The 60948-nt window shown below is 53.5% G+C and overlaps 3 protein-coding genes across 5 annotated transcripts; 1 reads left to right on the top strand and 2 right to left on the bottom strand.

The window, feature by feature from the left end:
• Positions 1-228: 228 nt before the first annotated feature.
• On the bottom strand, positions 229-3327 carry NOB1 (NIN1 (RPN12) binding protein 1 homolog). Of its 2 annotated transcripts, XM_057399895.1 has the most exons (9): positions 3265-3327; positions 3055-3187; positions 2686-2819; positions 2543-2614; positions 2298-2435; positions 1968-2183; positions 1557-1654; positions 1018-1162; positions 232-774 (listed from the first exon to the last, which is right to left on the bottom strand). In XM_057399895.1, the coding sequence occupies exons 1-9, from the start codon at positions 3325-3327 to the stop codon at positions 505-507; spliced, it is 1269 nt and encodes a 422-aa protein (XP_057255878.1). In that variant the 3' UTR covers positions 232-504. The 2 variants fall into 2 exon arrangements, with proteins under 2 accessions (XP_057255879.1, XP_057255878.1); XM_057399896.1 differs by lacking the exon at positions 2298-2435 and having other exon boundaries at positions 229-774.
• Positions 3328-3473: 146 nt separating this feature from the next.
• On the top strand, positions 3474-44411 carry WWP2 (WW domain containing E3 ubiquitin protein ligase 2). 2 transcript variants are annotated; one of them, XM_057399912.1, is made up of 24 exons: positions 3474-3492; positions 6406-6489; positions 7154-7301; positions 7631-7749; positions 14151-14417; positions 15208-15304; positions 20335-20486; positions 23254-23461; positions 29666-29755; positions 31588-31762; positions 34868-34922; positions 36600-36681; positions 37293-37421; positions 37718-37796; positions 37931-38002; positions 38097-38185; positions 39303-39462; positions 40460-40593; positions 40709-40849; positions 41419-41539; positions 41871-41975; positions 42552-42648; positions 43492-43564; positions 43791-44411. In XM_057399912.1, exons 2-24 carry the CDS (start codon positions 6420-6422, stop codon positions 43888-43890), a joined length of 2763 nt encoding a protein of 920 aa, XP_057255895.1. In that variant the 5' UTR covers positions 3474-3492; positions 6406-6419; the 3' UTR covers positions 43891-44411. The 2 variants fall into 2 exon arrangements, with proteins under 2 accessions (XP_057255895.1, XP_057255896.1); XM_057399913.1 differs by lacking the exons at positions 3474-3492; positions 6406-6489; positions 7154-7301; ... (2 more) ...; positions 15208-15304; positions 20335-20486 and adding an exon at positions 20752-20868.
• A 1739-nt stretch (positions 44412-46150) lies between these two features.
• Positions 46151-51841, bottom strand: PSMD7 (proteasome 26S subunit, non-ATPase 7). Its single transcript, XM_057399911.1, has 7 exons — positions 51653-51841; positions 50683-50774; positions 49894-49986; positions 49022-49119; positions 48638-48718; positions 47220-47311; positions 46151-46635 (listed from the first exon to the last, which is right to left on the bottom strand). Exons 1-7 carry the CDS (start codon positions 51724-51726, stop codon positions 46197-46199), a joined length of 969 nt encoding a protein of 322 aa, XP_057255894.1. The 5' UTR covers positions 51727-51841; the 3' UTR covers positions 46151-46196.
• Between the last annotated feature and the right edge of the window lie 9107 nt (positions 51842-60948).

Here is a 60948-nt window from a genome sequence, read left to right as displayed (position 1 = left end):
CTGTGCCGCAGTGGGGCAAATGTAACCCACTGACATCTACCCTTCTGGAGCTGCTGACCCTGCTGCAGGCACTTGCTACCCACTGGCCTTGTTAGTGCCAGGGGACAAAAGAAAACGCCCCAAGAAACCCTCCCAGCCTCCTCTGTCTCTCGAGGCTCACAGAAAGGCACATGCCAGCCTCTAAGCCCAGCCCAGGCAGACGCAGACACAAAACTGAACCACGGTGCTGTGGGATTTGGTGTTTATTAGCAACACAGCCATGGCTTGCGGGGTCCAGGGAATCGAGCAAGGAAGCCAGTACCTTCCTGCCAGGCTATCCAGGCTGGAGCTTCCCCAGCAACTGTCATCCCCCGGTCACGGCTGCTCTTTGCGCATCAGAGAAGCGTGGAAGTAAAGGCCCAGCCCCTCCGCAGGGCAGCTGCCTCTTCCTAAAGCCATCAGCAGCAACACGCAGGGGGCTCATCCTTCCCTCGCAGCAGCGGCTGCAGGGACCCCTCCGAACACTCACCGCCTCTTCACAAACTTCTTGGTGACGGCGTTGGGGTTGAGGCGCCGCCTGCCCGCGCCCAGCGCCGCGTCCCGGATCTGCAGGTTGGCCGCGCGGCTGTAGACGTCATTCTCGGCAAAGGGCGAGGCCCCGGCGATGTAGTCGGGGTCGAAGACATTGGTTTTCTGCCTGGCCTTGCGGGACAGGCGCTGCTGCGGGAAGGGCTGGTCAGCCACCAGGTGAGGGTTGTTGGCGTGCTTCCCCCCGCGTGGCGCTGGCAGCGGGTACTGCAAGGGAGAAGCAGTTTTAAGCATGCTTTAGGGGCGGCTTGTCACCTTCAGGGACTCAAAGGTGGCCACAGGGGATGAGCTGAACAAATTAAGCTCAAAAGCCACGGGGTTGAGTCTGACATCTGGAGGACAATCACAGCTTCACTTCGATAGCCATGAGCTGATGGTTCCCTCCAAACCCCCCCAGCCACAGGCCAGGCTCTTGTCCCAGGACCCAGCATGTGAGGTACAGGCACTCACCCTGAGCCCTCGGGGGTTCAGCACCTTGGGGTTGCGGGAGAAGTGCATGTGGAGGCTTCCATCATCACTGACACTCACTGCGACCTTCTTCAGGGTCTTGTTACCACAGTGGGGACAGAAAACCTTAGTCATGTCCGAAGTGGTCCTGCAAGACAGGGGCACAGGGGTTTAGTACTCCCCGGGCCATAGAATATGGGATCATCCAAGTAACCTGTAGTGATAGGACAAGGGGTGATGGGTTTAAGCTTAAACAGTAGAAGTTCAGGTTAGATCTAAGGCAGAAGCTCCTCCCTGTGAGGGTGCTGAGGCGCTGGTGCAGGGTGCCCAGAGAAGCTGTGGCTGCCCCATCCCTGGCAGTGTTCAAGGCCAGGTTGGACACAGGGGCTTGGAGCAAGCTGCTCCAGTGGAAGGGGTCCCTGCCCGTGGCAGGGGTTGGAGCTGGGTGAGCTTTAAGGTCCTTTCAAACATACACCATTAGATCAGTCTATAATTCTAAGCACTATGCCAAGGGCAGAGCAGCTCTGCACAACCACACTCACCTGAAGCAGCCGTGGCAGCGCAGGATGTAGCTCCTGGCCTGGCGGATCAGCATGCCATTCACTGCCAGCACGTGGAGGCCCATCTGCAGCAGCACGTTCTGCAATAAGGAGGGAGAGACCAGGATGCTCTGAGCTGGGTCTGCTGGGAGCCTTCACTGGGATCTACTAGCCCAAGGAAGACAGAGGACAATGGGAGCAACACCAATGGGCTTTGTAATGAGGCCTCTGCCACAGAGAGAAGGGCATGGTTTTAAGGTAAAAGAGGCTGTCAGTGCTCAGCCTGTCCAGGTGCTCCTCTGTCTGCTCGCACTGGTTTAACCACCCCAGAGGTTTGAGTAGTTTTGAGAATCCACCAGCCCCACACATGCCTGAGGCTCAAGCTGTCCCATGGAAGACAGGACTGGCACCCACCTGCATGGCGAAGTCCGTGGTGACGCAACCGACCTGGATGCCATTAGGAGCAGTATCACAGTGCCCCGTGTCCTGCTGGACCTGCTTGAGGTTGCTGGGTGTTATCCAGCCCTCATCGTCGCTCTCCTCATCTTCCTCTTCATCAGCACTGGCCTCATGCTCAGACCTCCGGTGCTCCTCAGTGGTCTCTGGGCTAACAGAGATGGCTTGAGCGCTCTGCAGTGGAAGATGACGGCAGTCAGTGATGGCACACGCAGTGGAGGAGGTGGGAAAGGCCAGCTAGACACTAGGGTGGCATGGACAGCAAGGAGAGGAGGCCCTGGGTCTCACCAGCAGCTCCTGCAGCTCCTCCTCGATGCTGGGCAGGGGCACTCGCCAGTACAGGAAGGAGCTGAACTCGTAATTCTCGGATGGGGCTGTGCTGCCCTCAGGGCTTGGCTGGTGCTGCCCCTTCCCAGGGTGCTTGTGCTGTGGAGGACACATGACAAGGGGATCACTTGCCCGCTGCTGCCGGGGGGGGTCTGCAGGACTGCACCCCATCCCCTTCCTTGGAGCACTGCAGCCCCGTCCCTTACCTTGGAGGGCAGGTGGAAGCCAGCGAGGTGTATGGGGGCCTCGGGGTGCCGCGGGGTGGAGCTGAGCTGCACCTGGGGAGGGAGCAGGGGGTTGGGGGAGTGCTCCAGGGTCACATCCCTGGGGACGGGGGACACGGACCCACCTTGTCCTGGGGCTCCCAGCGGAGGCAGCCGGGGCCCTCGGTCTCAGCCTGCAGCTGGCAGGTGAGGGCGAGAACCTGCAGGTCAGCGGCCGAGAGGCTGGGGTAGTCCCCGGTCTTCTTGGAGAATTCGGTCACTGCAGGAGGGAAGAAGGGGAAGGGAAGAAAAAGGAGAAAGGAAACAAAAGGGAAGGAAAAGAGAAGGTAAGGGAAGGAGAAAAAGAGAAGGGAGGGGAAAGGGAAAGAAAGTGGAAAAGGGAAGGGGGAAAAGGAAGGGAAATGGGAAAAGGAAGGAGCGGAGCGGCCGGGCCGGGCCGCAGGCAGCGGGGGCGCCCCGAGGTGCAGAGAGGTCCGGTCCGGTCCGGGACTCACCGAGGCGCAGGAGGTCGGGCCGCGGGCGGCGCAGGTGCAGCTCGCAGGGCAGCGCGGCCAGGCGGCGGCGCGTGGGCCGGTCCCGGATCTCGGCCAGCACCTCGGGCACCGTGTACAGGCTCTGCGCCAGGTCCTGCGGGCAGCGCCGTCAGCGCGGGGCCGGCACCGGCACCCCCCGGCCCCGGGCACCCCCCGGCCCCCTCCCGGTACCTGCAGCGGGGCCGCGCTCAGGAACGCGCCGGTGTCGGCCACGACGTGCGCCACGCGCGCCATGCCCAAGAGCCGCCGCGCTGCACGCCGGGAGATGTAGTCCTGCGCTGAGCACGCCGGAAACGGCGCCCTCCGCCGGCCGCGTGACCGCTTCCGGGCCGTGCGGTCACGTGACCGGTTGGTGTCATATGACGGTGGACGGTGGAGACGGAAGCGGAGCTGTCGCTGGTAACTCGGGGGACGGGACGGGACGGGACGGGACGGGACGGGGCGGGACGGGGCGGGACGGGGCGGGGTGGGGCTGGGCTGGGATTCGCTTCCCTTCCTGTATGGCTCGGTCCCGCTCCGGCGCTCCCGCCCCGTGGCCAGGGCCCGATGGGGCGCTCCTGGAGCCGCTCCGCTGCGGGCTGTGCTCCGGTACCGACTTGGCGAGGTGAGGCCCTGCCCGGGGCGGCACGGCCCGTGGGAAGGGATTCCCCGGCCGCCGCCTGCCCCTCGCAGCGTCCGCGGGCGAGGACAGCGGAGTTTGGCTTTGGCCGGTGCGCTCTGCCTCTTGCCGCCTTCTCCCGCGGCCGTCGCTGCCCCTCCCAGCTGCGTGTGGGGCGAACCTGCCCCGAGGCAGAGCCCGGCGGGGTCCCGCGGTTGCTGCCGTCGCTCTGTGCCCTCGCGTTCGCGCGGAGGCGCAGGGCTGCCCCCTGCCCCGGGAGGCGAGGCCGGGCACCGGCGCGGGAAGCCAGGCAGGGGAAGCTGGGGAGGGGCGCCCCTGGTCTTTGCAAGAGGGAAACCTGCAGGCGTGGGGGCACAGGGCGGCTCGGAGCAGGGAGCAGTGTGGGTGGGAGGGGGGAAGGTTGGTCAGAGTGGAAAGCTGTGCTTGGGGATCGGCCCTGGGCACAGAGGGGTCCTCTGGAGGTTGAGAGGTATTTAACGTGACTCAGGACATCAAAGCAAGCAACAGAGAAAGGGTACAGGGTCAGGAAAAGAAAAATTAGGAAGAGCCAAAATCAAGAGGAAAAAAAAGATAGACCCAGCCCGAATGGGACAGGTCTCCGATGGCATCTTTTGTGGGAGGATGCAGTGAGGAAACCGGTGGCTGGGTCCTGAGGTCTCACATATCGTGGGATGATCAGGCTGGTTTGTAGGGCTGTCACAGTGGTCCCTGCTGTGGGGCCTTGGCCCTTACAACAATACCTGAGGTACAGGTCACTAATGGTGGTGTGAGAAAGGCCCCAAAGGACAAGTTTGCTGTTGGTCAGCCCCGGGGCCTGGTCAGAGCCTGGTGCAGGAGGGGCACCTGTGCCTGGCTGTGTTCTGTGGGTCTTCTTAATGGTGTTAATGAAGTAAGTGGTGATGTGAAGCTGGGGAATAAAAACAAACTCAGGAATAACAATAACCTAGGGGAAGGTTGGGGTGATCTGCGGGCTGGGATAATTGGAGTAGAAGTAACCATAGTAAGAGCAAGTGCAATTAGTCTTGTGTCAGCTCTCCCCACTGGGGAGCAGGTGGGATCAGCATGTGCTAGTGAGCGTTCTGCTACCTCCTGCTCTGAGACAGGGGCCATTGTGGCACCAGGTGAGGTTTTCCAGGCAGAGGCAGGGATTGTTCCAGGCACTGGCTGGCTCTGGGCTGAACATGGGGTGCTGTGCAGGTTTGCTGTGCTGAGGGGGTGAGGGGCTGTCATGGTGAGGGGCTGGAGAGTGGAGACCCTGGTTTGTGAGAGGGATATATAAGGATCCTGGCTTTGGGATGAAGCTTGATTAAGTCTAATGATGTGGGGAGAGAGCAGGAATGAGAGTGAGACTCCTCTGCAAGGAGGGAGCTGGTAGAGGCTGGAATGTTGGAGATGCTCTTGTCTCCTTTCTGTGCTTTTATCCCAGTCAGGTTGGCCGGTGCTCCTGCTGAGGCTGGGTAGGAGTGTTGACCTTGGCTTTGGTGGCCGTGGGGGAGGCTCAGATTTGGCCTTGTCACTGCCCCTGACAACACGATTGAGGATCCTCTTTGCTTCTGCCCAGGGGTGGACAGCGAATGCCCCCATCTGCCCCACTGTGTCGGTGGCTTGTGCAGACAGGGACCCTCTGCTCTATGACCCTGATACCCACCACAGCCACATCCTCTCTAGCTCCTCAGCCTGGGGAGTGCAGAGAGGAGGGGTGCTGCCCGCAGGCTCAGGAGGACGGGGCGAGTCAATAGCTGCTCCTGTGGTCCCAGACCGAGCACCTCGTGCTTCTGCATGATACGTGACCTCATCCTCCTGCTCCCTGCTCGGTTCTTTCGGCCGAGCCCCGTGACCTGCCGGGTGCTGCAGCCTGCCTCCTTCCTGCCTGCTGCCTGTCCTGGTGACTGACTCCAGGGGGGAGCTGCAGCCGGAGGGGCAGGGGGAAGCGCTGTGCCTGTGGTGAGTGTGGCGTGGCGCCGGAGAGCAAGGAAGTGGTGAGTGCTTGAGGAAGTGGAGGTCTGGGCTTGCAGGCGGCTCTGCAGTGTGATCCTTCCCTGTGTTCAGAGCAGCCGCCGTCCCCGTCCCGTCCACGCTGTGTTAGAGTAGATGGGACTGATCTTCCCGTGGGACTTTGCTGCCAGTGAGAGGCCCTTGCTGTCCGTGAGGATGTGGCTGCTTCCCCATGCTGTGACTGTGCCTTCCTCTATTCTGCTGGTGTCACTGCACTGTCCTTGCGGAGAGATCCCCTGCGTGGTGGCCATGCAGGCTGCTGGGGAGCCGATGTCGCTGCTCCGGAGCACAGAGCAGGGTGTCAGACAGTGTTTTGGGAGCTCCTCATGCTGGCTGTGATCAGCAGCGACCTTTGGGTCGGGGTGAGCTGCAGCCACCAAAATGAGGTGTCCAAAGGGCTGGCACTGCCCAGCCTGGCTCGGGTCTCCTCAGGCCACGGCAGTGTGGTTGAGGAGGGGTTTGTCTCCCTGAGGCCACAGTATTGCCATTGCCTCTGGTGAAGGGCTGATTTACCAGCAGCGAGAGGGAACCTGTGTTCACCGGGCATGTGCCTGTCCATTGCCAAGTCTCCCCACCAAGTGGGTCACTTGCAATGGTATCGTGGCTACATTTGGGCTCAGAGGGGACCTCAGCGAAGCTCTGGCTTCCTGCACGCAGTGGGACTGGTGCTGAGGGCTCTCTTCTCTCTCTGCTTCCAGACAGGGGTGATGCCATGGCCGCTGCAAGCTCCAGCAGGGCCAGGGCTGGGCCACCCTGTGAGAGGTACCAGCTCGCTGTGAAAGGTAGGTCCTGCTGCCCCAGCGAGGTGGGGCCGAGCCCCGTGCTGGGGAACCTGGATTTGGGTGCTTCTGGTCTGGGTGTGTGGGGAGACCTTCGGGGGGAGCCGGGGATGGGGATGGCGGCGCTGCCTTGTGCCCCATGGACGGCCGGGTGAGCGGGGCGGCCATCGGCTGCGCTGTGCTGCTTCCGACCCCCGCGTCTGCCGCGGGGACCTGGGTCCGTGGCCCTGCCAGGGCTGCAGTGGCCGCGAGGTGGCTCCCGACTCCTGGCGCTGCGGCCCCAGCTCAGCCCCACAGCGGGCACCGCTGGGCTGGGGGGCAGCTGAACCGCACCCGCTGGGTGCCTCAACCCAGCGGCTCCGCAGAGTCCCCTTGTCCCCCAGCCTTGCTCCCAAGCGCTGGGGTAGGGCAGTGTCTGTGGGGACTGTGATACTCCTGCGGCCTTCGCGTGTGGGGCTGAGCTCTGTGTGTAGCTGGGGACAGGCAGTTATCAGGGGCTGGTGATGGGAGCACCCAGATCAGACCGTTGCTGCCATGAGGTTGCTGCCATTGCTTCCCCTTCTTCCAAAAGCACCCTGAGCTGGCAGAGCTCCCCAGAGGGAGGGATGTGGGGCAGCGGACAGGGTCTCCCATATGGCTTCCTGACTCCGTCTACCCTCCTACCCAGTGGTGTCCCTGAGGCCCAAGGTGAACAGCCGCCCGTCGCGGATGACCTGCTATGTGGAGGTGACGGGCGACGGGCTGCCCAGTGAGACCAAGAAGACTGGGAAGCAGATTGGGAGCTCTGAGGTGCTGTGGAACGAGATCCTCATCCTGTAAGTCCTCATCCTGTGAGCCCCTGGCATGGGGCTGGTGCTAGGACTGGCCCTGTGTTCCCTGTAACCCTCTGTGTATCCTCGGTGCTGTCTGGTGTAACCCTCTGCGCTATCGGCTGGGGCCACTCGGGTGTCAGAGATCATTGCCCCTAGATAAGGATGCTGCAAAGGGCAGCCAGGCTGGGAGGGCCACTGTGAGGGATGTTTCCCATTGCCCTGTGCCCTTGCCTGCCTCCCTCTGCTCCCTGGATTTGGCCTGGCACTACCCCCTCCCTGAGCATGGAATGGGTTGAGACCACAGCGGTGACCCCGTTCTTTGGTCTCTGCAGGAACGTCACGGCTCAGAGCCACTTGGACCTGAAGGTGTGGAGCTGCCATACCCTGAGGAATGAGCTCCTGGGCATGGCCTCCGTCAGCCTCAGCAACCTGCTGAAGAACGGTGGGAAACGTACGTACGAGCCGGACACCGTGGGGGCCCAGGCCTCTGCCCTGCCTGGGGTCCTGCCCCTCTCCTGCCCACAGGTGTGTGTGGAGGAAAGGTGGTGGCTGCAGTGGCTCCCGTGCAGCCCCTGCCCCGGGTGGGAACAAGGCACCAGTGTGTGCCCCGTCAGGGCCGGGGTGTGACAGAAGCCGTGCCTCCTCCCTTAGCCAGGGTGCTGCATCCTCCACGGAAACACAAACCCTGCAGCTATTTGCTGCCATTTGTGGTCTCCAGCGTGTGGCTCGTGACAGCAGCTACAGCATAAAGGCGGCCATTCAGGGCTTGGGCTGGAAAAGGCTCACTCTGTCTTTTCCAAGCACAGCTCTGCTGCTTGTGAGACACAGACCTGGTATTGAGTGGGGAGAGGGGCCTCCTGTGCCCTGGGGGGGATTTGGGGCTGGTTCAGACTGTCCCCAGTGCCAGGGGCTGGGATGAGCTGCTTCCCCTGGCACTATGGAACTGTGAGGTTGTCCCCTGTGTGGACAGGCTGCTGTGCCCCTGGGTGGCACCTTGTCTTGCTGGGGCAGTGAGGGCTCCATGGGGAGCTGTGCTGCTGCTGCCACTGCCTTCAACTCACAAAGCCAGTGATGTCCTAAATGTCCCCCCCAGGTAGCTGCAGGGCTGGGCTACCTGTTGCTTGGGCTGCTGCTGTCAGGTGGTCTGCAGTGCGGGTCTCTGCCCCAGGGCACCCTTCCCTGCAGGGTTTTCTTCCTGAGCCATGCAAATGCCATGCGGGGCTCCAAGGGCTGCTGCTGCTCCCGCTACCTGCCTGCTCCTCTGCAGGGGCACAATCGGCTCTTTCATTAGCAGGCCTCCCAGGGGGGCATGTGGAAAATGAATGGAAAAGGCAACTGGCTGTTGCAGCTTGTCTGTTAACATCCACCAGAAAAAACGTGTCAGATTTTTCCTTGACACCGAGAGCTGGGAGGGAGGATTCTTAAAGCTGCAGAGCCTGCCCTTCCGGGAAGGTGCTGCTGTGGGCTGGGAGCAACCTGGCACTGCTGTGGTCAGCCATGTGCTGTTGTCTGCCCGTCTGATCTAGCCTGGAGCCTGCTCCCTCCTCTCCTCTGCAGACTTGCTGCATGGCCTTTGCTGCACCTCTCCGTGGGCCAAAGACTGCTGCTGGTCCCCCAGAGGTCCCATGTGAGCCTGCATCCTTTGGAGACCCCTTCCTTGGGAGGGTTTCTCACCTGCCAGCCTAGGGAAGTGGCCAGGTCACACAAGGGTGTGCAAAGGGCATCTGGGAATTCAAGCCCTCCCAAGTTGGATATGTAGTGTTCTTATGCAGCCCACAACCCTCTGCCTGGACAAGGCAGTGAAATGCATGAGGATGCTGCTGCTGCTGGTGGGGGCCTGGCCATTCTTTCAGCAGTTCTTTCCCCTCCTGCATGCTCAGCAGGAGTGTGCAGTCCCCAGGGCTTCTGCAGGGCAGCAGACATGCTTTCTGGTTCAAATGAGTTTGTAATGGCATTAGGGAGGTTTTCTGTAAGTTACTGTTAATCGAGTTTAGCTGTGGCCTTTGGTTTGTGTCCCTGTAGTTGTTCTACTTGGTCCAGAAGAATTGTTCTGGTTGCTCTGCCTTTAGGTAGGGGTGGTGTTCTCACTGCTGGTGACGTCCGTGCAGTGCATGCAGGGCTCCTGCCTGCCAGGAAGACTCTAGAGCTCCCTCTGTTCTTTCCTTCTGTTGGCCCTCTTGCCAAGCACGCCTCACTTCAGGTGGAAGAGTCTCAGCTCTGAGGCTTGGAGCCTGGAAAAAGAGCTCAGTGACGAGCCTGGTCAGGGCTGAGCTCCCAGGCAGACTGGGAGAGCTGCTGGAGGTAGCAGCCCGAGCTGTTGAACAGGAGCTCCTGCCCCTGGAGGGTCCAGCCTTTGGACTTGCAGTGCTTCCCAGGGCCTTGGCAGTGCCTCCAGGGCCTCTCCTCTGGCAGGCAGCACCCTCCTGCTTTCAGAGGGGATTGCTGGGGAGAGATGGCCGAGAATGGGCTCAATCACGGGAATCGAGCTGGAGCCTTCCGTGGAGCTGAGCTGCTCCCAGGCTCCGGTGAAACAGCCAGTTTCACAACAACCAGAGCCCTCTGCCCTGGTCCCTGAGCCCTCCCTGCTGCAGAGGAACCTCTTTGTTCCCAGGTTCCAGGAGCTCCTCGCCTGCCCCTCCCGTGGGGCTGGCCTCGTACCACAGTCTGCGTGGAGGCTGGTGCTGGGTCTTGCTGGTTTCTGCTGGTCCTGCCATGTGCCTAGCAGTGCGTGGCTGAGCCAGGCTGCATCTCCCAAATGAAGGCGCTCGCTTCTATTGCTTGCTGCTCAGGTTGTGAGTTCCACCAAGAGGCTCCTGTTCCTGGAGTGGCACCATGTGCCAGGGCTTTACAGACCCTGCACAGCCTTTGCCTTGCCTCCTGCTGTGCCCCAGGCAGAGCTGCTGGAGCTGGGCCCTGTGGGACCCTCCAGGAAGCCAACAGTGACCCCCAAACCTCTGGAAAGCTGCAGCTTTTCCCCTGTCATGGATGCAGTGTCAAAGGAGCTCTGCTGTGTGCCCCAGCAGCAAACACTGTTAGCAAGGAGTCATGAAGCAGAGGCTCAGACCTGCTGGTGTGGCTGGGCCATGGTCTCACGGAACTAGTCATCCAAGCCAGGAAGTCACAGTGAGGCTTGGACTGTGCCTACCCTGCATCACCTTTTGGGTGTCATGTCCTGAATGTCCTGCATAGCTGATGGGACCACGGCCACCAGCACTGTCCCCGTGCCCTAGCCATCCCTTTGGATGGGAGGATGCTGTCTGTGCCTGAGCCAGCGTGTTAGCAGGGTCCACTGGCTCTGGTCCTGTAACCTCCCAGGACTGTTTTTGTAGACAAAAACAGAGCCAGTGGGCCTCTGACCAGGCCTTCTCCTCCCATCCTGTCTTCTCTCCCAGGCCTGTGATGGTTCAGAGAAACGAAGCAGAAATCTGAGGTTCTCCAGGTTATACCTGGCAGATGCATGGAGTGGGACACAGTTGTATCTAAGCTGTTTGTGGCCAAGACTGGACCAGCAGCATGAGCAAAGCTTCCCACTGCCTGGGGAGACTTAAATTTTACCCAGGACAGTAAACATTATCCCTTCCCCTACACTCTGGGCTCCTTCTTGCTTTAGGGATGGCTGTGGAAGTCCAGCTTTCCCCCTGCTTCTTCCTGGGGGAGCCTGTAGCCACAGCATGGAGTCATTGCTTTGGCTGCAGGTATGCACAATGGTTAAGGAAGGAGCACCAGGGAGAGGGGTGCTTTCCACCCCCCAGCCCTGAGCTGTGGTTAGCATGGGGGACCCTGAGACTCCAGGCAAGCTGGCTTGGTTCGGTGCTCCCACTGATGTATTTGTTGCCTTGCCTTTTCTGCCTGGTGCCAGGGTGATTTCAGGGCATGGTTCTGGCTCTTGGATGTGATTCTTCTGTGGATTGATGAGGGGAAAAGGAGGTTGGTGCTTTTTGGGTAGCCCAGAGGATCTGCTTATCTTCTGTCTGCATAAGCAGCAGTCCCAGCTGCTCTGGAGGGGTGATGATGGGTACAGATTTGATTGCATGGAACCGCTTGAGTGGAAACTGGCCTTAGCAAACAGTGGAGCTGTGCAGCGAGGGTTTGGGAGCAGAGAGGGTGGGAAGCGCTGTCTGTCTGTCAGCCTGGAAATCTTCCTGGCTGCGTGTGCGGAGATGGAGCCACCTCACCCAGGGAAGAGGCAGCGGGGCGCTGCCTCCTGTGAGACAGCTCCCTGGCGTTTGTGTCCACGGATGTCAGACGTGTGTGGTTGCAGGCGCAGCTCGGGGCCGTTATCGCGCTGGCTGCTACCAACTTCGTTTCGTGGAACTGTAAATCCGCTTAATGGGCTGGGTGGGAATTGCAGCTCACCTCTGCTAAATGGGAGCTCTGATGCTGCGTGCGGGGCGCTGGAAGTAGCTGAACTGAGACCTTATTGAGGCCCAAATCACCCCCAGACCCCCTCCCAAAATAATAATAATAATCCTTCTGACATTCTGGCTGCTGGCAGGACACAGGCAGCCTTTGTGCTCAGCCGCTCAGGGGACCCTCTGTTGGTGCAACAGCAATGTCCCTTTGTGCGTCCCGTGTGCTGGATGGGGACAGTGAATGGAAGGTTCTGCTCGTGTTTATTTTCTTTAAAGAAGCTGAAGGGGGTGGAGGGGGAGAAGGAAGCTGGCTGGGAGGTTCATGTTCACATCCTCCACTTGGAGACACCTTGTCTTAGCTCCAACGCTGCCGCCCCTCGGCCGGGCGCCGGCACAATGAGGGCTTGTGCAGCTCCAGGGGGAAGAGCCGCTCACACAGGGGGATGGAGGAGACCCCCGGAGCGTGCGGGCGCAGCTTCTGCGTGGCTCTGAGAAAGTGCAAATTCCGATGGCTTGGAGCAGCCAGGGAGAAACAGGGTCTGGATTTGTTCGGGGTTTTGGCTGTGCTCTGTAGCATCTTCTATCTCAGGCTCTTAAATCTGAGATCAGTTCCCTTTGGAAGCAAACTGAGAGTAACTCCTTTAGGCAGATGGGTAAGACCAGGCTTCCTTGGTGGGTGATCGGTGGGTAATGAGCAACCCCAGAGCTGGGCTCCAATCTCCACGCTGTGTCCCTGTGACCGTGGGCTCCTGCTGCGCCTGGGCACCGGGGGCACCTGCCTCCTTCGCACTAAACCTGAAAAAACCCTGTCACAAGATCCATGTGTCCTGCAGCCCTGTTGTCACTACAGACTCCTGCAGCCCTGCCAGTATATCTCACCTCAGAGCTTGAGATGAGATGAGGGGTCCATGGGGAGCGGACCATCCTCCTCCTGCTCCCACTGGCAGATACCGCACCCTGTCCCTGCAGGAGACTGGGACAAAGCAGGTTGCTAAAAAATGGTGCCATTGTGTCATGAGCAATCTGTGTATAATAAGAATATTATTTGAGTAAATGAGTCAGAAAGTGTCTGGGCTGGTGTCCCAGGCTGGTACAGCCAAACTTTTCTGGCCTTCTTTGCCAGAGCTGGGTGTTTTGGTCCTGCTGGCTCTGGCAGGCATTGCTGCGATGGTGTGAGAGCCCAGCCTGCCCATGGCATTGAGCATCATGGTGTTCTTCTGTTGCTTGTGGGCACCGAGGGTCATGTTCTGTGGGGATGCAGCCCTGCAGTAGGTGTGGAGGAGGTTGTGGGAGGCCTGCAGGCAGCCCCTCTGCACTGCGCCTTGCTTCAGCCGTGCTGTGCTGTGTGCTGGTGGCTTCCCAGCTTTCCTCACCCTGCTGCTCCCTGTAGGAAGCTGACAGGAAGCCTCCAGGGGAGCTTGAAGGGTGGTGGGTGTCCATGGTGCAGGGCTGTGCCTGCCAACACGTGTTGGTGAAACAGGGCAAGCACTGGTTCTTGAAGTGCTGCTGGGTGTCCTGGTGTGTGGCACCATGCAGGTCACCAGCTCCTCTTCCTCGTCACTCCAGCCGCTTGCTCTGTGCCCAGGTGATGTTCCCAGGGCCGTTACCTCTGGCAATGCTGCGGTACCTGGCTGTGCAGGGAGCTGAGGCTGGCAAAGTCTTGCCAAGCTGCTGGAGCCGAACTGGCTGGTGATGGAGGGGAGTGGAGCTGGCAGCTGCCTCCAGCAGCCTCCCAGCCCATGTCACCCACTCCAGAAGCTCCCGTGAAGGTGGTCTGATGCTGCAGTAGTGTTTCTGTTTGGGGGCAGCAGCCCTTTGTGCCAGTTTTGTTCAGTAGAACTCATATGCAGGGATGCGGATGAAGGGATGCGCTTGGGGTTTTCCTTTGCTGCTTACCTGGGTTTACTAGGTGGCATGAGGATATCCCTGATTCTGAAAGATGCTGCTTGTTCTTCTGCAGCAGGACAGGGCTTCAGGCATCCTTTAGCATGTAGCCATCAGCCTGCTTCATGTCCCAGGCATCTGCTGGTAGTTGCCCTCGTGCAGAACCCTTCTTGTCCCATGTGTTGTTCCAAACCAGATGAATCCCTTGGCTTTCCTGACGCAGTCTCCCATACAGCTCCAGCTCCTGGATGTGTGAGCCATGGTGGTGTCAGATGTCACATCAAGGGCCTCCGGGGCAGCTTGTTACACAGGGTGGTGGGACCCAGCTTTGTGAGCAATGGCTGGTGAAAAAGGGTCTCCCTTGGAGCTGGGGCTGGGGCTGGCTGGGTGTCCTCTGGTGGTGCTGGTAGGTACCTGTAGGTGTGGGGCCATTGCTGGTGGTGCTTGTCCTGAGGGATTGGGTACATTGTCCTTTGGGGATATGGGAGTGCTTGGAGGGGACCAGGAGGCTAACGTTCGATCCCATGGGGGAGCTTGGGTGGCGGAGCCATCCACGGTTGGCATCCTGAGTGATGACTGCTTGGTCTTTTTCTCCGTGTCCTCTCATCTTCCAAAGTGGAGAACAGGCAGCTGACCCTGGACCTGCAGACGGAGAACAAAGGCAGCGTTGTCTCCGGCAGAGAGCTGACGATTTTCCTGGACGGGCCCACTGTTGATCTGGGAAACCTGCCTAATGGCAGTGCCGTGACAGAGGGTGAGTGCCGCCCGGCTCCACATGCATGCGGCAGCTCTGTGCTCGAGGCGGTGAGCAGCAGCGGGGCTGAGAGCACCCCCGGCACCCCCGAGCCAGCGTCCCAGTGCCAGCAGCCGCCTCCTCTCCCAGGTAAGGCTCCGGTCCCTGCCCACCCTGGTCTTGTGCACGGGCTCCCCTGGGAGCGAGTGTGTGGTGGGGCAGGAGCAGGAGTGTCAACAGGCACGATGGCCTGAGAGCAGAGGCCCTGCTCCAGCCCTCCAGCTGCCCATGCAGCTCAGCCCCTTCCCTTGCTGCCCTCTGTGGACTGGGAAAAGGCTTCTGTATTTAATGTACCCCGAAAAGGGCTCCCTGTGGCAGAGTGTATGCAGAGACATTGACTGTTGTCTGTCAGGGGAGCGAGTAGAGTTTGTGCTGAACAGGGGCTGCTGCATTGCTTTCCTTTAGCTCCTTCTCTTCGTCACTGGGAGATGGAGGGTGCTGAGGCATGGGAAGAAGTTTCCTAGAGAAGTGGTAAATGCTGTACTTCTGGCAGTGGTCAAGGCCAGGTTGGACAGAGCCTTGTGTGGCATGGTCTGGGGTGAGGCGTCCCTGCCTGTGTAACCAGATGATCTTAAGGTCCTTTCCAACCCTAATTATTCTATGATTCTGTGTACCTGTGATTCTAGATGTGGGAGTCGTAAATGTGGCCACTCTCCTGGTGCTGCCAGTTCTGCATTTACCTTCCTAGTGCTGTACTTGGAACCATGGGGTGCTGTAGGGACGGGCTGTGCCATGGCATGGAAGTGAGCAAGGAGAGCACCTCAGCGTAAAAGCGGGGGTCCCTGTGTTCTGGTCCCTTCTGGAAGGAGGAAGGGAAGGAGGGTAGAACTAGTAGGTGTCTCAGCCATTTTCATCACCCATTTTTTCTTCCCCCATTCAGGGTCCCAGCTGCCTGGAAGGGATCCCAGCAGCATGGCTGCAGGCATGGAGGGCAGACACCAGCCTCCCAGTGCAAACTTCTTTGGAAGCAGACCAAGGTAAGGGTCCTCACAGTTCAGTTTTCAGCGGTTGCTGGGGCCTTGAGGTAGCTGGGGAATGTTTGGGTTGTCCTTGTGCAGCAGACGCCGCTTTGGGTCTTCCAGTGAACCCCAGCAAAGCAGCCCACGGGAGGTTTGGAGCAAGCCAACCTCCTGAAGGACAACAGAGTGGGAGGTACTGGGGGTGGCCATACAGCTGAGGTGCAGCTGACGTGAGCCTCTTTTGAAGTATGTGTTTCTCAAGGAATATCAGGTCTGTGATGGCCCTGACAGTTTCCACCAGTTGCTCTATTGGCAGCCGAAGGAACGGTCCACTTGGGGAGATGGAGCAGGCTGCGATAAAGCAAACCAGCTGGTCTGCAGGGGTCCCTTCCTGTTGTTATAGGCACCTTGGTTCTTGCCTCAAGCAAGGTACTGGGCCAGGCTGGGAAGCACAATGCCCCTGTGGGTGATGGTCACAGGGGGATGCTGTGGAAGGTCCAGGGATAACGGGAGAAGCAGAGCAGGCAAAGCTGCAGGGAAATAACAGCTGCTTCCAAAGGAAATGAGCTGCTTGGGCACCAGGCCATCCTCTGCCTGGCACTGTGCCCTTCCTTGCCTTCTTACTGGGCTGGAGTGGCTCAGCGCTGCTCCTTTTGGAGCTGTAGTTATTGAGAGACATGTCACACTGTCAACATGGAGTTGAATTTAACACCTATTTATATTTTCAGAGCATGGCAGTGGCCCAGCAGCCTATACAGATGTTCTGGTTAGAAGTGTGCCTGTAGAGAGGGCGCCTGCAGCCTGCCTGATGTGCTGTTCTGCATGCCCCCAGGCTTAGGAGCACTCCCAGCAGCAAGCTCCATACCTTGAGCCTTTCTCCTCCTCCTTCCTCTGCCAGACACACGCAAGAGATGAGTAAAGGGGAAAAATGTTTTTGACTCTGAAGTGAGACCCTGTCCTTCCATATTGTGGGTTTGTCTCCCACCGAGGAGGAAGTGGGACAGGAAACTGGGAGCAGGTTGCTGAATGCAGTTTGTGCCCTTTTGTTGCGGTTGCTCCTCTTGATTCCTGCTGTCCAGGTGTTAAAGCCTTCTAAGGGGTGAGAGAGTGCTCAGTGTCCTGACAGGAGCTGGACTTTGCAGCCACTTAGCAGCTATCAATAGGTGCTAGAAAACATGTAAGGAAGTTGGAGGCTCAGCCTGATGGCTGCTTGCTCTTAATTCCTAACTGCTTATGGATGATCTGTAAGTACTTCCTGTTTTTGGTATCCTCTTGACCTGTCAGCATGTGAGATAAGTGTGCTGAGTTCTGGACAGTGCTTCTGCAGGGGACCTTCTGAGACCTTCCAGGTGTGCTTGCAATCATTAAAAATCCCATGGCTGCTCTGGCACAGGAAACTGCCCAGGAAGTTTTCAGTTCATGCTACACTCACCTGAATTTTTAGGGTTGTTCTGGCTATATGTACCCACCGTGGAGGCAGCTGCCTTCTCCAGAGTAGAGGATGGGTCCTTTGCGCTTGGGAATGCTGTTTGATGTTTGCTCTATTTATACACAGAGCCACGTTTATTTTCATGGGCTTGGTGATGGATGCTGGCAAACTTGCTCACTGGCAGGATGGAAAGAAAAGGGCCATTCTTTGCTCCTCAGCTATTTCTACACTGTCCCCTCAAGGGAAACTGCTTGATCAGGACTTCTCTTTCTTCTCCTGAACAAATGTCATCTTGGGATTTGCTGCTAATCTTGGTGATGGGGTGTGAAATTCCACAGCCCTCTGTTCAAATTGAAAACAGTGCCCAGAGGTCCCCAGCTGAGAGCTGGTGCCCTGGGTGCCAAGAGAGTTGCCACAATGTCCAGTTTGTCTTGTGATGGCCAAAGGGGCCTTTTCTGACAGCACGGGATAAAGTAGCCTGGTTTGCTGCTTGCCTTATGCAGAGGCTTCAGCTGGTGAATCATGTTGGTGTTATTATCTAGGCTTGGCTGTCAGGAACTGCTGTCACCTGTCACAAGCTCGTGAAAGCTCCAGTGATTCCTTCAGTGAAGCATCCTTTGATTCATGTGCTTCTGTGACGTCCAAAAGTGACCTCTCATCTAGTGATGGGCATGAGCATCCCTGCGGCCTGGGTCCCTCAGATGAAGTATTTCCCTTCGTGAGACCCCCTTGCTCTGCAAAGCCCCATGTGTGGGTGCATTATGTCCCCAGGCATGTGGCTTCGCCACCAGTTGCAGCCCTGGCCCAGGCAGAGGGGAGGCAGGCAGTGCTGTGTGGTGGGTGTGCTGTCTACTGCTGCCAGGGGCTGCTCAGGTCCTTGGGGGACAAGCTGGGAGGTTGGTCTGGGGTCAGCTGGAAGGCGAGGGGGGTAACAGGAATAAACTGGGTTCAGGGTTTCAGAGCCAGGTTCAGGGTTTTGGAGCCAGGTGCCTCTTTGGGGGCACATCCTGCCGCCATGGGGTGAGGGGCTGTTCTACTGCCCCAGCTCGAGGGTGCTGCTGCACTGGTGCCATCTCTGCTTCAGGCACTGCAGGTGTGAGGGCTGGGTGCTGGGGACATGGCTGGTTTGTCCCCCTTTTGCAGGTGCAGGGGGAATTTCTCAGCTCCATGTTTTGGGAGCCCATGTGGCACTGGGGCTCTCCCGGTTGTGTTTCCCAGTGATCGTGCCTGATTCCCTGCAGCCAGCACTGGCTCCTGGCTGCGTGCACTGCCCTCTCTCCTCTTTGGCTGCAGTTTGGTATCTGGTGTGCTGAGGGAGATCGAGACCGGTGCAGTCACCTATCCTGGCATCTCATGTCAGGACCTTTTGGCCACTGCAGCAGGTGGCCAAAATCTGAGTTTCATGCCCAGATCCCACATCAGCCACTGTGGTATGGGGGCACTGCCTTGCCAGAAGGTGGGGAGCCAAAAGGTTGATGTCTCCCTGGCTGACACCAGTTTCCTCTTTGGCATGATCTGCTCCCTTTGCCCCCAGGCCAGGAGGGGCAATGGGGCAGAGCACGCGATGGGGCAGCCACCCCTGGTCGCCAGTCAGTGGGACGTAGCAGGGGTCTTGTCAGTTGCCTGGGTAATGGGCTGCCTTCCCCAAGCCCTGTTTTGTCCCAGTGGCATGGCTGTAAGAGGCTGTTCCCATTTGTGCTCTGCCTTGTTTTCTCCCCACTCCTATTTTAGGAGCATGTTCCCAGCCCTGCTGCTCTCACTGGGTTTGTTTCCACGCATCTATTAAAAGACAATGCCCAGATGGGAGCAGTCGTAGGAGGGCTGGGCTGGGTGGCGGGCTGCCTAATTCAGGCCTGGTAACCCTATGTGGCCGGCTGGCAGCCTGGAAACATCCTGTTTTGGTTTCTAAAAACTCCCTGGACAGCTCTGAGCTCATCTGTGCTGCTGAGCAGGGCAGGGACCAGATCCATCCCCTGCCTCGGGCGCTGCTCCCGGTGGGACCAGCTCCTGCCATGGTACCACCTGCCCCGCTCCCCTCTGGCGGGTGCTCTGGGGCCCACACTGTCTCCCAGCCTTGCCGTGGGGTGAATGTGCAGAGGTGGGTCCTGGATGGCTTTTGCGAGGTGTGTGGTGCTACTGTGCCCCATTGAGCCCCATGGGCAGACAGTGAGGAGCAGCCTTCACCTCCTGACGGGGGGAAGAGGAGCCTGTTCTGCCTCAGCAGCAGCTCCAAGTCCTCAGGTCCTGGTGGCCAAAGCCAACCCCAGCATGCAGTGATGTCCTGGGGGTAGCCAGGGTTTCTGGGGTGGGTTCAGTGTCTGAGGAACCCTTTTGTGGGGCTGCCCTCCTGGGAAGGTCTGGAGCTGTTCGTAGTGGCCCCAGTGGCTTCTGCTCATGGACTGCTCTGCCCATGGCTCTTATCTGATTTATTTTTGACAGCCGTCTCTGACTTTCCCATGTCTCCTCCTGATCCCAGCCCTTCCTCTGCCCACTGTTGTGAGCAGCTCTGGAGCCGGTGGGAGGAACCAAGGGCTTGCTGGAGCTGGTGAGGGTGGCATGACTGATGATGCACCCAGCCACGGCCAAGCTTCTGTCCCCTCCCAGCTCCAGCCCTGAGATGTGGGGACAGTTTGTGGGTTTTGCCCTTTTAAGGGGAGAATTTGGCTGAGCAGACAGGCTTCCTCATCCCTGCGGTCCTCACCCTCTGTGTTCACAGCCCTCGGCTGTGATCCTGGGTGGAGGTGGCCAGGCTCTGCCTCTGGTCCCCTGGCCCTGGATGCAGGAAGGCAGCATCCCCCTCCTGCCCTGTCCCCTTCCCTGCCTGCAGTAACAACCTGGCTCTTCATGAACGTGAAACCCCAGCCTTTTCCTCAGTGCCTCTGGGCTGTCTAAGGGGTTCAGGGCTGTGAGAGGGGGAGAGTTTGCTTTGGGGGTGCTGTAGGCGCTCTGCCCACAGAGGTCAGGCTGCCCCGGCCTCCAAGGCAGGGAGCTCCAGCGGAGCACAAAGAGAAGCCCCCTGGGAGATGCAGTCACATCTGAGCTGGTCACAACTTATGCTATGATTTAAGCTCTCATCTTTCCCAGTTCCTTGTTCCCTTCTTTACCAGATGCCACAGCTGTCCCAGCAGCAGCAAACACTTGCACCTTCCTCGCCTTGTGCAACGCTTGTAGCTGGGCAGGAGACACCAGTGAGGGTTCCCACTGTGGTGCAGGAGCTGGTGCTGGCAGGGGATTTCTCTTGGGATCCCTGCTGCATCTGTGGATGGAGCAAACCAGTTTAGTGCTGCAAGCACATTTCTGGCCATGAATGTCTGAGGCTGTTCCTTAGCAGGTCGGGTGGCTGTGGTGAGCGCTGCAAACATGCAAGGTGATTGTCACCCAGGTTACTTGTCCATCGGACTCTGCCACTGGTAGGTGGGTGCTGGGATCCATGGGCAGGTCTCAGTAAGCAGCAGGAAGTTCAGGGGACTGCTGCAGGAGCAGAGGCACGTGGCTGCATCTTCCTTGGGGGAAAACGATGTCTGTGCTGGAGGGGAAGCAGCACAAGACGGAGGCAAAAAGGCAGGAGTGGGGTTTTCTTTGTGGTGCGTCTCACCTCCTGTGTTCCTTTCCCTTGCAGGACACACCGACATGTGGCAGGAGTCACCAGGCAGAACGTGGGGAGTGGAGAGCAAAGTCCCAGCGCCAGGAGCCGGCACCGGCAGCAGGCCAAGGGCACGCAGCACACCAGCGTGGCCAACGGCATGGCCAATGGCATGGTCAACAGCACAGGTAAACCAGCGCCTATGGGACGGGGGAACCAGAGCTTGTGGGGCTCCTGTGGGGGGAAAATGCATTTCTGCTAAGATCATACAATGGTTTGGAAGGGATCTTAAAGATCATCTAGTTCCAACCCCCTGCCAAGGGTTGGACACCTTCCACTAGGCCAGGTTGGTCTTGTGGTGCCTGGGAACATTTCTTCCCTGGGAATTGATTTTTAACTGATTTTACTTTTGATAAGCTGGGCAGCTCCACAGAGCGCACTGGTAGAGTCTGCTCTGCCCCTCGTGTGTGATTTCTGTGGCTTCTCTCTGGAGTCTCCCTGACAAAAAAGGCTGCACCCAGCTCCAGCTTTTTAGAAGGATACTGGGACAGAAATATCACCGGTGCTACAGTAAGTGATCCTTTTTCAGGGTTGGGAGCATTCAGATGAATTTGCCTGTCAGTCTTCAGTGGAGATGTTTTGAGCTCTTTGCCCCTTGACGTGGGGAGAGCAGCTCTCACTGAAGCATCACAGAAGGCACACTCACTCCTCAACCTGGGGCTGGTTCTTACACGAGGGGGTATTTTTTGAAAGGTTTCTCTGTCTTTTCTTGGGTTTGTCCACAAAGCCATAAACCCCTTGTGAGCAGGGGCTGGGGCCTGCCGAGTGCCTGACTGCAAAGCCACAAGCAGCTTGTGTGTTTTCCTTTTCTGGCTCGCATGGAGCTGGCCAACAGTGCAGCATCTCCTGCTCCTCCGCACTGCTGCTGCAGGCACCAGTGTCCTTTCTTTCCCTTTTGTCTTGGAAAAGAACAGCACAAAGTGGAGTGCTTCTTTTGGAGAGAAGGAAATGGTTTGTTCAACCCAAAAGGAAGATTTTAATTTTTTATTTCTGCTTCATTATGAACATATGGACCAATATAATTTCAATTTTGCCAAACCCCATTTGGGAATAGGAGGAGCAGAAAGCTGATGTGAAATGCTGCCTTCCAGCTCTTGCTCCTGGTCCTGCTCCCTTCCCCAGGCTGTGGCTGGTCTTTGTGGTTTGGTGCAGTGCTGTACTGGGTGTGAATGTGTTCTGTTCCCTGTGCCCACCCGGCCCTTCCCGGTGTCATCGCTGTGCAGGGGACGCTCCTTCAGGCTGTGGACAGAGTTTTTGTGGTTTTGTTCCCGGGTACAACTTGGCTCCTTGCTTTGGTTTTAAAGCACATTTAATTGGTCCAGCCCCAGCCTCCCCAGTGACTTCATGAGTGTGCTGTCTTGGTCCCTGTTTACCACTCACACAAGCTCCGTGTCTCCCACAAGTCCTGTTGGTGATGATTTTACAGTGGAGGATGAGAAGATGAGTGTTTTGGGTGGGTGGAATGAAGGCTGACACTCTTCCTTGTGCTCTGTTGGAATGCCTCTAGAAACCAACCTCTTTCTCCTCAGCTTGGTACATTTTGGTGACGTTATTGTGTTTTTTGAGCAGACTGTTGCAAGAACGTTCCCCATTATATTTGTCACTCATAGCTGTAATTGTCATCAGACAATAAAATGAGATTTTTTTCATGGCATGTTTTCTCCACAGCCATGTTGCTTAGCCCTGTGTTCCCCTAGAGTGTTTCCTTATCAGGTGAACTTTGGATCAGCTTTTCCCCTGCTTTGTCCAAGACTGAGATCAAACTGATCACAGTGTAGTTACCTGGGACATTCTGCAGGTTCCCTTTGAAGACTGGCACAATGTGATTGAAGCTTCTAAAATTGCCCGTTCCAAGGCTTCCTAGAAATGAGTAGCAGAGACCCCCTCAGCTCAGTCTTACAGGACTGGTGGAAGTTGCTGTGAGCCTGCTGACCTGAAGTCTTCACTGCCTGTAGGTGCTGCCTGAGGGGCTCCTCTAATTGCTGATGTTGGAGGATTTGGTACCAGGATTCCTCTGGTGCTGCAGGATGCTGTCCTGCTACTCTCCAGCTGCAAAGCACGAGTGTCCTCAGCAGTCTGCCTCTTCTGCAGGGTAGAAGAGTAGTTTGTAGTTCTTTACTGCCCTGTGTGTTGGGGTTTATACTGATTTGAGTCTTTTTCCTGCAATACTTCTAAATACTTGGGCTTGTAGACAGAGGTAATTTGCTTAGTTTTCTGCGTTTCTCAGATCTAACTTGTATCGCTCTGTCTGCATGCTTTACTTCTTTATTAAGTGTTTCTGGTTTGTTTCTAATGCTTTCATTTTGTTACTGAAGCCAGACTGTTTTGTGTCAAAAGTTATCTTCTGGTGGACTGCCAAGACTCAGGGGTTTTGGCTGTCTAACAAACGCTTGTCAAACAAATTGCCTTTCATTTTATTTTGTCTGCATTTTTCTCCTTATCAGTTTGCTTTGTAATTTTCCTTTGTTCTGTCTCTTCCCTGTCCCTTTCCCAAAAGCTCAGTGGAATCCAGCAACATTTAGCTCTTTCCAGTGCTGGTGACTTGCTGAGCCTGGGCTTGTCTCTGCCTGGGGGATGCTGCCGCAGCAGTTTCTGAGCTCCTACTTGTTACCTGAATTCCCAACAGGCATGCAGTGCTTTTGCAAGTTACAGAGGAGATAGTGAGCTTTTTTCTTGGGACAAAGGCAGTTGATAGTTGGTCCCACAGGGATCCAACTGCTGGGTGAAGGAGGTGCTGCCATTGCTGTAGGCTGGGAGCACTGTGAGTCCTGTGTTTGGGTGGTAGTGGCTGTCACCCACTAGGGCTCTGCTTCCAGGGCTGTGTGGGTGCAGTAGGTCAGTGAGGCCCCCATCACCCTTCCTGGGTGTTAACATCTCTGCTTTCTGCTTTTCCAGTGAACGGAGACACCATGGGTGCTACAGACATTGAGGAGGAAAGGCCAGTAGCAGAAGCAACCCCAGCAGCATCGAGCATGACTGATGGCTCTGTCATTCCTGCCCTTCCTGCCTTGGTCAGCTCTGGAGAGGCAGAGGAGGCAGCCTCCAGCTCCAGTGCCCCACCAGCCCGGGCAGCAGCACTAGCCCTGGATGCTCTGCCCCCTGGGTAAGTCCTGCCTTCTGCTTGACTTTTGTTCCCTTGAAGAGGCTATGTCTGGGGGGACATGAGCAAACTGGGGCACTGCTGTGTGCTGGAAGAAGAGGATGTTTGAGGAAGGGGGCTGTCCTGCACCAGGAGTTGGTGGACTGTCCTGAGGGTGCGTGCTGGGGATCCCTGCCACCTGGCACAGCCTGTTCTCCCTCATTGGAGCCCTCTGCTTGTGGCTTCACTTGTGGATCTGTCCCCTGGGCTGGGGTCTGATCTGTGTCTGTTGTGGGTCTTGGGTAACATACAGTGATTTGCACCTCTACAGCATGGTGTCCATGCCCAGGGGAGCATCAGAGTCCTTCCTCTGCTCTCCTGGGGCTGCTGAAGGGATCAGTCCAAAGAAAATGCATGAGAGGGTCAGTGTGGACTTCCAGGGAGCTCCCACTGAGCAGGAGCACAGGAGCATGCACTCCAGAGATGCTGTGGAGATGCTGGCCACTTCTGGGGGGAGGTGGGCAGGACCCTCACATCGCTGTGCCCGTTGTTCTTCCTCTTCTGGATGCTCTGCATCCTGTTCCTCCCGTGGGGAAGGAGCCAGGAGGAGAGCTGGAGCTGGCTGAGCAGTGTTGCTGGGTGCGCTGGCTGTTGGTGGGGCTCAGCTCCTCTGTGCTGCAGCTGGGTTGTTCTCCCCTTGAAATTCAGACACCTTTAATTCTGGACTTGAGAATGCAAAGTGGTGGTGGGAGGGAGGGTGAAAATGGCTTGTGTTTCGTATGAAGGGAGCTGTTTATTTTCATTTGGCTGAGGCGATGCCTGGAAGGTCAGGGCCTCCTTGTGTGTCAGTCACAGGTAATTAGGGTTAACGGCTCAGTGTGTCTTTATGTAGGGTGTGTGAGGGTTTCTGTTCTCTGGCCTGGGCACTTCCTGTTTCCAGGCAGCTGGAAAAGTCCAGTGCTCTGAAAAAGGTCTTTATTCCACCCAGAGCGTGTGGCCCTTTCTGCTACAACCAGGTAGACTGAAGGTCTCCTTTTCCCCACCTCTGCACAGCTCAAGGTGGAATCAGGCTGTTGTTACTTTCCTGGGGTGGAGAGGAGCCTGTGGGTATCTCAGGATTGGGGTTTCTGAAGCTCAGGAAGGTTGCAAGCACGGCTTTCTGAGACACCAGGCATGCATTTATCTGGCCCAGCGAGGTGGAAGGGTGGCCCGTGTCCTCCCTGTGCCTGTCTCCCTTCAGTGCTCACACGTGTTGTGCATGTTAGAGCGGGGAGGAGGATAAAGCTGCTGTGCTTTGGGAGATGGTTGGAGGGGAGCAGTGAAGGGGCAATGAGCCATCTTCCAAGCTGAGCTTAAGGAATTTGGGTCTCTGGAGACACCTTTGATTAGTGCCATGTGTATCAGTGTCCCCCTGTCCTGGCTGCAGGATCCCTAGGGTGGAAAGAAAGCAAAATCTGTCTTCCATGTGGTGTTTAAACTCTGTGCTCATGCTGGGCTGGCTTGGGTAGCAGCTGACCTGCTTGGTGAGGCAGAGACCATGTACCAAGGTCTTCCCAGGTGAGGGAGAGTAGAGAATTGAGGATTCCATGGTGTGAGATCTGCCCCGAGCTGCTAGATCAGGCTCTGGGCTAACAGGGATTTGCTAATCACGGACTGTGCAAAACCCTGTGGCCCTGGGGTTGTGTAAATGAGCTTCTGGGGTCTCTTGAGACTTGATCTAGGGCAGCTGATTTTTGGCTGTCTCACCGCACCAGGGTATTACTTTGACTAGTGGTTTGGGGCCCATCTTGGGAGGTGGGGCTGCGGCTGGCTGGGCTGGTGGAGGCAGCAATGTCTCAGGCAGAAGGGATGCTGACAAACCCAGGCCACTTTGCCTCTGGCAGCAGTGTGCTCTACAGAAAGCCGTGCAGGATAGGCCCTTGCTGGCCTGGCTCCCAAGGGATGGCTGTGCACAGAGCGTTGCACAACCCTGCCCTGCCACTCACAGGAGCAACATCTACTGCAGAGCTGCCATTCGCTCCAGCGCTGAAGAGCTGGAGAGCTGTCATGTCCCTCCTGCTTTCTGCATAAGCTCTGCCTCATTCTGCCAGTGCCTCCTTTCATCCGTGGGAGCATGGGCAGCACTTCAGCCTCTGCAGGGGAGGCAGCTTTTCCCACTGCGTGCTGGTGAGTGTGCTGAGCCCCAGCCTCCCTGCTTGTGCTGGGCTGCGTGTAGATGGAGCCAAGAGTGGCTGGGTTCATGTGGGGATTCAGAGCTATTTATTCTGCTCAGATAGCTGTTTCTGAGCATCTGTACCAGATGTGGTGGGCACAAAGGCATCTCTCACACAACTGGGAGTCTGTTCTAGGGGCTGGGGGGTGCTGGAAGGTGTTGTGAATAATTCCAGCCCCAACAGTGCCCAGAACTTCCTTCACATCCTCCTGGCTTGGGCAGAGCTTCCTTGCGGAGCCGGGGAGTGTGTGTGGCACAGGAGCTGCTGGTCACAGCACCCTGCGCCTTTGGTGCAGGTCCTGCTTCTCATGTGGGGGCTTCTGAGGAGAGTGGTAGCAACAGGGGGTAGAGCAGGAGAGGTGCTGGCTCCTCATCTGGTTTCTATCAGTGATGATCCCTTACGGGGACAGCTGCTGTTAGCACGGTGTGTATACACAGCACTGTCTCGCCCGTACAAAGAGGTACATTATGCTGCCTGGCAGAAGGCATGGGGCTGTGGTTTCTTACATAAGGAGGGCGTTTTGTTTGGACTGCAGGGTTGCCTCAGCGCTGCCACTTTGCTCCGTCCCGTTGCTCCTGGTATCCATGTCTGGAGCCCTGTGGGCAGCCGGAGGGGAGTGAGTTGGGACCAACACATTGCAGGATCCATGCTTGCAGCAGCAAGTGGTGAGAGCTCCCATCATCAGTGCTCAAGCACTGATCTTGCTTGCTGGTGGCCGTGTGGCAGCAGGCACAGGGCAGGAATGCCAGCTGGACTTGGGGTCACCAGAGGAAAAGCCTGTGCTTGTGCATCTCCCCAGCTGTCCCTTGCGGGATGCAGGGAAGCTAGAAAAGGCTGAGGCTTGCCAAGACTGGGCAGGGTGGTCTGAGCAAGGATGGGTGTCCCGCAGTGCCCCAGTCTCTCAGGCTGTTGCTGTGTGTCAGCAATGACAACAGCTCATCACAGCTTGCTGTTTAATGGTGATTTGCTTGTTCCTAAGGTGAGGCAGCTCTCAGCAAATTTACTTCCCAATCATCTGCTGATGAGGAACATGTGAACTTATCATCTGCTTGTATAGGGTGTGAGATCACCTGTTTGTATAGGGTGTGAGAAGGGAACAGAGGACAGCAATCAGTAGCTGCCATCACCAGCAGCTTTCCCCAGTCCTGCGTGCCTCTTTGCAGTCACGGAGGCACCCAGAGGAGTATCTGAGAGGGGTCCAGAAACCCTCTGCCTAGAGGAGTCCTCACTGTGGGATTTCTGATCTCTAGAAAAGACACAGAAATGGTACCTGGTGCTCGAGAGCCTCTTGTCATATAGGACTTGCAAGTCTTGATAGGGATATAGGATATCCTTGATACAGGAGCTGCGAGTCTTGAGAGCCCTATTGATCACAGAACCTGTTGTTAAAGAGTATGGAGGACTTGTCACCTCCCTCCAGTAACAACTGCTGGCACCACCAGTTCTGTGTGCAGGCAGAGGTCCTGTCCTTGCCTAAAGCACTGCGTGTCAGCGTGGGCAGAATGGGTAGGACATTGGGCTGGGGTTGTCCTCGCTATAAGCAGGTGGTGCTGCAGCTTCTAGATCCATCCGGAGAAGGTTGTTACATAAAACTGACCTTGGAAAGGTGATGCTTGAACTGATCTAAGGATCTCTTAAAGGGATGCTGACTCCTGCAAAGCCTTATGAGTGGAGTTGTGCCTTGAGGTTTTGTTTGTGAATAGTATTCCTCCACCTGAGCCTTGCGCCAGGTCTGTATCTGGTTGCTGGTGGCAATCTGAAGTACGTGTGGTAGCAGTCTGGGAAGAGGCTTCCCAAAGCTCAGCCTGTGATGAGCAGCATTCCCACTGAGCCAGCATACTTCCTTTATCCTCCCTGAAGATGTCTGGGCACCTTCTGCTGCCCATCTCATGGGGTGGACGTGTTCGTGTCTTCAAGAAACCACAGCTATGTTGATTTTCTCTTTAGAGATTTTAATCTCTTTTTGCTGTCTGGTGCTTTCATGTTCTTGAAGCACTGAGTTCATCCTTAAGAACAGGAAGCTTCAGGCATTTCCCCTCTGACAACACCCAGTGCTGCCCAGGGGTAACCCAGGAAAAGGGCTGACCCTGGGGTGGACAGACAAAGACTTCCTGATGCCACAACAGCACCGGGTAGCGCTGGCTCTGCTCTTACGTGGTCTCTCCTTTGCATGGTGTTATGCTTGGCAGTGCCTTGCCATCAGTGTGTATGGGCACTGCAGCTCCTTCCTTGGACTCTTTGAAAGCACCACTGGTGTCCTGTCGGTACCTCTTGTACAGATGACAAAGACTCAGTGCTGCTGACTGGTAGCAACGTCTGCAGATGTTACCTGGTCTCTGCAGATGCATTGACAGTGCTTTTGAGAAGCCCATGGGAGCAAAGCCAGCAGCTCTGGTTTGGGTTAGACAATCCCTTGGCTAAATCCTGAGCCTGGCATTCATGTTCCTGTCCTGCTTTCGTGGAACTGACTCTTATCTCGGAGTGCAAGTGTGCCTCCTGCCCAGGGCAGAGGTTTCTGGGCTGCCTGCGTGGCCCATGGACTGCTGCGGTTCCCACTGCCCAGGCCTGGGAACAGCATGGAAGCTGTCTCTGTTTCTGCCTTCTTACCACTTTTGGGAGCTGTGATGAGGCTGCGATGTGCACGATGTGTGGTTGTGGTTGAGGTCACTGTTTGGTGGCTTCATGTCCCCCGGGGGGTTTTGAGGGTGAGCAGGATTGGTGCGAGCCTGCTTGAAGGGACATTAGTTCTTACAGCCTCTTCTTCACAAAGGGCTGCTTTCTGCAGGACCGTATTTCTTCCCTTGCTGTCCCAAAAGCTAGTATATTAATTTTCTATAGCTTTTTGTGATAATTTGTTGAGACTGAAGATTGAATTGGGAGCGATAGCTGGGGAGCAGAAGCATGGCAGGAGAGCACTGGATCTGTCAGCAGCTGCCAGTTCGCCTCTCTGTTGCAGGATAAAAGCTAACAGGAATGTTCAGTGCTCCAAGGAGCTTTTACCTTTGCCAGGGCATACACTTTCATGAATGAATTAAGGCAAAGCATGAGTGTCAGTGTAGCCTTGTAAAGCCAGGCTTCCCAATTGTACCAGGTCCCCAACGGGACCAACTGCTGACCAAGTTCCTTGTGGCCGTGTGATGTCTTTGAGCAATATCTGTCAGCAATGAGCAGGAGGGCTGCCAAGAGGAAAATTCAGCCCCAACCCAACCTCAAAGGCTCCCCTTTAAAGATGTATTAAGAGACGCCAAATGAAAACGACATCAAAAGCTCACAGGGCATAAAATTGACCTGTGTGGAATCCTATGCGGACCCTCCTACTTTCTGGAGGAAATGAGGAATTTATGCTTCAAATGATGCTTTTTTCCAGAAAGCAGGCTGCTGCAGCATCTCTCTGATCATCTTGATCTAGCAAGCCAAACAACTGCCATGTAGACCTGCTCTCATTCTTCATTTTAAATAAAGGTTAGAATGCTGTAGCTAAGCAATGTGAGGAGGTAAGCTTGCTAATCCGCCAGCTGCAGCTGCCTGGACATTCTGGCTAATAACATGATTATTAATTATTCACAGTCACTGATCTGGGCTGTGCAGATGCAAGTGGATGGGCACAAGTGCAAACAGCTAGGAAGGCCTTTTGGACAAGATATAAAGTAGATGGAGGGGTCTGTGATGTCTCTTAGTAGGTGATGGCAGAAAGGCTCTGGCTGCCCTGAAGATGCAGGGGCTGCGGCTGCTGGATCCGTATTGCTTGTTCCAGTTGAACCCTTTGCTTATCTATGTTTAGGAGAGAGCAGGTGCCATCTTGTCTGCCTCGGGTTTGCTCCACGTCCGCTCGCAACAGATGCTGCTCGCCCCCACTGGCCTTGGAGCAGGGGACAGGCGCCTGGGAGCCCTGGGGTGATATGCAGTCGCTCTGGATGGCATTGAAGAGAGCAGTTTGTTTTGGTAGCTGCCTCTCAGTGTTTGGGCTCTGGGCTTGCAATAATCAGCTGGCTCATCATTGTTTTTCTTCTTGCAGGTGGGAACAGCGAGAGCTGCCTAATGGTAGAGTCTACTATGTAGACCATAACAACAAGACCACCACATGGGAGAGACCTCTTCCTCCAGGGTAAGGGGCTCTGGGGGCAGCTGGCATCTCAGATACTCAACTAACTTCTTGTAGCAGACACACAGGAATCTGCACAATAGGAGGGAAAGTGGCAGGGAAGTCTCTTAATTCCTGAAGAGAAATGGGGTGAGATGACCTAGTGTTTACTGGCCTGAAAATACATGCTGTATCCTCAGAAAGGTCTTTTCAGTGTTTGTAAAAAGGAAAAGGCCTTCCAATCTGTTGGGTTTTGACCTCTTTTAGAGGATTTGTTTTTTAACAGTCCACAGAAATTGCTGAACACTTGAGTAGCAGAACCAACCACTTATGGGCAGAGCAGAGGGGTTGGCCTTTGGGATGGGATGCCAGCAATGTCCCCCTGAGGACCAGAAGAGAGGGTGGGTCTCATGTTCCCTGGATACTTCTAGATGAGGGCTGAGCTTCTGGTGAGCAGATACAGGCATTCACAGCGTGCCCTGAGCTGGAGCTGGGCACTGGGCTCTCTCAGAGGGGCCTCTTATGTTCTCAGCCACAGGAGTGGCTGTGCTTGAGAAGACAGTGCAGCTCAGCTCCATGAGACTTGCAGGAAGCACTCCGCAGAACTGTTGTCCAGGAGGGCCATGCTTTCATTTGGAGGAGTAGACAGTCTTCAGCTCATAAAGGCTGTACGAAGCCATATGCTTTTTGGAAACTTGTTGAATTCTCACCTCTTTGTGTTCCTAAATGGAGAGAACTCAACACAGCCAAACTGTTGTTCTCTAGACTGAATTTGTTCAAGTCTGGAATGGCTGAAGTGTGCTTTAACCACAGTGTAATGTGCGAAAGTGAAATACAAACCTGTCCTGTTCTCTTCCAGATTTCTGTGGGCGCACACTACTTTCAGTTAGGCTGCGATCTCTGCAGCCACTTTCTGATCCTACAACAGCTTTAAATTTGTTTGGTATTAAAAGAGGGAGGCTGTTACCTGGAAAAGTAGGTTTGCTCCTTCCCTCCTGCACTGGTCTCCAACCCAGTGCCTTGCCTGTGTTGGAGGTCAGCTATCTTGGAGGAATGCTTACAGCATCCTGGTGTGAACTCAGCTAGGGAGTAGGCATCCCATCTAGGCTTCATGTGCCCTTGCACAAGTCTTACTAGTATTTTGTATTTTCTTCTGGTGGATATTTGTTCAAAACAGCCCCTTCATCAGTGAAACTGGTGGTTATGCTGGAGCTGGGAACAGAGGCTTCATGTTCAAGGGTATCTTAGTCTTGTGAGAGGAGCCAGAGAGCGTCTCTCACAGAGAGCTCCAGACAGGAGCAGAGAGTCTGAAATCAGCCTGTAGTGTCAGAGTGCAGCCTGTAGTGTCAGAGTGCAATAAAAAATCACTCTCTATAGCTGGACCTCTGTGCCCAGGCAGCTCTTGGGTCTTCCTCCCTCGGAGGACTATGAGCTCCTTTTCTCACCTGTACTTCCAAGGGGCAGAACTCAGCCATGAATCCTCTGCTGAGCCCCTGCGTGGGCAACACAAGGGGAGTGTGGCAGCTGGGGAAGTGGCTTGTAACCCCATGCTCCTCTCAGTTGTGCTTTCAGCATGTTCTAGGACAGCAGCTGGATGTTCTCAAACTGCTGGGGCCCCAAGGGCAGCTGTACCCCCAAGGGCATCTGTACCCCCAGGAGCAGCCTTCAGACAAGGACAGTGGGAGGTTCCTCTGTCTACCACCGTCATCTCTACCGTCTTTTGCGCCTCCCCACGTCTTCAAGGGTTATTTTTGTTGCCTTCACACCAGCATTTGCACTCAGTTGCTGTGTGGCAGCGCCTTGACAGCAGAACCCGCTTGAGCCGAGGCACTGACATCTTCCTCTGGTGCTTCCAGGTGGGAGAAACGTGTGGATCCTCGAGGCAGGTATTACTATGTGGACCACAACACCCGCACCACCACGTGGCAGCGCCCCACGGCTGAGTACGTCAGGAACTATGAGCAGTGGCAGTCCCAGCGAAACCAGCTCCAAGGAGCCATGCAGCAGTTCAGCCAAAGATTCCTGTACCAGGTGAGAGCCAGGGTGGTGGTGTTGGGGTCTCACTCAGCCCTCCCACCAGTCTCACCCAGGCTGGCCTGGGAGACACGGAGCATGGAGAGGTGCTTGTTGGGCTGTGGTAGAGCCCACAAGCTTCTGTGCATGTGGAGAACTGCCTGGGAGTAACTTTCCTTTCATAAAGCAGCTTGCACTGCCCTGAAGGGTGGTGGGAGGTGTCCTCAGCAGCCCAGTGTCCCTGCAGTGCCAGCATGGCTGGGCACACGCTTTCTCCTGACATCTCTCACAATTTCTTTCTATCAGGCAAGCCTTGCTGCTGACCTGCAGGGCTTGTGGAACTTGCTGCATGGTGTTGGAGCTGGCACGAGGAAGCCGTAGGAGCCTGGTCTGTAGTGGGAGAGGAGGCTTTGGGGCTGCGCTAATCCTGCCCCAGGTCTCTGTTGGGCTGAGGAGGACAGTGTGGTTGGGTCCTGGGTGGGAACAGGAGTCAGCAGCAGGCCCAGGGGCCAAGTGCTGACATGGTGAGTGAGGGCAGCAAGAGCCCAGGGACCAGAGAGTGCAGGGAGCAAGCACTGCTGGGCTTGGCAAGCTTCTCCTGCTGTCTCTGCTTCTCCTCGCTCCTGGTATGGGCTGAGTAGCTGGGCTTCCTTGCTTGGGGAATGGACCCTCAGCAGCTCTGCAGAGCAGTAGTTCCTGGGCAGGGACCCATCTTGTCCTGGCCTTGCCTTTGCTACTGGAGCTGGGACCTGGCTTCCAGTGGGGTGAGCACCCTCTGATAACCGGCACTGTGCTCGTGGCCATCATGCTGCAAGGAGCAGTGCTTGGGAAAGAGCCAAGCTGGAGCGTTTCCACCTCCCAGCGTAGTGATGTCCTAGCGCTGTCTGTTGCCACCCAGGTGAAAAACATGGCCCTGGCCACGAGGTAGAGGTCTGGTGTGGGCTGAAGGTGGGCAGGGCAGAGTGACCAGCTTCTCCTTGATGTTTAGCTCATCTAGGAGGAAGCCAGGAGGCTGCCGTGTCCCAGCAGCACTGCTGTGAGCTCTGCGCCCCTGTGAGGAGCCTGGGTGCTCTTTTGGGAAAGGGTGCAGCCAGAGCAGTTGTGCAAAGTCCGTTCTGCTTGAGACACAACTGGGGCTCCTCCCAGGGGTGCAAGAGGCTGAGCTGCCCCTCTCCTCCCCCTGCCTGTCTCTCTGGACAGCTCACAGCCCTTCCCAGCCTGGCAACGGGAGCAGGACTGCCACAGCTCTGCTGCCCACTGCCAGCCTGTGCTCCTCAGCATGGAGGGGCTTACACTGGAGGCTGAACAGGGCTTGGGTCTATCACTTACTCCCATTTCCACCAGTGCCAGCCTTGGAGCTGCTCCAGTGCTGTGCAACTTGCCCTGGCCAGGCTCCGTGGAGAGCAGAGGGAGGGACTCGTGCTCCAAATTTAGCCTGATGGAACGATTGTACTTCTGGTACAATCTGCCAGTGGTGATGGCTCTGGCTTTTCCACCTTCCCCAAGGGGCTTTCTGCGTTGCCTTTCCCTCCCGTCTCTAGCATCCACTTGCCCTCCTTGCCGGGAGAGGAAGGTGGGGAGGTGATGGATGAGCAGTGCTGCAGCCCTGGGCGAAGCAGAGCATTCTCCACGCAGCCCCCTGCGGCGACCCATGGCTTGCAGGGGCCGGGGTGCAGCCAGGGACCACTCAGTTACCTCGATGACACAGAGCTGTGCCTGCATGCAGCATCTCTTGCACCAAGCAGCCTTCCTGGCACCGAGGGCCCAGGTTGTTCCCATGGGCTGTGGAGAGCTGCAGGAGGGCTGGATCCCCAGACCTCTGCCCCAGGCTCGTGTCCCTGCTCCGTTAATTTTAATTAGCTGGTTTTAGGTCACAGCGAGGTGATACTTCTGGACATGGCTCGGCTGTGGCTCTGGCCAGCCTGCCTGGGCAGGGAGAGAGTGGACACAGCCCGAGACCGAGGCACACCGTGCCGGGGCAGTGCCTCCTGTGCCCGGTCCTGGCACATGGGGTAGGGTACAAGAGACCTTGTAGAGGCACAGACTGTGCCGGCCCCATCCCTGTCGTCCTCCAGGACACCCCGGGGTGTTGGGCTGCCAGGGATGCCCCGAGTGCTGGCGCCTTGTCTTGGAGTGGGGAGGGGGTCCTGGCATTTCCTAAGCCCAGGATGCCTCCGATCCCCAGCCCAGCGCAGAGGCTGGGACGCGGCCCCTCTCCGGCAGCTGGTTTTCAGGAGGTGCAATTAAAATGCCTTGTTGGTAACAATGCGTTTCTTATTTAACCGTTAACAGCCTCGCAGGCCTCTTCCTCCCTGGACCCCGACTGTCGGGGCTGCACCTCCATCCCAAGGCACCCCCCCCTGGAGCTGGGCCGGGGGGGGCTCCGGCGCGGGGCAGGGCTCCAGCCTGCTCCCCCGTCCCCGGGGCATCCCCTGGTTCAGGCTGGGTGACGGCCGCCGGCTCTGCCCGCCCCGGGGAAGAAGAAAGGTGCTTTGTGCGTGGCCCCCAACCTGCGCGGGGCCGGGGGGGGGGGCAGCGGGGCGCGGAGCCGCCCGTCTGCGTGGGATGAATGTGGCCTCAGTGCGAGGGCATCCCGAGCTCCGCGCCCTGCCCGGGAGGAGGGGGCCGCCGGCCCGCCAGGAAGCGCTGGGCGTGGACTGGGTTTGTGGGAATGATTTCATTGGAAAGGCCTGCGATATTTTTTCCCCTCTTGTGTGTGGTTCTTGGGGGAGGCCGGAGGTGTATCTGCTGCGGACAGGCGGCGGGAGCACAGCGGCCGCGCGCATCTGGACCGCGCTCTGCCGTCCCGCTCCCCTCCGTGCGGCGCAGCCCCTGTCCCGCTGCCCCCTTGGCTGCCCCGGGCGCTGTTTAGTTTGTGCTTTTTTTATTTATTTATTTATTTATTTATTTATTTATTTATTTTTAACTCTTTGCCCCCCCCCCCCCCCCCCCCCCCCTTTCCCCTTGATGGTGCAAGTGGCTTTTTTTTCAGTTCTTTGGGAGCTGCAGGCTAAGGGGAGGTGAGTGGAGCCGGGCAGCTCAGCTCACCGCTGCGTTCCGCTCTTCCCGCTGTCCTGCGGCCCTGGGTTTATTTTGTGTTCTTGCCCTCTCTGTTGTCTCTAGTCATCCGGTGCTCCGCCTGACAATGATCCGCTCGGTCCCCTTCCTCCTGGCTGGGGTAAGTACTGAGCCACCTCACCTGCCTGCTGCCGTGCTTGCCGCACAGCCCCGATGGGGACTCCTCTGTCACTCAGAGCAGGACCCTGAGCGCACGGGGTGGTGCTGTCAGCAGCTCCTGCGTTCCCATCCCTGCTGTGAATGGGAATGTTGGCTGGGGAGCCAGTGTTCCCTGTGCTCTGGTGCATGGGGGGCTGAGTCTGCCTGTGATTAGCACAAACTCTGATTTGAAATCCAGCTTTTTTTCCACCTTCTCCTGGAGGAGTTCCCAGCCTCTTTCAGCTGCTGGATGCAGAAGTGCTTGTGGTTGTTCTTTGGATGAGGGGAGAGGTCTGGGGATCCAATTCCTTGCTCATCCCCAGACCCCTCCTCTGTCGAGCAGGGATCCATCCTGCTGCTGTGTGTGCCTTCTGGGATGCTCTGCCTCAGCCCACAGTGGCGCTGGGATCTGGCTGGAGCTGGGCTGCTGTCCTGCCCCCGTGGGCCAATCATCATGTGCTGGGAGGTTTTGAAAGGTCCCTGCGCCATCCCCAGCGAAGAGCGGCCCCCTCCATGGCAAGAGCATCCCTGGAGAGGGCAGGCTGGGATGGTCGTGGGTGCAGATGAGCTGTGCTGTGCCAGGCAGGGAGGATAGGAGAAGAGTTAAAACTGTGGGAGCTTAGAGCAGGACAGAGGGCTCAAGGCTGCTAAGGGGGTCTCCAGGGGCAGGGTCTGTATCGGAACAGTGCTGGAGCCTTTGCTGCCATGCTGGGTGGTCCACCTCCTGCATTGCCAATGAGAGGGACCCCATCCCTGGTGTAGGCTGAACAGACTGGGGGGGGGGCACAGCTCTGCGTGAGGATGAGCACCTTGGGGTGGGGATCCCCAGCATGGAGATGAGGTCCCGGAATGGCTGCAGTCCCAGTCACTGTACATGAGGTCTGCTGGAGCTGCTCCCGTGGTCTGCGGGTGCTGCGGAGCGAGGGGGGCCTGGTGAGTGTGAGGTGACAGCGTGCGTGCAGGGCGTCCCGGGCGGCATGGAGCAGGGCCCTCGTGTGCGGGGAGTGACGCAGGCACATGGAGGAGGAGGAGGAGGAGGTGTGTGTTGTGTGGGGCGCACAGGCTGAGGGGGTGCGGCAGCAGGCGGAGGGGTGAGAGGCAGAGCAGGGTTGTTGGGCATGCAGGTGGGATGAGAGGGGCTGGTGGGGTGGGTGCAGGATCGTTAGTGGGTCAGGGCACATGGTGCCCAGCCATGGCTGGGAGGCTTTGGCTATTCTGAGTGTTCAGCATGGCCACAAAGGGAGTTGGGATGCATTTGAGGAGGCATCTGCAGATCCACAGGGAGGGATGTGGGCTTGCAGAGCACTGTGTGTCTGAAAGGGGGTGCGTGTGCTCCCTGCCCAGTGAGGTGCACGGCTCTTGTGCCAGCCAGGCAGTGCATTGGCAGGGCTGGCCTTTGCCATGGAACCTCCTGCTTACTGGAATTCCCTGGAGCCTACATGCAGCAGCTTGTGCATGTAGAAGAAATACAGGGGCTTTATTCTGCCTTTTCCAGGTGAGCCCGGGCAGTGGTGGCAGGCAGTGGGATGGAGGAGCTGACAAACTTCTCTGAGCTGGGAAGGGGAGGACTGTTGCTGGGACTGTGTGCCAGCACGGGCCGGGGCGCTCCATCTAATGCTTCCTCTCCTTTTTCTCGTAGAGAAGAGACAGGACAATGGGCGAGTGTATTACGTGAACCACAACACACGGACCACCCAGTGGGAAGACCCTCGCACACAGGGGTAGGCAGCCTGAGGGGAGAGCAGAAAGGATGCTTGTGGTTTTGGAAGTTCCGTGCAATGGGCTATTTGGGAGCTGAGATCTGTTTGTGACGGGGGTCTGAGCAGGCTGCTTTGCTGGGGAACCAAAAACACCAAGAACCGCAGGCAGCACGCAGGCAGTGCTGGAGCTCCGGAGGGTGGGAAGCTGCAATCCTTGGCATTGTGGAGCAGCTCTCCAGCTTTCAGGAGCTGAGGGTAGAGATGAGGAAGTCACAGGGAAGACTGGGCAGAAAGAGGTGCTTTCTCCTTGCCCTGTTGCCTTCCTGCAGGGCTCTCCTTGGGTTCCTGAGAGCTCTGGGTTGTGGTTCTCCAGAGACCTGGCCCGGGCCTCCACTGAGGCTGCCTGTGCTGCAAACAGGGGGTGAAGCTGTAGCTGTGTCCAAAAGTGCAGCCCAGGCTGGGCTCCTGGCTTGGGGTGCAGGCGGGTTGCTTGCTAATCCCATACCGTGAATCCTTCCTTTGTGGGGCACGGAGCTGAGCTGCAAGTTGAAGGTGATCCCCACAGGCTGTAGTACGACAGGGGCTGTAGGTCAGGGTGAGGTGTGTGCCTGGTGACCTTTCCTTGTCGTCAGGATGATCCAGGAGCCGCCACTGCCGCCCGGCTGGGAGATGAAGTACACAAACGAGGGTGTGCGCTACTTCGTGGACCACAACACTCGCACCACGACCTTCAAGGACCCGCGCCCAGGATTCGAATCTGGGTAAGTGCTTCTGGGCTGAGCCCCTCACCCTGCAGCCAGGCTGCACACTGGGAGCTGGGGCTGCCTGCTCACAGCTTGTGCCTTCCTGTGGGCATGACAGAGAGTGGGGGAGCTGGGTCAGCTCTGTTGCGCAGACACCGAGCAGTGCGTTTAGGGGCTCGCGTTTGGCTCTGATAGAACAGAGCTGCACCCCAGAGATCATCCTCCTGCCTGGGAGGCCATGAGGCTGCTGGGACCAGGCAGTTCACACCAGGGCAGGCAGGGATGCTGAGACAAGGCCTGTGCTGCTTTTGCAGGAGCAAGCAGGGTGGCTCCCCGGGAGCGTATGACCGGAGCTTTCGCTGGAAGTACCACCAGTTCCGCTTCCTCTGCCATGTGAGTAGAGTGGCCAGAGGGCCCTGCAGGCTCAGGGCTGCTGTGCTGATGGGTGCGTGGATCCCTGACCCTGTGGGTGAGAGGAGCTGCTGTGCCAGCCTGCACAAAGCCTCGTGTCTCTGCCTTGCTTGCAGTCGAACGCGTTGCCCAGCCATGTGAAGATCAGCGTTTCCCGGCAGACGCTCTTTGAGGACTCCTTCCAGCAGGTGAGGAGGTGTCAAGGCTGCAGCTCCTACAGTGGAGGTATGGAGCCAGCCCTTGCACCAGCCACTGGTGACAATTCTCCTTGCACCTCCCCAGATCATGAACATGAAGCCATACGACCTGCGGCGCCGCCTGTACATCATCATGCGGGGAGAGGAAGGCCTGGACTATGGTGGCATCGCCAGGTGAGCACCGGGTGCTGGACCGTGTACCTGCTGCTGAATGGGACTGTGGTGTGGAGCCCTAAGGGCAGTGCAGGCACTTGGGTCTGTCTGGCAGCTGCCCCAGGTCCCCAGCCTTTCTGCAGCACCTGCTTGGGCAGAGGAGCCCAAGGGTGTTCCAGTGGGAAACAGTGTGAGTTTTAGGAACAGTGGGACACCCTGAAGGCCTGTCCCTGGCACAGAGAGGACTGGGGAACCCAGCGTGAGCTCTCCTGCTACCCCTGGGACATGGGGTGATGAGTGAAGCAGCCTCTTCTCCCCACAGCCAGCAGGCCCTGGTGTTTCCTGGGACAGTTGGTGTGTGCCAGGCATGGTGCCTACCCCGAGGGTGGTGTTACCACAAAGCACAGGCTGTGTCTCAGCTGTAGGGGGGTCCTGTGCCCCCATCAGGCCCCACTGGCTCACTTGGGGTGTCTGCCTTGGTGGTGGGCTGTTGCTTCCCTGCCTGCTGCTGTTCCACCACTCGACTGCCGTGCTCTTACCTGCTCCTCCTTTGTGGAGCTGCTGCCCCCGGCTCTGGTGCAGGGGCTCCTGCTCTCCACCTCTCTGTGTCCTGCCAGTGGTTTTACCCTATGGTAGGTTACGTCATGCTGTTCTACCACAGGGTAGAACCACGGACAGGATGCTGGGGCTGCCTCTGCATCCGAGGACTCCCGTCTCCCTGCACAGCCGGGGGAGCAGAGCCAGGACAGTTCCCATCCAGCGCTGCTTTGAGCTTGGGATGGAGCTCCCGGGGAGAGCGTGTGTGGGCAGACTTGGGGTGGGTGTGCACAGCAGCACGTGTGTACGTGTGCAACAGCCTGGGTGGGACTGAGCCGCGTGGTGCCTGCCGGGGTGCCCAGTTCTGCAGGTGGGGGGATGTTTGTTGCTGGTGTCTGCAGAAGTGCTTCACAAACCAGACAGAGCACCCCTGGGGTGGAGGAGACCCTCACCAAGTCACGCTAGTGTCCAGTACTTGCAGCAGCACCCCGTGGAGATAGGGACCTGGTTTGTGCGGGCTGTGGAGCTGTGGAGCCACTGGGGCGCAGCCCCTGGCTCCTCGAGCTGCTCGTCACTGTGTTCCCCCTTCCTCTTGCCCCAGGGAGTGGTTCTTCCTCCTGTCCCATGAGGTGCTCAACCCCATGTACTGCCTCTTCGAGTACGCTGGCAAGAACAACTACTGCCTGCAGATCAACCCTGCCTCCTCCATCAACCCCGACCACCTCACCTATTTCCGCTTCATTGGCCGCTTCATCGCCATGGTAAGAGCCCAGGGGCCGGGGAGGGAATGGGGTACGAGACGCTTCATTCGCATGCCCCACGGAGCAGGGGCCTTGCAGGGGGTGGGGTGGTCAGTGGGGCAGCTCTGCCTGCCATGGCTGTGCTCAGCTTGGTGTCGTTGCCTTCCTTAAGCCCCTTCTTGCTCAGGTGTGGGTCCGTGGAGGGGTTGCAGTGGGGAGGCTGCGTGTGGTGTGTTTTAAATCCAAGGAACGGCTGCAGGGCCGCAGGGGACCTGGTTTCCCAGGGGCGGTGCAGGGATGGCTCCAGGTCTCTGGCTGCCACCCCAGGTGCTGTCGGGTCTGCAGCTCCAGGCACTATTTTTAGCCCCGGCAGTGTGAGATTTTCCAGCTGTCCAGGCCCCGGAGCGACTCGTCCTCTTCGTGTTGCATTCCCCAGGGCCAAGGTGCTGCGGGTTGCGCTGCCCTGGGCTGGCAGGGGGGCTGGCAGGGGCTTCCTGAGTGTGGGGAGGGGTCCCTCGCCCGCAGCCCTGTGAGGTGTGCGTTGGAGGTGGCTGTGAGCTGCTCTGGACCCTGCTCTGCCCTGCCCTGTGCCTTGCAGGATACCAATAAAACCCCAGACTATTACTCACTGCTGGGCTGTTCTAGACAAGCGTCTGCATTATTTTTGGCTGCCTTTGCTTTGGGGCTCCTGGAAGCCAGGGATTCAGGGAAGCCACAGCACAGCTCTGTTTAAACAAGTGCTCTTAATAGAGCTGTGAGGGGAGAAGGAGACACGGTGGAATTCATGGTGGGGTGGGGAGGGGAGGGGAGAGGGGCTGCGAGCACTGGGCCATGCTGCAGCCCTGGGGGGAGCCTGCGCCTCCCCATGGCGTTTGCCAGCCGGGAGCGAGTGCTGCAGCTCTGGGACCCTGGGGGCGATTCCCTCTTGCTCTGTGGCTGCCCCAGTGGTGGAGCATGATCCCGCCCCACAGCTCTGTCCTGGCATTCCCCATGACCTGGTGTCGCTTTCCCATTGCAGGCGCTGTATCATGGGAAGTTCATCGATACCGGCTTCACGCTGCCCTTCTACAAGCGGATGCTGAACAAGCGCCCCACGCTGAAAGACCTCGAATCCATCGACCCCGAGTTCTACAACTCCATTGTCTGGACAAAGTGAGTGCCTCATGCTCCCTCCTGGCCCTGCTGTGTTGCGCTGTGGGGAGGCAGTGCTCCTTCCCACGGCCTCTCGCTGCTGCCCAGTTCCTCACATCCCGGTATTCTCCTACAGGGAGAACAGCCTGGAAGAGTGTGGCCTGGAGCTGTACTTCATCCAGGACATGGAGATCCTGGGCAAGGTGACCACCCATGAGCTGAAGGAGGGTGGCGAGAGCATCCGGGTGACTGAGGAGAACAAGGAGGAGTACATTATGTGAGTGGCCATGCCGAGGCCCTTGACAGGCCCTACCCTTGCTGGCTGCAGCGCAGTTCTGGGGTGGGAACATGGGGCTTGGGACGTGGCTGCCTCCCTGGGCTACGTGGCCTGTGACAAGTATGGGCTGGCGCAGTCGGCCGCGCTCCGCTGCGGTCTGGCTTGCTGCTGGCTGGGCAGTTGCCAGTACTTTCAGGAAAGAGGAGAGGGGAGAGAGGGTGAGACTTCTCTCCCTGTCCCGTGGCTGCTCACCCTGCCTGGCTGCTGCTGGGCAGGCTGGGGGCTGCCAGGGCCATGTCCTCCTGCTGATGCTAGGCTCCAGCCAAGGGACGTGGTTTGCACCCCTCAGTCTCCTGAAGGCTGCTGGTCTGTGCTCGGGGCTGCTGCTCATCAGAGGCAGACAGAGAAGCCCACTAGTGGGGAACCCTGGTGATCTGCAGGAGCCCCTCTTCCCCTCCCCACGCACCCCTGTGGGTCCTGGGCCCTCCCTGCTGGTGGGAGGAATGGTGATGGTTCCTGTGCCGGGCCAGCAGTGCTGGCTGCCTGCCGACCTCTGTCTGCCTCCCCAGGCTGCTCACGGACTGGAGGTTCACACGGGGTGTGGAGGAGCAGACCAAGGCTTTCCTGGATGGCTTCAATGAGGTGGTGCCACTGGAGTGGCTGCGGTACTTCGATGAGAAGGAGCTGGAGGTGAACCGGTGCCTTTTGCTGGGATGGGGACATGGAGGTTTTGGTGCTTCCCAGCTGCAGGCTGCCTGGGAATGGCATGTGGTGATGGGCTACGTTCACAGCCTTTGCCACTCAGCTCTGCTGATGGGGAGGTGGTTGGATCTGTGGGGTGGCTCTGTTGGGTCTGTTAGCAAGAAAACATCTCGTTAGAGGCACGGGATTCCTCCAGACAGCTCTGTTGTCCAGTATTGGGAGTCTGTGCCTTAGGAAGCCTGGCAGTAGAAGAGTCAATGCTCTGAAGGGCGGGTAGAAAGCCCTGGTTCTGTCCCTGCTGACTGTCCCCTGTCCCCAGCTGATGCTGTGCGGCATGCAGGAGATCGACATGAATGACTGGCAGAAGAACACCATCTACAGGCACTACACCAAGAACAGCAAACAGATACAGTGGTTCTGGCAGGTGAGTCCCAGTGCCAGCAGCATCTGTGACCTGCTCCAGAGCCCTGGGATCATCCTTTGCCCATGGCCTGGGCAGGCAGGGCTGGGTTGGGGCGGGCAGCCTCGCAGGCTGTCAGGAAGAACAAAATACAACCGCGAGCACGTGTTCAGTAAGAAGCATTTGGCTGTGGCTGGCAGAGGCCCCGGTGCTGCTGCTGAGGACAGCAGGCAGCACTTAGTGGTCAGCGTGCTTCTAGCAATAGCTGCTGTTCTTGGGCAGGGTGACAGAAGGGGATGACATGTAATAGAGCTGAGCTGGTTTGGGTGGTGCTGCCCTGTGCTGGCCAGGAAAGAAGTGGGTTGGAAACGGCTCAGAAGGAGTACAAATCTGGGCAGAGCTGCTCCTTACAGGCCCTTTGGGATGCGCTCCTCCTTGAGGATGCAGGATGGAGGTGAGGGCTGGACTACCCTGGGCTATATTGCAGGGCATGGGGTATTCATGGTAGGAGCCGTGGTGCAGGATGGTGCCCCATGCCCGGCTGAGCTGCAGGCGTTGGGGTGGCGGGGCTCCCATTCTTCTGCCATGTCCTTGTCATAGGTGGTTAAAGAGATGGACAACGAGAAGAGGATCCGGCTGTTGCAGTTCGTGACGGGGACGTGCCGCCTGCCTGTCGGGGGGTTCGCGGAGCTCATCGGTGCGTGTGCCTGGGGCTCCTAGGGGGCTGTGGCCGGGTGCGGGGGCTGATGGTGAAACCTGGGTGTCCCTGAGTCCATCACAGAGCGTGAGGCAGCCGCAAGCAGTGAAGTGGCTGCGACATCTGAACGTGGTGATTTCATCTGGTGGAGTGCTGTTACCAGACACATTCCTTAGCCATGAACCGTGCCACCACAGTTAACTTTGTTGGTCCAGTTTGTAATCCCATTTTGAATGAGATTTGTTTTTCGATTTAGTTTTGATTTCTGTGTGATGAAAACCCCTTTCCAGAAAACCACAGTGTGGCATTATTCTGCTCTCACACTTTAATTTGCTACTTTTTGGGGCCTGTACCAGCCTTTCCCTTACTTTCCTGGAATTGGTGTTGAGCTAACTTAACCCACTTGTATATTCTTGCTGGCAAATAAGGTTTTTCCAGCCCCCTGGAACTTCTCCAGCATTCACAGTCAGTTCAAAAGTGACCTCAGTGACTCAGACTTCCTGAGCAACGTCCTTTAAAACTCTCAGATGGACCCACTCAGACCTCTGGGTCCATGGAGAAATATGTTTTATCCCTTGTTGTTTAACCATCCTGCTTGGAAGCTGTGCTGTTCCCTCTCTGTGCTGTCAGTATGCATTTCAGCTTTCTCCCTTCTTCTTTCTTATACATCCTCTCTGCAGAGGGGTCAGAACAAGCAATGAGTCCTGCTATGGACTTATCCCTGATGTCTTTCTAGCATCATAAAGGGGAGTGATGGTGCTCAGTTGGCTACTGGTGCGTTGGAGGGTTTTCTTTTTCAGCTTCTGGTCATGTAATGGTATTTGCTGTGCTTGTAATTAACAGGCAGCAACGGGCCCCAGAAATTCTGCATCGATAAAGTTGGCAAAGAGACGTGGCTGCCTCGGAGCCATACATGGTAAGTCATTTCTCCTCAGCCCTGTTAGGAGAATGTGGGGACAACCACAAGCAGCCTTTGCGAAGCTGCATGGGGCCCCGGGCACCCTCTGTACTGTACATCTGCGTTCCCATGGGACGTAGCTGCCATTCCTGGCTGCTGCGTGTGGCTGAGGTGGGAAAGGGTCCTGCTGTGGGGAGGAGGATGGGGATTGCAGCGCTGCTCACAGCCTCTGCTGTCTCTCCAGCTTTAACCGTCTGGATCTCCCTCCCTACAAAAGCTACGAACAACTGAAGGAGAAGCTGCTTTATGCAATTGAGGAGACGGAAGGGTTTGGACAGGAATGATGGAGCTTTTGGGACTTTCCCAGATTGGGGAGGGCCCTGGAGTGCTGCTGGGCGTGAGATGCTGCCCGCAGAGCTTGGCGCTAAGCCCTCTCCGCAGGATGGTGCACAGGATGTGCATATGCTGTTGCTCTTGTTCTTGGCTGCAATCTGTATTAAAGCAGCCCTGGGGGAAACTGGTCTATGTTTTCCTCCCCAAAGAAATCTGAGGGGTGACAAGAAGTGTTTACATCTCTTGCCCCTCTCTGGTTCTGCTCAGCTCACGAGGGATGGGGATTGACACAGAGGGGATGGGGGAAAAGTGCTTGGCAGGCAACACGAGGTGCACAGAGGTTCTCTGATCCCCCCTTGCAGACACAGTTAAATGTGATCTGGTTTTGGCATAGGCTGTTTTTGTCCCAGGTGTTTTCTGCCTTTTCATGGCCCTGTAGTAGATGCAGGTGAGGAGGGGAAATGGTTCTTGAACAGACTCTTGGGTCACTTTTGGGTCTTATCCTTCACCAAGCAAAGGTAATGGGGAACCAGAGTTGTGCAAGGGCCACGATGGCCCCTTCCCGTGCCAGACTCAAACCACCCGAAGCCAGAGCCCAGCAACATGTCTGTTATGTGCTTGATTTGCAAACTTGTGGCCCCTTTGCAATTGTATGTGTCCTGAGTTAAGTGGTTTATTGCTTGGAGCTGGTGCTCCACAGAAGCCTTGGGGTCTCTGGTCATGTTGGGGCACATCTTTCCTTTACCTGGTTATGGATTCAGCCCAGACTCCCTATTTCCTTTGTCACCGGCTGGCTGGTGGCAGGAGCTTCTGAAGCTGTGGGTGAGGGCAGGATCAGGCCTGTGTCCCTTGTCTGGTTGCCGCCTCTGCTTCCCCGTGTCCCTTCTGTGCACGAGGGGATATGGACCCACGTGAGCGTTGATGTACATAGCTGTACATAAAAGAAGTCTGTGGATACAAGACACCGCAATAGCTTTTGACTTGTAACTGAATAGTTTTGTACTGCACCATCCTGCCTCAGCCATACCGACTTCTTGTGCAATAAATGATAAAGCAGCTGCCAAGGTGTGTGTTCCTGTCAGTGTGCGACGTGGGGGGACAGCCTGGTGCAACCGCCGGGGTGTCTGGGCTGTGATGGGCACTCAGAGCTCCTTAGTGATGTAGTTAAGTATTTTTGCCATGCACACACTGTGCAGTAGGATCAGGCTTCATCCAACATCTAATTCAGGTGGCTTGCCAGAGCTCAAGCCTGCCTCCCTGTGCCGCCGTGTGAAACTGAGAGCAGCACCAATGGAACAGAACTGGGTGCATGAGGCCAGCAGCTGCAGCCTTGTGGTGTTTAGTGAGAACTAAAGCAGAGCTAAACAAACCCATTCCTGTCATTGGGACAACCTATATCGTGTAATTTTGCCATGATTTTGCTTTTCAGCAGCTGCCTTGCCTCGTCAGTTCTTTGTGTTAATTTGGAAGGTTTATTTGGGGGCTGTATTTTGGTTATTTTTAATAGCCTGTACTTTGTGAGTGATCCTTGCTTAGTGCCAGCCCCGTTCCAGCAGGAATACTTCCATTGCTGCTGGCACTTTCCACTCTCCTGGCATCACTGTGCTGATGCAGCACTTGTGGTCACCTGGAGCCCCGGGTGCTGTTCCAGCCCTGGCCAGGGTGGTGGCAGGAATCCACCTTCTCTCCCCTCCATCTCTCCAGGCAGAGCATCACACTAGGCCTAAGTTCAGCTTTTATCTACTTCTTTTTCAAGTGACAGGTAGCAAGAGCCAGCCCCAGTCTTATCATCACTGGCCAGACAGAAAGGACAGCAAAAAAATAAGATTAAGCTGTACCTTCTGCTTGGCTAGTATAAAAAACAGCACCAGCCCCTTCATTAGTAACTGTGTGATACTTCATGAACTTGGCCCTTCCTGCTCAGCTCAAAAATGAATTCATATGAGCAAAGTGGTTTTCACCCAGGAGTGAAAACTTGGTAAGACCAGACTTCATCTGAAGCCTAACAAAGCACCTGGTAGAAATGCTCAGCTGCTGGCCTCAATGCTTTGGTGGCCCATGCCGGGGAGGAAGAGTGCTGCACTAAACAAACAACACATTTCCCCCCGTTTCTCAGCCCTCCCTGGCTGGGTGCTGAGGCCTGCTGCCCACGGCTGCCTGCTTGAGAAAAATCTCTGCAGCCATGTCATGATGAGCACAAAAAGCAGATACCAAAGTAGAGGAAAGCAGAGCAGTGACCCTCCAAGAGACAGGAATCCAGCACCAAAGTGATTTAGTTTACAAGATCTTTAATTTACAAATAAAAAACCTACACATTTTACTTTTTCTCCTTTTTCTCCTCTTTCTTGACATCACTCTTCTCCTTGTCTTTCTCCTTTTCATCTTTTCTCTCCTTTTTACTGTCTTCTTTTTCCTGTCCTTCTTTCTTCTCTGCGTCCCTGTTGGCAATCTTGTTGTTAATGAGGTTGTGCAGGGCAACCACAGAACGGATGAGAGAAGCCAGGTAAACCACCACCATTTGGTCATTGGTCTTCAGATAAAAGGCCTTGACAAACTCTTGCAGGTTGACGTCTGGTAGCAGGTTAAAGACATCCTGGAGGTGGTAGATGATCTGGTGGTTGATGGGGAGTTTGCCCATGGCTACTTTCTCTAGGTAGCTCCTGATGTCCAGAAGCTTGGAGTTCAGTCCCTTCAAGCCATGGACCTGATTTGTGATCCGCTGGGACAGTGTGCCCACGGTGGTGTCCTTGATATCCCTGAAACACCCACCACAGAAGGAATCAGCATTAGAATATTACTTTGCATTCTCATTAGCAGCTGGGCCCATTAAGAGCTCTTTCCAGCTTAAAAAGCAAATCTGTTTGAAGCACTAGCAAAATGAATGTGCCCAGTCAAAGAAGGAGCACAAGCAGCTGTATGTTACAAAGTATATCTACAATAGATCACTGATGTATCCTGTGGTGTGTGCATGTTCTCTCTGGAATAATATTTGTAGCACTGGTTGAGAGGGTGAGAAAAACAACAGTATTTCAGAGGGTGACTGCTCACTCTTGTCCAGAGAGCTACAGAGCCACGAGCAATGTTCCCATTCAGCCCTCAAAAAACGATGTGATATCCTGCAGGTTTGATCGCATGAACATGTACTGTTTATCATCCTGTGAGTGGGCAGTCACACTTTTCAGCAGCAGTGAACAAACAGGGCAGGCGAGACTGCTAAGTGAATATGCAGTGAACATTTAAGTAGCACACTGAAGGGAAAGCTGGCACTCGGACACCAGATAGACTGGATCATGGTCCTAAGCAAGCCTCTTAAGAACACCTGAATGTTAAAGGTGCTTACCGTAACAAGTGTTCAACACCAACTTCCTCTGCCTCCTCTGCTCCAATCTCACTAGTCACGTGCTCAAACGTCTTGGAGGTTGGAGTGCCGTCCTTTGGGGCACAAGGATGGAGGAGATACGGTCAGACTGAGCCACGGGTATGAAGGCGCATGTGAACCAGCCAGCACAGGCATCCCCACGCGACCGGTGGGGCAGGTCATGCAGTGCCACCCTGTCAGATTAACTGATGCCTGTTTACAGGATCAGGAAGAGGCAGTGGCACAAATTATGTCAAAACAACACCTCAGGGGACTGCAGTACACATCTCAGGGAAGAAGGATGTAAGTGAGTCACAATACCTTTAAAAAAACACTGATTTTAGATTATGAGAAACTGTACTAATGAAACCAGCACAGTGGTTATACAGACTTCACAAGAAATCAGAGGAAAGGCTCTAATTGGATTTTTCTGGATTTAATGAGGGTTAACAACTGTTGCAAGTACAGATCTGTGAGCAACTTCTTCTTTCCTGTACTCTGTGTAATTTTCAATAGATGTATTTTGCTGGTTTATGAACTGGTGGGTAGAATGGAAGGTGCCTCTAAATATCACAACTATTTCTTACTTTCCTGACATAATTTTATTAGATTTCAGAATACCTGCTGTCATCCTGGTATTAGCTCTCAGCCAATTAGAAACATACACAATTCCAGAAAAAAAAAATAAAGTACCAGTATGGAACAATCTCATACAAAGTATAACTTACACACTGGATATTAAGAAAGATGTTTAAAAGATATACAGGCTGAATACCTGAGAATGCCTCAGAAAGGAAAAAGGGTCAAACTTACTTATATATATATCCAGAATGTAATTTAAATCAAAAACCTGCAAATGAAAAGCTACAGCCGACTTACTACTGTATGTTGTTTGTCTGCATGGTGCTGCAAGTGATGAGTGTTGCTCATGCCTGACTGACCTACCCACCACTGCCAGGTGCACAAATGAGTAAGCACACAATTACTCCAAGCCTTCTGCAAACAGGCTGATGTGTCAGAGCGACATCTTAAAAGCACTCCAGTCTGTGACTTCATTCATGGCCATGGACAAATCAGAAACAGATAAGAAGCATCTAAATCACATGGACCACTGGAGTTGCTGAATTCCTCAGGTCAAATGGTAACTTTTCTTCCAAGTGCACTGGCGGATGAAAGCTTTAGTTACAAATGCATGTATCATGACTGGGGTTTAACCTCTAATGTCAGCAGATTTTGGCTGCAAGTCACAGGCCCTCCCTAGTGAGTGCAACATCCTGTATGTCAAAGGCAACTGTGCACCATGGTATGTACATCTTTCAGAAAATAAGGCAATCTTAGAGGCCATCTTTTAACAGAAACCCAGTTCTAGGAAAAGGCAGAGAGACATGCCGAATACTCACATCGTGAACTTCTTCAACTGAAATATAAGCCTCTGTGGGCAGCCCCAGATCCTTTGGCTTCACATCAATAATCACCAACACCTGACGGAAAAAGCAAACATTTCAGAAACCTGAATTTCGTTCAAAGACCAGAAAAAAAAATCCCCACATCAGCTCTTCATTCCAGAGCAATGGTACGCTGGCTGCTCAGAGGTGTAAACTCCAGGCTCTGAGAAAAGACATCTATAGTTCTTTGATAAGACTCTGATCTGAGTACCTCAATACTTTTGCAGCTACCAGGTCTTTAACATGCTACATCACCAGTCACAAAGTTGGGGCCAAGGATTCCCAGATTCAGGGAGAGAGAGGACCCTGATCCCCCCACCAAAGAAGTGCTGTACTCACAGAGTTAGGACAGTATCTTTTCATCAGTTCGTTGATGGCGATGTCGTTCTTGTGCAGCTTAGGGCCTGTATGGTACCAACCAACTATTCTTTCTCTAGCTGAGCAAAACCAGAAAGGATTCTAAATCAGAACTGCGTGGTAAGACAATAGCAGAAAGATTTATGCAGATATCAAATTGGGAAAGGAAGGGTGAAAATCTGATATGTGTAGGCAGAAATAAATTCCAGCAAGCAAGGCAATGACATGGGTAGTGACACACAGTTTACTAATTGTACCTATCATAGCTTACTAACTGCATCTAACTTACTAACATCGTTCCTAGGTTTGTAACTGAACTGGACTATTTAATATGACTTATTAATTTTGCCGACAGCAGGATGCAACAGCTTGAAACTGACACCTAGAGATGCAAAAATTCTACAAATGCAAATTGTATCATGAGAATGACAGCTGGTCTCAGGACTAAGAAAATTCACAGGAACTGAAGTTATGACTGAACATTCTGCTCAAACTAAGTGGTAAAGACACTTTTTAACTTCAGGGCACATCTGTACAGAATGGATTTTAGAGAGAAAGCTCTGAAATTCTTCGGAAATAATGGCATTTTGAAATCTGAGTTATTCTGAAGATACAAAGCTGTCAGGAGTCTTGGGGAAACTAGCGAGGTATAAATTAATGTGTTAAGAACAAAAACCTACCTGCACAAATTAACCAGTGGAAAACCATCAGTGCAAGTGAAGCCATGCAAGGAATTAGCATGGAGTGGCTTCTTATGTGAGCAGTTAACTCTCAACCGTACTATGAATTCAATTCCCCATAGTCTTTGAAGATACTGGGAGTGTATCCCTAATGGCAAGAAGACTTCAACTTACCATTGACCTTCTTAAACATTCCATACATGTTCTCTAGATAGTCATGGTCTAGGAACCACACAGTATCATCCTTGTCATCTTCATCAAAAGGTACTGGGATTAAAACAAAATATTAGTATTTAAGAATCCAACTTTCAGAATAAAGATGCTTACAGAAAGACTGAGGGTTGGGATATCTTTGGCTGCTAAAGGACAGTGGATTTTAATCAGTTTCAACTGTTGTGCAACACTGCTGCCCAAGCTAACCTGTCATGTTCTCTCACGCAACGTCTCATCATTACTAACAGTTCACAACTGAAAAAAGAAATGCAAAACATTCTGGGAGTTATCCTTGGTGGGCAACATCAAGCATCAGAGAGAAATTCTCCTACATACAAAGTAACTTAGTAGTGTGCGTAGATATTTGATATGATAAACTGAATATCTCAGCAGACTCTGTAGCTTGTCAATCAAGAGCAGTCTACTTAAAAATTCGTTTTCTGTGTAGAACGCGTCTGATCACTTGGCAGAGGTCAGCAAGCCCAATGCAGCAAAACATCCATCAGCATTTTAAAAGAGGTTTACACCCGCTCCTGAAACATTCCACAGTGTGCAGGGAAGATGCAGCACAAGACTGGGCAGAATAGGTACATTTTTGACAACAGTAAGCATTTTTGTAAATATATAGGTTGTGTTGTACACGGAGGGAACAGTCTGTGCTCTCCCAGAGTGGCTTAAAAAAAACCCAAATGCAATTCAGCTCTTAAATAATTCAGTAGGTTTGAGGAAGGGCAGGACACCCAAACTCACCTGCAAAACTGTTGGACACATCCAGTATTTTTTTCTGCCATGAGCCCAGCAGCACACCGACGACTCGCTTCTGATTTCCAACTTTTCCTATTCTAAATGGAAAAGGCTGTGAGCTCCCACAACAAAAAGCCTAATTCAGGGAAGAAGGTGACAATGGACCCCTTGCTTTGCCCCTTGAATAGCACGCATGTTGGAAGGGAAGAAGAGGCGTTATGACTGTTTTATTACTGATTGTTAATTTACATCCAGAAAAAGGCATCTTAGTGCCCTCAGAATCAAAGCCTGCAACCCAGCGATGCAGAAAGAGGGCTGCAAGGTCCGACGGAGCTCACGAGGGCGTCAGGACCTGAAATCAGCACCGCTGCAGCCTCTCCGCAGGACAATGCGCTATAAAAAAGTGAGTAAGCGCTTACACTGCTCGGTGGCACCCACAGCTCGCTTTCGCAAGAGCAGGCTCGTTCGCCTTGTGAGATTTTTAGGTTTTGACATTAAAACTGCTTGGCAATCAGTGCAATTAAGTTAAACCATGCACGAGTTACACACGAGGTATTTAGGGGGCCATGACTTATGTTCCGCTCGGGAGCCCCGGCTTTTAGGATCAGAACCCGTTTCTCCCCTGCTCGTGTTCTGACCACCGGGACGTTGTTTCCGTGCCCTCATCGGGCCCAAGGAAGGCACCGACCGGACCGCCCTCGGAACACACCAGAGGCGGCAGCGGGCCGAGGGCTCGGGCGGCTCCCGCAGGCCGCGCTCCCGCCGCCACCGAGGCCCGGCGGCGCTGGGCACCGAGCGATCAGCCCGGGCCCGGGTGCTCCGCACCTCTCACAGCTCGGGGTTCCTCCCCATCGCGTTCTGCTCGGTCCGGGCCCCCTCCCCCGCGCCGCTTCCCTCCCGGCCCAGCCGGGCCCGGGCCCGGGCCCGTGACCGTGACTCAGCGCCGCGGCCGGGCCGCGCGCCCGGCCAGCCCTACCTGTTGAAGTGATCGACGACGCTGAGGAGCACCAGCGGGTGCACCACCACCCGGTCCACCGCCAGCTCCGGCATGGCGCCCACCCGGCCCCGCTCCGCCGCCAGCACGGCCCGACCGACCGCCGCTCCTCCCGCCCGCAGCAGGCCCGCTCCCCGCCGCGCAGCCCCGCTCCCAGCCTGCCCCGCGCCGGGGCGGAGCCACCGCCGCCATCTTTAAGAGGTCGTCGTCGGCAGGAGGGCGCCATCTTGGAGAGGTCGCAGGAGGCTGAGGCGCCGTCGCCATCTTGGGAAGGTGCGTCCCCTGCTGTCGGCAGCCCGGCACCATCTTGGGGAAGTCGGGCGGCTCCGCCCGGAGGCGATGGGCGGGCGCACGGGAGTGCTGTGCCCCGTTCTCTGCGGCAGGTCGGTGGCTGGCCCCGCCTGACGGGGGGCGGCTGCGGGGGCTTCTTCCTCTGAGCGGGGGCTGAGGGGACAGGGTGCGAGGGAGGCGGGTAGCGCCGTCCGGACACAGCCGGCGGGTCCCTTGCCCACCTAAGTGGCCAGAAAGAGCGTTTGCCCCATAATGCTTCCAGGGACAAGCGGTTTCAGGAGCTGGCCGGCCTTCCCCGGCTTCCTCTGCTCTTCTGGAAAAGAGCGTGGCATTTGCCTTTTCCTAGTTGTCAGGAACATCTAATCACCATGACCTTTAAAAACCGAGAGTGCAGCCTTAGAATGGTGTTGCAGTCTTATCATGACCACTAGACTGCAGGTTTAAAATGCAGGGGTGCTGTATTCTCATCTTGACTGAAAGTGGAAGTGCTAATAGCATATTGCAGGTGGTATTCTGATGTCCTTAGCTGTGTGCTTGCGTCAGCTTCTGTGTCTGCAGCTTCAGGAGTCATTGCAACCTGGGCTGGGAAAACTTCCGCACCTTGCCTCTTTTTCCAAAGCTTCAGGTAACTTCAGGGTTCCCAGTACCATGGTAGTAAAAGCCTATATAAATAGGCAGAAATCTTCATGACTTTAGTGTTTGCTTTCTTCCAAGGGGACTGTGTTAGGCTTATTTGTTTTGTAGGCATAACTAACATCCTTCAGTCTCCTATTTGTAAATGTTTTTCCTCCCTGAAGTATAACTTTCCTATATGTAAAGGAGAAACAGACTGACCTAAGCTGAGTGCTTCTTTGTAGCTGGGTTTATGTACCTCAGGAATAGGATCTATAGACACAGAACTCATCTCTTTAATTCTAGCAAGAAAATAGAATTTAAGGCTGTTATTCCTGAGTCTACCATGAGGACTTATTGACTTGAAAAGTGTTAGCAGAATTCTTGAGGATAGCTTCACTGTTTTTAAAGCATTATGTTATCCCTTATTTTCTACACTTTTCCCATGTTACATGTTTTTTGCATATTTTTCATGTCTGACCAAATAGCTATATTCTGGGTGAGTACTAGGAACCCTGACAGCCATCAGCATTTACAAACCTGAATCTAGATAAATTTAGTGCCGGGTGAGAGGTGGGTGACATGATCTTAGCCCAAGCCGAGCCCATGCACAAAAGCTGCTGTGATGCCCCATCCCTGGCAGTGTTCAAGACCAGGTTGGACACAGGGGCTCGGAGCAACCTGCTCTAGTGGAAGGTGTCCCTGCCCGTGGTAGGGCTGGGAACTGGATGAGCTTTAAGGTCCCTTCCAACCGAAACCACTCTGTGATTCTACGAAATCTATAGTTTGCGTTGCTGTTTAGCACCGTTTTACATGTAGCGTTCAGCAAGAGCAGCATTCATTTACAAACTCTACGAGAACTGGGGACCTCTCGTGGATATTTTTGGACGTTACATCCTTTAGGCTTATTTTTAAAACCAATTTCTGCTCGGGTTTTAGAGGTTTCTTCCAGCAGAGGGGGACCTCTGACCGTGAAATAATGGTACAGCCGGTGTTCTTGTCGCCTGTTTTATCAATATACATATAAAACTCAATGTTCAAATTAACTAGTTCAATAAGTAATTTAGCTCATTGATTTTTGGGCATATCCTAAGTGCCATTACAAGCTACGGATATTTTAAATGCCATTACCTAATAGAAGGAATGTTTTAAGCACCTTTTATTGATTTTATTACTGCTTTATTTTGCTGTCTTGGTTTAAAATCATTTTAACCACTCTGTCATCAAGAAGAAATATATCGTTGGTGAAATACAGTCAATTTCCCAAAAACCTTTGACATTGTTAAATAAGGAATTACAGTTGTTAAATCATGTCAGGCAATAACCAAGGGACAGAAATGGTATAAAATTTGGAACAGTGGTCCAGCATACCAGTAAGCTATTTTGACCTTTGGCATTCAGATGCTGTATGTGACAATCACACTTCAATTCTGTTCTTGGTTCTTACATCAGTCAGAAGAGATTTAAAATCTCAGTGTGCCAGGAAGGTTGTGGAAGGGTGATGGAGTACGATCCAGAGACAATTAAGGGACATTTTAATGACCTGCTGTGACTTTTTTGTTAAAATTACTCTCTAACTTAGCACATTCTAATTTTCATTTGCTGGAGTGTATTGCTAGTAGTTTAGCGTATTGATGTTATACACAAAAAGAGTAAAGTGAGTCTGCTCAGTTACTTTCCCTCCCAGCTCTTTTGACTTGAGAAGATTATCAGTATTATTGAGCTAATCAGCTGATAGACTGGGAATACAGGTAACACGTTGCTTAATCAAAGAATTGAAAAGTGAGTAATGTATGTTGGTGCTCAATAAAAACAGCTAATGAGTTGATTGCATTGATGCTTGATGTATTTTAACCGTAGATTGGCAAACATCAATACTTATATATAACTTGGCTTGTTGATTGCTGAGCTGAAACTCAAAGTTTAGAGATTCTGTAGTGTATGAGCATCTGACAACTGACCTCAAGTGGGGAGGGAGCAAGCTACGCTCTGTCCCCTAAATGGAACAAGTGATTCCATCATTAACTGCTGGACTTCTGTTTTGTTGGAAAAAAACGAAACACGAAAATCCACAGGAAAACCAAACCCAAACCCCAAAACTTACATGTAACTGTTTTCAGATGTTGAAGAATGAGTTCTGGATTGAAAAATAAGAATCATTAAGAATAAATTAACTTTTTTTTTTTTTTTTCATTATTCTCTACCTCTTGATCTGTTAGGTATTGTAAACAATAAAGTGCAAGGTGATGCTTACTGGAGGCACAGAAAGATATCTTTATAGGCTTTTCTAAAACAGGATCTGCTACTGTCAGCTGCTGCGAGGCAACAGGAAGAAAACTTTTGGTACTCAGATTCTGAGTGGTTTTACATCTTTTGTCATGTTCTGACCTCTTTTCCACACTTGAGGATTGCACTTTACTTCAGGAATCTCACTTCCATCAGGAATTAGTATTTGTCTTTAAATTGTAAAGTAATCATATGCTTCAGAAATTTTTTATTTCTGCAAAATGTCCCGTGTTATGTTTGGGCCTACGGTCCTTATTAGATTGGTGACACATTCTGTGGGGAGCCATGAAGCATACCTTTGTGGAGTTTCTGCCTGCCAGCTGTTCTATAATTTAAGTAACGCTGGCCCACAAAATCACAGTAACACAGCTGAAGGACACTTTCAGTGGCCTTATCTCTTACCTTCTCCTTTCAGCCTGTCAATACTGGGGGTGAAGGGCAGTGGTGAAAATTTGTAATACGGGAAATAAACCAAGTGGAGGTGATTCTTTTGGTAGAATCATAGAAGCATGATCATCTATGGACTAGGGAAGGCATGCATTTACTGAATACATGCAATTTGTGTTTCTAGGTGTTCTTTCCAGTGATGACAGTTAGAAAAATAAGAGTGCTTTAAATGAAAATACCAGCATGTCACAGTAATGACTTTGGTTCATCAAGGCCAGGAACTGAGGCTTGGGTGGCTGTGACCTCCAAATCTTGAGCCTGCTTTGGGTATAGCTCTTAAGGTGTATTTTTCCATCTTCTCTATGAAGGAGCTGCTTTTTGCTGGTCTGTAGCCTCTCCTTGAGAACAAGGTTTGATTACCCAAATCAAAGAGTATCTCTTGGATAGAGGGTCTCTACCACGTAAAGGGCAGGGTGCATCAGGGAGGATGCATGAGCCAGCAGATGGTGGGCTATGGGCAGGCAGGCTCAGGAATAATACAGAAGGCAGTAACACTTCAGCCTGATTTGCTCTTTGTAGCTTTTCAGTGTTTGCTAGTGGTAAGTGACATCCTTGGGATGTTGGCTACAAAGGATGGACACAGCTGGGAAATACTGTTGCCTGATACTTTGGATCATAATCCTAAATGACACTTACTATGTGCTCCTTTAATGTTAGTTGTCTTTGTCTTTTTTAAAAAAAACCCTCTAATTTATTTTTCTTGTCTGGGGCCGGGGAAACTGAACAGTTAGAGCAATGTCCACTGACATGTAGTTTCACTGAGATGCCTTCTAAAATGTGTTTAAAACCCAGTCAAGAGAAGATAGGCTTTCTTTAGACCTTTTGATAGTTTGTCACATAATACTTTTGTGCTACCAATTCGAACAGGAAATACATTTATTTCCTAATAAATACGTTTATCTTTGTCCAAATAACTGTAGTTTCCTATTAAGATTTCTTTGGTCAGGGTGTACCATGAACTGTTTTAGAAGGAATGATGCTGCCTAGAAGTGAGCAAGGATAATGTAAGGCATGGAAGCAAAACAAAGTCACTGCAATGGTAATTCTAATTTGTCTTGGTTAAACTGTAATTCAGTAGAATGCTGGCACTGCATACTCAGTGCATGATGCCATAACGAGTGTCTGTATCCAGACTGCAGTTTTCTTCTGAAGACCTCCAAATAACCATTTTTTCCTCCCAAATGCCTGTTCTAGAATGTTATCTCTAAAGCAAACTTATAGATATGTAATTATAAATTGATCTGTCCATTTTATGGTATGATGTTTGTGTATTATGTTGTAGTAACTTACTTGTTTCCCTATAAGGTACTGTTGTTTGACCAAAAGGTACATATATATGTAGAACTTGTGCTGCTTACTGTAGTTTGGCAATCTGTGAATATTGTTATAGTTTCTGCCAATGGATTTAAAACTTCTGTCCGTACCCATGGGTTATAGCTGGTGATTCCAATAATCCTGTCTTCCTACAACACTGTAACAGATAACAGATAAAGCCTGCCAACTTTTGGATATAGAATCATCATTTTTTTTATTTAAAACCAGTTTATAGAAGTATTGTCAACATGTAAAACTATGGAAAAATCCTTCATGTTTTACATAGCACAGTTCTGTTTTTTGTTGCTGTTTCCAGATATCACAGGGTGTAGAAATGCCAGAAAAATCTTTCTTTTTTTTTTTTTATTTTTATTTAATAACTACATCACTGACTCTAATTTTTATATTTCAGTGCAGAGGGATTTGCTTATTTTACTCTGGTACCATTGCTACAAAATGATTGTTTTTGGAAAATAGTGGAAGCAAACAGTTAAAAAAAGAACGCACAACAGGTTCTAGTCATACTCATTTTTCCACACCTTGAGGACTAGCAAATTCTTTAAAATGAGATTTTATTTGTGCAAAGCAAAACTTCAAAACCACTCAAAAGCTTTCTTATTAACTGCTGTCAGTCCTTTGATTTACAAGGGCAATAAAGATCTAGAGGGGGCACATTTATCATGGAGTTCAGCACACCAGGAGCCATTTTCTCAAGCAGTAAAGCCAAGTGATAAAATGAGTTCTTTTGTTCTATAACCAAGACACATTCCCTGTTTTTAAAAATGTGTGTGTTGGACTTCTTGGCTTGTAGTTTGGCCATGTTCCTCTAATACATTCATAAATAATGCAAAATTGCTAGCATGCAGATACTGATGATGCATCTGGAAAAAAGCAGACTATCTGAAAGAAAGAAACTTACTTTCAACTTTTTCTTATTTGCTAGCTTTTTCTCCAGTGATAATTCTTGTATGAATTTTTAATAACACTTTTAATAACATTTTTTAATATATTTTTTAAATTTTTGTTTTGTTTTGGGTTTTTTTGTTTTTATTTTGTTTTTAAAATGATTATATACCTCTTTGCAAAGCCTAAAGAATTGTGGTTAGGAAGCATTAAAAATACTCTATTTAAAATAAAGAACCATGTTCATAGTGTGTAGTGCTATTTTGCAAGCTTCAGTTTCTTCATCTGTTTCTAAACTTGTATTGGAGGGACTTTGTGAATGCAGTTCTTTAATGTTACTGGGTAAAAAGTTTAGCTTCTTGTCTAGACCAAAATATTGATGGCTTGTGTGGGCACTTCATTAACAGATGTAGCTCTGTGGGAGGAACCAATTGTAAGAGTAAGTATCCTTGCAGGTGAGCAAGGGGCTCGGAATCTGACCATAAACTGAGTATTAAATAAAGTGAATGCTGTTTTTTCCATATAAAAATGCAGCCACCTGCAGTCTCTTCCTGGGAAAGAGACATGTTGCTACTTTCCCTGGTCAGCTGCTGAAAGTTCTGGGAAGCCCAGTCGCACTCCGCTATCTAGTGCTCCTGCACAAACACCTTCGAACAGAAGCAGGAGAACAGACTTGCAAAAGGTACATTCCAATACAGTTTTGGATAGAATGATCTTTAATTGTAAACGTGAAACTGTGTGAAGTTGCTCCTGATGTTTTGGCTTCAGTTGGGCTGCTGTCATAACACATGGAAGAGTGAGTCTGGAAAAGGTCAGAGGCATTAAAGCTTGTTCATATTTAAATCAGTGCCACACTTTTCATACCCATATAACTACAGCAGTGCTGCAGTAGTACCTGATTGTCCCCAAGTTACGCAAATGGTGGTGGATGCGCTTGGAAGGCATTTTGGATAATAGTTGCTTCTTTGGTTTTATTCTTGGTTTCTCTTATAGACAGTCTTTTAAGAAAAACTGTTCTGTAAACAGATTGCACTCGTGGGAAAGTGATCACATAGCTCTTGAACGTGGTGTTTTATGAACAAACCACACTGAATGAAAGGACCAGAGGTCTGCTACATTTTCTTTGACTGTGGTCAGTAGCAGGTTTGTAGGCAAGTGTTAGAACAGGGCAAAAATTGTCAGAATAAGAAATGTGGAACACAGGTCTTGCCAAACCTATTTATTGATCTTGGGTAAATGCTCTTCAACTGTACCAGAGGTGTGTGGGACAACCAATTTTTGTTCACTGTATGCTACATTAAAGAGTTTGAAAGCAGGACTTGTTCTATTATCACCCTAGTTCAGGTGCAGAAGGAAGCAGCCAGAAGACCCCACTATGACTGCTGTCCTAGCTTACTGAAACTAAAGGTTTGGCTGACCTGTTGTGGCAGTCACCTGTAGCACAGGGACTTTGCAGACCTCTGCTGTGGTTTTATGCTGGCACTTTAAATTTAGCAAGAAAAGATGTAGTCTAGGAGGCCCACCTTCTTGCATAGCTGTATATGCTACTTCTGATGATACTTACATTGCAAAACCTTTAGCCTCTGAGATTTAAGGTCAGAAATTAAGTTTTATTTATTTATTTATTTATTTATTTATTTATTAATTTAAAATCCTGGGGCCTCCTCTAGTGTGGTATCTTGAAAGATCCCAAAGCTTTGGGGGGGGGGAATTTAAATACTTTATTTTATGAAGCAGTTTTGGAGGCAGTTTTTCTAAAATGTATTATTTTATGTTAGATAGTTTAAAGACCATCTGTTAACTGAAACCAACCATAAGTGAAGTTGCAGCTATGTTTCCTATTAGTCTTGTATCTTTCCTATTAGTCATGTATGAAACAGTACAGAAACATCCAGCAGAACTCGAAACAAAAATAGAAAAAGCAGATGTTGAAACTGTTGGCTTGTTGCTTTGCTTTTACAGGAGCAACTAATTATTGATGGATCACAAAAATACAATAAGACTGGTTTTGTAAACTTTTATCCAGAATCACAGCTAAAGATGTATTTCTGGTTATTGTATAGTGCAGTTGAAAATTGGAGTATTTCACTTGGAGACACTGAAAAGGGTTTTAAAAAATAGATAATGAATATTGTGGCTGGAAACATACAATGAAAGATAAAATATAAAATTTTAAATAGTTATGAACTTCTAGTCTCTCAGGGCTCATTTATTATGTTGTCATGGTGAGCAAGGAATAACAAAATAAAATAAAAAGGCTGTTCCTTGGTAGTTGTGACTTATTGGTAGTTCTCTTTTACAAGAGTTCCATGCTGACTTAAGTAAAGATCTCCAAGAAAAAAAACAAACTTTATTTTTCAAATAAATTCAGCTAAGAGCTCACAGCCTTTCGTGACACCATGCTGAATTATTATTAGTGTACACTGCTGTGAGAATAACACTCACTGCTGTTTAACAACAATGCCTTTCCATAGAATTTCACACAGACAGTAGGAAAACGAAAGGCAGAATTGAGTGCTGAAAAAGAATTAAACCAGTCCGTCCTGAAGCCAGGATACTTCCATTATTTTTTCCGTAACGAAGAGCAAGAATGAGCATGTGCTGTATATGCAGGTCCATATGATTTTCTTGAAGAATTTTTGATGGGTTGTGAATGTTAAGCAGGAGGTCCTCTCTTGCCTGAATAAAATCACCTTAAGTGTATTTCTTTCACTCTTTCTCTTTTTTTCCATTGTTACTGTTCAGTCAACATCAGGACTGTACATAATTTTGTCTACGAAAAGTTTAATTTGTCATGGAGAGGAGAAGTCAACTTATTTTGCTTGCTTCTATTGTGACAGAAAATAATGTGTTGCACTTGGTAGATGATGGGATTAAAATAGTTTGGAATTAACAGCCATGTCTAGATGGTTCCATAAGATTGTTCCAAAAGACTGTCCCAGAAGGGTTCCCCAACTGTGAAATACCACTGAGCAGGTGCTTGGATGCTTCCACGTTCCCTTGTTTTCAGCTTCTGGAGGGCACTTGAGCTCTTAGGCACTAATCTTGTCCCACGTGAGTCTTTCTGCTGGAGGAAGCTTGTACAACTGGCCTGCAGTCAGGGCAGCGAAACAGTATGGGCTAGTCAGGGTCTGTAAGGAGATGCCTCTGAGGACTGTGTGTACAGTTTGGGAGCAGGAGTGTTTCCTTGAGTTTAGGAGCAGGTCTGTCAAGTGTCACAGTAATAATTGTGAGGGTACAGAATTACTGTTGTGAAGAACTAATCACCTCTTTGCTCTCATAGGCACAGTTATGGGCAAAATTCTAACTGTTTACTACCAATTTTGGGGGAAAATCTCTCAGAAAGCTCAGTTGTGAGGCTTGGACTGGATATTAGGAACAATTTCTTCACCAAAAGGGTTGTCAAGCACTGTAACAGGCTGTCC

Source organism: Pezoporus wallicus, unplaced genomic scaffold, assembly GCF_028554395.1.
Source record: "Pezoporus wallicus isolate ANWC-B61680 ecotype Strahan unplaced genomic scaffold, APGP_CSIRO_Pwel_v1 contig_448, whole genome shotgun sequence".
In the NCBI taxonomy this organism is placed as follows: domain Eukaryota; kingdom Metazoa; phylum Chordata; class Aves; order Psittaciformes; family Psittacidae; genus Pezoporus; species Pezoporus wallicus.
This window is presented reverse-complemented; position numbering and strand designations above follow the sequence as displayed.

Excerpts from the sequence above, each read along its gene's own strand:
- NOB1 (XM_057399895.1), bottom strand. The coding sequence starts at position 3,327 with ATGGCGCGCGTGGCGCACGTCGTGGCCGACACCGGCGCGTTCCTGAGC. Across the intron at positions 3,188-3,264 it reads TGAGCGCGGCCCCGCTGCAG|GACCTGGCGCAGAGCCTGTA; the intron begins GTACCGGGAGGG and ends CGCTGCCCGCAG. Across the intron at positions 1,655-1,967 it reads CCACGGACTTCGCCATGCAG|AACGTGCTGCTGCAGATGGG; the intron begins GTGGGTGCCAGT and ends TCCTTATTGCAG.
- WWP2 (XM_057399912.1), top strand. The coding sequence starts at position 6,420 with ATGGCCGCTGCAAGCTCCAGCAGGGCCAGGGCTGGGCCACCCTGTGAG. Across the intron at positions 15,305-20,334 it reads TTCTTTGGAAGCAGACCAAG|GACACACCGACATGTGGCAG; the intron begins GTAAGGGTCCTC and ends TTTCCCTTGCAG. Across the intron at positions 37,422-37,717 it reads CGCCCAGGATTCGAATCTGG|GAGCAAGCAGGGTGGCTCCC; the intron begins GTAAGTGCTTCT and ends CTGCTTTTGCAG.
- PSMD7 (XM_057399911.1), bottom strand. The coding sequence starts at position 51,726 with ATGCCGGAGCTGGCGGTGGACCGGGTGGTGGTGCACCCGCTGGTGCTC. Across the intron at positions 49,987-50,682 it reads TGTGTCCAACAGTTTTGCAG|TACCTTTTGATGAAGATGAC; the intron begins GTGAGTTTGGGT and ends TTTTAATCCCAG. Across the intron at positions 46,636-47,219 it reads GGTGTTGAACACTTGTTACG|GGATATCAAGGACACCACCG; the intron begins GTAAGCACCTTT and ends TGGGTGTTTCAG.